Raw genomic sequence first — 72089 nt, forward strand, 5'->3', positions numbered from 1 at the left:
TCCTTGCACATTGTCAAAAGTTTCATTCTTGTACCTGCACATTTTCAAAGGATACAGGGAGGAACTCAGATAATAAATTGTTTTATGCTTCTTTCTTCTCATTGCACATTTTCAAAAGATACATGGAATCACTCTGATACAAATTTGTCAAAAGTTTAAAGGAATATCAATTTGTCAAAAGTTTAAAGGGGTGTCGAAAGGAGAGATACAAGGAAACAAAGAAGTCAAAAGTTATTACACAATAACTCACATAATAAATTGTTTTATGCTTCTTTCTTCTCCCTTGTTCTTTCTTCTCCCTGCACATTTTCATTACACAATAACTCACATAATAAATTGTTGTATGCTTCTTTCTTCTCCCTGCAGATTTTCATTCTTCTCCCTGCATATTTTCTGCACATTTTCATTCTTCTCCCTGCACATTTTCTTTCTTCTTCCTGTACATTTTCTTTCTTCTCCCTGCACATTTTCATTCTTCTCCTGCACATTTTCATTCTTCTCCTGCACATTTTCTTTTTTCTCTATCTTCTTTCTTCTTTCTCCCTGCACATTTTCATTCTTCTTTCTCCCTTGTTCTTTCTTATCCCTGCACATTTTCTTTTGCACATTTTCATTCTTCTTTCTTCCTTGTTCTTTCTTATCCCTGCACACATTTTCTTTTTTCTCTTTCTTCTCCCATCACATTTTCAAAAGTTTCATTCTTCTCCCTGCATATTTTCATTCTTCTTTCTCCCTGCACATTTTCATTCTTCTTTCTCCCTTGTTCTTTCTTATCCCTGCACATTTTCTTTTTTCTCTTTCTTCTCCCATCACATTTTCTTTCTCCCTGCACATTTTCATTATTCTCCCTGCACATTTTCATTAGATATATGGAGGCTTTAATTCTTTCTTCTCCTTGCACATTTTCAAAAGTTTCATTCTCTCCTTGCACATCTTCAAAAGTTTCGTTCTTCTCCCTGCACATTTTCAAAAGTTTCATTCTCTCCTTGCACATTGTCAAAAGTTTCATTCTTCTCCCTGCACATTTTCAAAAGTTTCATTCTTCTCCCTGCACATTTTCAAAAGTTTCATTCTTCTTCTTGCACATTTTCATTCTTTTCCCTTGTTCTTTCTTCTCCCTACACATTTTCATTCTTCTCCCTGCACATTTTCATTCTTCTCCCTGCACATTTTCATTCTTCTCCCTTGTTCTTTCTTCTCCCTGCACATTTTCATTCTTCTCCCTTGTTCTTTCTTCTCCCTGCACATTTTCATTCTTCTCCCTTGTTCTTTCTTCTCCCTGCACATTTTCATTCTTCTCCCTGCACATTTTCATTCTTCTACTTGCACATTTTCATTCTTCTCCCTGCATATTTTCTGCACATTTTCTTTCTTCTCCCTGCACATTTTCTGCACATTTTCATTTTTCTTCCTGCACATTTTCATTCTTCTTCCTGCACATTTTCATTCTTCTTCCTGCACATTTTCATTCTTCTCCCTGTACATTTTCATTCTTCTTCCTGCACATTTTCAAAAGATACATGGAGGCTTTAATTCTAGAACCGAGATGGAGGCTTTAATTCCAGAACTGAGATGCTGGCCTTAATTCCAGAACAGAGATGGAGTCTTTAATTCCAGAACCGAGATGGTAATTCTAGAACCGAGATGGTAATTCCAGAATCAACAAAGAGAAGGGAGAACCAACAAAGAAAATATTGAAATTGAAATCACTATGATACCAACTCTGATACCAACCACAAAATAAAATGATCGCTCTAAATCTAACTCGGATAAATTTTCAAAAGATACATGGAGGCTTTAATTCTAGAACCGAGATGGAGGCTTTAATTCCAGAACCGAGATGGAGGCCTTAATTCCAGAACCGAGATGGAGGCTTTAATTCCAGAACCGAGATGGAGGCTTTAATTCCAGAACCGAGATGGTAATTCTAGAACCGAGATGGTAATTCCAGAATCAACAAAGAGAAGGGAGAACCAACAAAGAAAATATTGAAATTGAAATCACTATGATACCAACTCTGATACCAACCACAAAATAAAATGATCGCTCTAAATCTAACTCGGATAACTCTCACAAAACTGGGTGTTGAAAGGGGAGAGGGACAAGGAAACAAAGTAGTTGTCAAAAGTTATTACAACTCAGATAATAAATTGTTTTATGCTTTTCTTCTCTCCCTTGTTCTTTTTTCTCAGGCTTTAATTCCAGAACCGAGATGGTAATTCTAGAACCGAGATGGTAATTCCAGAATCAACAAAGAGAAGGGAGAACCAACAAAGAAAATATTGAAATTGAAATCACTATGATACCAACTCTGATACCAACCACAAAATAAAATGATCGCTCTAAATCTAACTCGGATAAATTTTCAAAAGATACATGGAGGCTTTAATTCTAGAACCGAGATGGAGGCTTTAATTCCAGAACCGAGATGGAGGCCTTAATTCCAGAACCGAGATGGAGGCTTTAATTCCAGAACCGAGATGGAGGCTTTAATTCCAGAACCGAGATGGTAATTCTAGAACCGAGATGGTAATTCCAGAATCAACAAAGAGAAGGGAGAACCAACAAAGAAAATATTGAAATTGAAATCACTATGATACCAACTCTGATACCAACCACAAAATAAAATGATCGCTCTAAATCTAACTCGGATAACTCTCACAAAACTGGGTGTTGAAAGGGGAGAGGGACAAGGAAACAAAGTAGTTGTCAAAAGTTATTACAACTCAGATAATAAATTGTTTTATGCTTTTCTTCTCTCCCTTGTTCTTTTTTCTCCCTGCACATTTTCAAAACACATTTCCAAAAGATACATGTTTCTCCCTGTTCTTTTTTCTCCCACACATTTCCAAAAGATACATGGAGGCCCTTTTATAGTTTTCTTCTAAGGCTAAATTTAGCCCTAACTTCCATCACTTTTCTCTCTCCTATGAACCCTTTTCCTTCTCAAGTTTCATGCCCTCACTTTCTCCCTCCACAAGCCCTTTCCCGTCTCAAATTTTAGAGTGGTATTTTTGACCAAATAAATAAATAAAAAAATCATAATAAAATGATGTAATTCCAAAAAAAAAAAAAAATGTTATGGGGTTGGTAATTCCATTGCCGAACCAACACGGATGGTAATTCTAGAACCAATAAAGAAAAGGATGGTAATTCCATTCCTGAACCAACAAAGAAAAGGGGTTGGGGTAATTCTAGAACCATCAAAGAAAATGGGGAACCAACAAAAAAAGATGGTAATTCTGTTAAATAAAAGCTATGTTTCCTTAGATTTCGTGGGTTGTTTTTACTTTTTCAAAAATCTGGATTAAGAGCGTGGCATTTTGGCAACTTTGGGCCAAAGTTTTTGCCGATGTTTTCCATTCTAAGGATTAGGGTTTGTTATTTAAACTATTCAACCAAGGAAATCAAATCATAAGTCTTCAGCAAATCTCAAATCTCTCCCCTTTTACTTTCCGTTATTTTTCCTTCCAATAAATTTTCCTTCGGCCAATTTTTACGTCGACACTTTCCTCCCAATTGCGAGAGTCAACAAGTGGTATCAGAGCCCGGTTGAAGCCATTGGTGGTATATTATTATGGAGAAGCCAACTTAATCAACATTCAAATTGAATAGCTCAAGTGGTTAGAGCGTTGACTTAACAACACACAGGTCTCAGGTTCGAGTAGAAAAAAATGCAAAGCATGAAAATACACACATCATCGTGTGGGGTCCATTTTGGGCAGGCTCACTCACTCCATTTCGGGCAGGTTCGAGCAGAGAGAGATTTTTTAGTATATAACCTTGGACGAGCATGACCGTGACATCCTCCCCCACCTAATTGGTTGACGTCCCTGTCAACCGACTACTAAAGAACCTTGCGATGTGGGTGGCGGCGGAGTCCAAATCTTCGACGCGTTCCCAGCTGGTTTCCTCCGTAGGGAGATTCTTCCTTGACAAGGAATTCACGAATCGTCCGTACGGGTCTTCCTATCTTCCTAACCCTGTCTCCTAGGATCTCCTCTATCTCTTTGTTTTAGATCGATGCTCGGTCTTGTGATTACATTTCGCTGGTCGTCGTCTGGGTTAGGGTGATCGGTCTTGTGATTACATTTCGCTGGTCGTCGTCTGGGTTAGGGTGATAAGGCTTCAAGTTGCTCACATGAATTACTGGGTGGATTTTCATCCATGTGTGTAGTGCAACTCTGTAGGAGGTAGCCCCGATATTTTTGAGGACTTCAACCGGGCCTTCATATTTTCAAACTAGTCGCTGGTCCTTTCGGTTGAAAAATCTGATCTGTTCTAGTCTCAACTTGATGAGAACTTGATCTCCTACTCGGAATTGAAGGGCGCGACGCTTCTTGTCCGCCCACTTCTTCATATGCTTGGAAGCTTTCTCTAAATATGTCTGGGCTATATCTGTTGTCTGCTTCCATTCGCTTGTGAAGTTTTGAGCTTGAGGGTTTTTTCCTGCATAAGGATGATCAATAATATGTAGTAAGGTCGGTTGTCGTCTACTTACAATTTCGAAGGGGCTCTTCCCCGTAGACAAGCTCGTTTGACAATTGAAACAGAATTGGGCCACATCTAGCAGTTGTATCCAGTTCTTCTGGCGAGCGTCGATGAAGTGACGTAAGTATTCTTCGAGTAAGCAGTTGAACCGTTCCGTCTGTCCATCAGTTTGGGGATGGTAGCTCAAAGAGATGTTTAAAGTCATTCCCAAGAAGGCGAATAGTTCGGTCCAAAATGTGCCAATGAACCTACCATCCCTATCACTGATGATGCTCGACGGAATGCCCCATAACTTGACAACGTGTTTGAAAAATAATTGGGCTATTAGTTCAGCCAAGCATAATTTGGGAGTGGGAACGAACGTCGCATATTTCGAGAATCGATCTACGATAATGAAGATGGCGTCATATTCTCCAACTTTTGGGAGGTGTGTTATGAAGTCCGGAGACACACTTTCCCAAGGTATTGTTGGCACAGGTAGAGGTTCCAAGAGTCCCGATACTTTGGCTTTCTCAACTTTGTCATGTTGGTAGAGAGGCACGTCTTGGTGTATTGCATGATATCGTCCCGTATATTCGGCAAGAAGTACCCCTTTTTTATTAGGGCATATGTTCTTTGCCACCCAGGGTGTCCTGCCCATAAGGTATCATGACATTCCTGAATGAGCTTCTTCCTCAGTTCTCCAGTTCTTGGGACGTATAACATGTTTCCTTTAGTCATTAGAAGGTCTCCCTCAACCCAAAACTGTCGTGTCTTCCCAGCTTTAGCTAGTTCGACGATGGCTTTGGCCGATGGGTCTTTGTGTAAATGTTCTTTGATGATGTCGCGCATCGATCCATCGATCTTACTTGAATGGATATGGGCTAACATGCATAGGGACGCATGTTCGCCCTTCCGACTCAGTGCATCGGCTGCTTGATTACTCTTCCCTGCCTTGTGTTCGAATTTGAAGTTGAATTCTGCCAACGACTCTTGCCACCGGGCTTGTTTTGCCGTCAATTTTGGTTGATCAAAGAAGTGACAGATGGCGTTGTTATCAGTCTTCACTATGAACTGTGATCCCAAGCGATACTGTCTTTAGACTCGTAGGCAATGGACTACAGCCAACATTTCTTTTTCGGAGACAGTGTATCTCTGTTCGGCATCATTGAGCTTTCGACTTTCATAAGCGATGGGGTGACCTTCTTGAATAAGATCATCGCCTAGGGCACAGTCGGAAGCATCTGTTTCTATTTCAAATGGCTTTGTAAAACCTACTAACCCGAGGATAGGACCCCTCGTCATGGTTGCCTTCAGATCTTCAAAGGCCATTTGACATTTATTTGACCACGACCAAGGGTTGTCTTTCATCAAGAGCTCCGTTAAGGGGGCGGCTCGTCGTGAAAACCCTTCGACGAACCGCCTATAGGGACTTTCCACTCTTGGATAGCTGTTATCTTATCGCTATCCATCCCAATCTGTCCACAACTGATGACATGTCCGAGGAAGTTAATGCATGTCTGTGCGAAGGCACATTTTTCTTTCTTGACGTACAACTGATTCTGCCGCAGCTTGTCAAATACCAGCTTCAAGTGTACCTTGTTTTCCTCCAGGGTTGTGTTGTATACGACTATGTCATCGAGGTATACTATGATGAACTAATCCAAGTATTCGTAGAAAACCTGGTTCATTAACGTGCAAAACATAGCTGGGGCGTTTGTCAAGCCAAAGGGCATCACCAGGAACTCGAAGGCCCCATATCTTGTCACGCACATCATCTTGGACTCGTCCCCCTCGGTAATACGTACTTGGTAGTACCCCGATCGTAAGTCCAACTTCGTAAAGTATTTGGCCCCATGAAGTTGGTCGAACAAGTCGGATATTATCGGCAGTGGGTACTTGTTGCGTACCGTCACCTTGTTTAAGGCTCTATAATCTATGCACAGGCGCAACGTCCCATCCTTCTTTTTCTGAAATAGTACGGGGGCTTCGTAAGGTGCTTTTGTCGGGCGGATGAATCCTGCCGTCAACAACTCATCTAGTTGTTTCCTCAATTCGGCTAGCTCAGGGGGAGCCATCCGGTATGCGTTCTTCGCTGGGGGTTTAACCCCGGGAAGGAGTTCAATTTCGTGATCAATGCCTTGACGGGGTGGTAATGTTTGGGGTAGGCTCTCTGGCATTATGTCAGCGTAACTGTTTAGTACCTCCTTGATTTCGTTTGGGATAGTTTCCTCGGTAGTCACTTCTTCCATCAGTGGTATAGCCATAAATGTAGGTTCCTCTCGTGCGAGCTCTCTTTTCAATTGTATGGCCGAGATCATTCTGAGATTACCTGGCTGCTTGATGCTTGCAGGTATTACTGTGGGATTGCGGTCGGTGATCACCAAGCATTTCGCCAGTGGCATTGGGATAACTTTGTGTTCTAGGAGGAACTCCATCCCAAGTACCACGTCAAAGTCGTCCATTCAAACTACGACAAGGTCTAGCTCTCCTGTCCAAGTCCCTAATTTGAAGGGGACTCTTTTGGAAACTCCTACAATAGGCAAGGCCTCGAAGTTGATAGCTTTCATTTTTCCAGGGTTCTTTCCTATGGTGAGTCCCAACCTTCGGGCTTCTTGATCGGCGACGAAGTTGTGAGTCGCTCCTGAGTCTATCAAAGTGCTCTTGCTCAGTCGAGAGTTTATTGTCGCATCTACAAACATGAGCCCTTTCTCTATTATCTCTTTCGGTTCGACCTTCCGTTGAAGGGCTGACAGGAATTTGAGCGCGCCCATTCGGGGGTTGTCTTGATCTTCCTTCTTATCTAGCATAGTCTCGACTCTTGTGTCGTTGCTCTCTAGGATGGACACTTGGAGTGTAGTGAGAGAGGCCCGATGAGGACAGTAGGACACTTTGTGGGGGCCTTTACACAATATGCATTGTATAGGTATGATCGGGTGGTTCCTTTGAGGGTAAGGTCCTCAAGATGTCCCCGCTTGGTTGTTTTGAGGAGGTCTATCTGTCCACCCGCTTGGTCTATCATTACCTCCGTTTGGCCTGTTGGGGCTTCCATTTGGGTGACATAGCGGTTTATATGTTTTGCCCCCAGTGTTTAAGGCCTGTGTTCTTTTTCTTTGGTAACTCGCCTCGTTCCCATAGTCTAGGAGTCTCTCGGTGCTAGCAATTGCAGTAGCTAGGTCTTGGACCTTTTTCTTGTGTATTTTTGTTTTGGCCCACGGTTGTAACCCATTTATAAAGAAGAACACCTTGTCCTTCTCTGATGTGCCCCTAATATCTAGCATCAGGGTCGAAAATTGTGTGACATAGTTTCTTATGCTTCCAGTTTGCTTTAGGGGGCTATTAGTTTTTCCATTGCTAGATGGTTTACGTTTTCAGGGAGGAATTGGTCCCTCAACTCTCTCTTGAGGTCTTCCCACAAGTCTATGGTGTACAATCCATTCTCGATGTCTTGTACCTTCAAACGACACCAAAGTTTGGCGTCGTCTATGAGATACATCGAGGCTACTGTCACCTTCATGTCGTCGGTACAAGTCGGTGTGGCTTTGAAGTACTGTTCGACATCAAAGATGAAGTTCTCCAACTCTTTGGCATCCCGGTTCCCTTTGAAAGGTCTAGGTTCGAGAAACTTCAGTTTGTTGGATCCTGTATTAGTTTGCCCAGCCGAGACGTTCTCCACGGCTTTCATGGTCAGCTCGATTCGGGTGCTCATGGCGGACAATTGCTTGCATGTCATGGATCGTTGTTCTGAATTCGTCAGCTAATCCATTGAACAAACTAATTATTGTATTTTTTAGCAGGTCGAACTCTTTGCCACGTCCCTCCTTGTGTGCGACAGAGCTATCGGGGCTACCAGACGGTCTTAGGCTGCTCGTAGGAGCAACCTTTTCTTCGAGTGAGGTCACTCGAAACATCAGTTCTGCGATTGACAACCCATTTAGGTGGTTACCCATTGCGTCGATCTCTACGACTTTTCCACTCAATTCTTTCACCCGTGCTTCCAAGAAGCGGATGGTGTCAGGGACTTCTTTGAGGAACAACATTTCCTCCTCTATTAAGGTAAGCTGGTCGGCTTGTGCTTTGGGTGTCAACTTTTTCATCGACATGTTCTCGATCTTTGCTATTTCACGGAGCTTACAAAGCTCTGATACCACTTGTCACAATCGCACTTTTAATGGCAGCGGACTTGCGATTGTGCGACACTCACTTTCCAATGACAAGTAAGATAAGCCAATTCGTTCTTGCGTCGCTACGGCCAAGCGACGTATGCTCGAGCCTCTGGCCTCAGTTTTAAGAGAAGGTTTTAGAAAGCGAGGGCAGAGAGAGATTTTCAAAAGAGAGATTTTTGAAAGAGACGTTATATAAGCAAGCAAGAGAGAAATAACAACGGCTTACAGTATATAACCTTGGGTAGGGAGAAGTTGACAACTAGTCGTATCCCCCTATAGTACATTCTGAGGCATTTCATGTCTGATAGGCCTAGACATGATATTTCTAAAACGTCATACTTCCTAGAAATATAAAAGTAAAACACTAGAATATGAAAAGACATAAGGGGTTGGGCTTGTCATGGGCATGCGGGCATGGGCAACACGCCTTGGACACGCGGTATCATCCTGTTCATCAGCAAGGGAGGCGAAGCACCGCAAGCTGACCGACGACTACTTCATCCTGAGGCTCAAGGCTAACCTTGTGAGCCTGGGTCAACTCGATCAGGCCAGCTGCTCACGCAAGTTCGGCGCACGTCAAACCGTCTTTACATCCTGGAATTGGAGATAGAGCAACCTGTCAGCCTCTCGGCCAAGACCGAAGAGGTATCTTGGAGGTGAAGGTGGAGGTAATCGATGATGGCGTAACTGCTCCTCTAGTGAACGTCAAACCTGAGGAAGAGCTCCAGCGTAGCAAAGGCACCAGCTGGGGAGCCAATTCAACTGAAGGAGGAGAGAGTGTTCGCTCATGTAAGGATTCGAATTTTTGTTTTATTTATTTTTGATTTTATGCTAAGATTTTATTTTTGCTGCCAAAACGAAAAGATATTATGCTACATTTATTGTCGCTGGAAAAGGTATGATTTCTAGCAAGGAAATTACTGCCTTAATGGAAAAGTCATAAAGATCTTTTATATTCCCATATACAACTCTCCTCCTTCGTTGGAAACAACTTTTTCTCTCCAAACGTTTAGGGTTTTCGAGGGTGTCTGAGAGTACGGAAAAATTGAGAGGGTTAGCCAGGAAAAACGTGTGAGGTGGTTCGCTGGATTTTCTTCGGTGAGTGGCCGGAGGGAGAAGCGACCGAGGCTATCGGTGTTGAATATCGTTGCGCGTCGGTCGGAATAGGCGAGGGGTGTCGTCGCATCGTCGAAATCGGGGTTGTGACGTCGTCGTTGGCGGCGCAGCGACGATTAGGGTTTTCGCGAGATTCGGGTAAGGAAGACGAAGGAAAACGGGTCGGGTTCACGTTTGGCCTCTGGACCAGCCCACGGAACGAACGCGGACCCTGTGTGTTTCGGCCCAACGCGGACGCGCGCTGCAGCCTTGGTCTCGGCTCCGCACGCGTGCTCTTGGCTCGGCTCCGTCAAATCCCACAGCTCAGCTTGGCGGCTTAATTGGTCGGCTCGGCAGCTCAGCTTGGTGAATCGGTATCACTATAATATATCGATTCCAAGGTTTTTGTCCCTTCCGAAGTCGTTTCTGCCCTTAGTTTTACCATCCGAGGTCAGTATGGCTCCTAAACGTTAAAGACAGATTAGGTCGAGGGTTTATTTGATAAATAGCATGAGGTTTAGCTAGGGTACCTTATGAAAGGTTCTAAATTTTTATGTGGTTATCATAGGACATATTTAACCGCTGGGATTAGCTCGTTGTGAGTGACTTCAACCAAGACCATCGAAGTAAGTGACCTTACTGTTGGAGTTAGCTTTCTACGTGTTGGTGTGTGCCCTGTGGCCCCTGCATGCACCATATTTTATGTGATATGATTATGTGATGTATAAATTGTGTTGACCGTAGATTGTGTATGTTATGTGATGTATGAACTTGTGTTGACTGTTGACTATTTATGTTATGTCATGAATGAGATGTTAGTATTGTATGCCATGAATATGTTGTTTGATGCCATAGATACACGTAGAATTATCGAGTCATATCATGAGATGTTTATGCAACTGGAATGTTTATGTAATATGCCATGTAATGTAAGTCATGTGAGATGCCATGTGATGTAAGAAACGTAAATGCGATGTTAGCACTGCTTATGTAATGCCATGTTAAATATGTTAAGGGACCTCATGCATATATGTATGTCACGTGCATCGGGATTCTTCCCCTTTATGAAATACGATATTTATGTTCGCCATGATATCATGCGGGCCCTTTTCTGTTCTGTGGTGTCCGGCTACGTGTAACACGTTTTTCCCGACCAAGTCAGGGCCAGGGGGTATGTTTAAGAGCCCGCCTGGTGGGTTCATGTACACGTACATGGGCCATGTGTGAAGGAGTACCACACATCCAACCCTACCCGGAATAGAAAAGCGCCCAAGGCTATGAAAAGTTTATGAAAAGTTAGGTCCCGCTCATATGTTGCATGTGTTTGCATTCATAACCCCAACAGTGGGGTGACTTACTGAGTATTTCATAAAATACTCAAGCCACGTGCTACCTACATTTTTCAGGTAAAGGCAAGGCGCCAATGTATGGTTGACGGCGAAGCTGAGGCCACCATGAAAGTTGGAGACGGGATATTTTTAGGAGTTTACTTTTATTAGACTGTTTTAAGTTATAGGATTGAGTACCGTTTTATTTGGATTTATTTTGGATTCAGTATTGAAGGTTTATTTTTGGAGTTTAGGTAATGTTTTGGATTCATGAATTTTTATGAAAGACTATTTCAAGGTTATTTATGATGAGCTTCCGCTTAATGAGATAAGTATGCATGGGTGACGTCACTAATTAGGTTAAAGAAAATCAGGGGCGTTACAGTTGGTATCAGAGCCCTAGGTTATAGATCTTGTAGACTAGCTTACAATGTAGGCCTAACGTACTTCCATGGTCCTCTAGCAAACGCGCCGTCACCGTCAGGTACGCCTTTTTTTTTTTTTTTTTTTTTTTTTAATAAAGCTTCTTAATTAATGATGTATGTAGTAGTGAATGTGTGTTTTGTGGTGAATGATATGATATACATGTTTCATATGTTGGCATGAGTTATGATATGTCATGTACTATCGGATGGTTATGATAATGCTATAGTTGTATGTATGCGTGACTTGCATGACTACGATTGTTAGAATAGAATGTATTAGATAAGTGTGTGACGTAGTGGTTACATGCACTATTTAGATGCCACCTAGAACTCGAGGAGGAGGTCTTAGGGGCGACCCCCCACTTAGGGGTAGAGGAAGAGGAAGGGGACGTAATGGGAGATGAGAGGATTCTGTAGAGCAGCCTATTCCGCCACCAGCGGCACCTCAGGCCGCACCAGATCCTACGGCTGCCCTAGTAAATGCATTACAAACTGTGATTCAAAATCTGACTGCCAACCAACAAGCGAAATCTCCTACATCAACTATGGAGGCTAGGTACTTGCGGGATTTCAAGAGGGGTGACCCTCGAACTTTTAAGGGGACATCTGACGATCCAACTGTGGCACAGATGTGGTTGAGATCCATTGAGACCATATTTGGGTTGACCAACTGCCCTGAGGCCCATAGGGTGGAGTGTGCTACATTTATGTTGCGTGAGGATGCAGAATTGTGGTGGCAGGCCACCCGTGACATTATTAGTCTTGAGGGAGGTGCAGTCTCATGGGTGGAATTCAAGAGTGCCTTTACTGAAGAGTATTATCCAGAGGATGTTCAGCTACGAAAACAACAAGAGTTCACTCAATTGAGTCAGAGGGGGCGTAGTGTTACTACTTACGTCAGAGAATTTTCTAAACTAAAGAGAATTGTCCCAGAGTTGGTGAACACGGACTACAGGACAACAAGACGTTTTGTGCTGGGGTTAGACACAAAGATTCGTAAAATTGTTGAGGCAATTGCACCTGCCACTTACGCTGTTGCCTTGAGAGCAGCTAAGTCTATGGAAGGACTTGATAGTTCACATGAAACCCCTTCATCGTTAGTGGGACAAAAACGTCGTCACGAACATGAAAGCGAATTAGATGGCAAGCCTAAGTGTAATAAGTGTGGGAAAAATCACTGGGGTAAATGTTTAGGTCACATTAGAGCCTGTTTTCGGTGTGGAAAGGAGGACCACGTGGCCAAGGATTGCTCGGGAGGCTGCACAAAGTATTCTAAAAACTAGTAGGGGAAGTTACGTAATGGGAACAAGTGGATGAGATAAGAGAAGAGTATCCAGAGTTATTTCTGGCTAGGGAGACTTTCGAGGACGAAAGTCCTTTTTAGGAGGGGATAATGTAAGGATTCGAATTTTTGTTTTATTTATTTTAGATTTTATGCTAAGATTTTATTTGTGCTGCCAAAACGAAAAGATATTATGCTACATTTATTGTCGTTGGAAAAGGTATGATTTCTAGCAAGAAAATTACTGCCTTAATGGAAAAGTCATAAAGACCTTTTATATTCCCATATACAACTCTCCTCCTTCGTTGGAAACAACTTTTGCTCTCCAAACGTTTAGGGTTTTCGAGGGTGTCTGAGAGTATGGAAAAATTGAGAGGGTTAGCCAGGAAAAACGTGTGAGGTGGTTCGCTGGATTTTCTTCGGTGAGTGGCCGGAGGGAGAAGCGACCGAGGCTATCGGTGTTGAATATCGTTGCGCGTCGGTCGGAATAGGCGAGGGGTGTCGTCGCATCGTCGGAATCGGGGTTGTGACGTCGTCGTTGGCGGTGCAGCGACGATTAGGGTTTTCGCGAGATTCGGGTAAGGAAGACGAAGGAAAACGGGTCGGGTTCACGTTTGGCCTCTGGACCAGCCCACGGAACGAACGCGGGTCCTGTGCGTTTCGGCCCAACGCGGACGCGCGCTGCAGCCTTGGTCTCGGCTCCGCACGCGTGCTCTCGGCTCGGCTTGACGTGTACGGCGGCTCGGCTCCGTCAAAACCCGCGGCTCGGCTCCGTCAAATCCCGCAGCTCAGCTTGGCGGCTTAATTGGTCGGCTCGGCAGCTCAGCTTGGTGAATCGGTATCACTATAATATATCGATTCCAAGGTTTTTGTCCCTTCCGAAGTCGTTTCTGCCCTTAGTTTTACCATCCGAGGTCAGTATGGCTCCTAAACGTTAAAGACAGATTAGGTCGAGGGTTTATTTGATAAATAGCATGAGGTTTAGCTAGGGTACCTTATGAAAGGTTCTAAATTTTTATGTGGTTATCATAGAACATATTTAACCGCTGGGATTAGCTCGTTGTGAGTGACTTCAACCAAGACCATCGAAGTAAGTGATCTTACTGTTGGAGTTAGCTTTCTACGTGTTGGTGTGTGCCCTGTGGCCCCTGCATGCACCATATTTTATGTGATATGATTATGTGATGTATAAATTGTGTTGACCGTAGATTGTGTATGTTATGTGATGTATGAACTTGTGTTGACTGTTGACTGTTTATGTTATGTCATGAATGAGATGTTAGTATTGTATGCCATGAATATGTTGTTTGATGCCATAGATACACGTAGAATTATCGAGTCATGTCATGAGATGTTTATGCAACTGGAATGTTTATGTAATATGCCATGTAATGTAAGTCATGTGAGATGCCATGTGATGTAAGAAACGTAAATGCGATGTTAGCACTGCTTATGTAATGCCATGTTAAATATGTTAAGGGACCTCATGCATATATGTATGTCACGTGCATCGGGATTCTTCCCCTTTATGAAATACGATATTTATGTTCGCCATGATATCATGCGGGCCCTTTTCTGTTCTGTGGTGTCCGGCTACGTGTAACACGTTTTTCCCGACCAAGTCAGGGCCAGGGGGTATGTTTAAGAGCCCGCCTGGTGGGTTCATGTACACGTACATGGGCCATGTGTGAAGGAGTACCACACATCCAACCCTACCCGGAATAGAAAAGCGCCCAAGGCTATGAAAAGTTTATGAAAAGTTAGGTCCCGCTCATATGTTGCATGTGTTTGCATTCCTAACCCCAACAGTGGGGTGACTTACTGAGTATTTCATAAAATACTCAAGCCACGTGCTACCTACATTTTTCAGGTAAAGGCAAGGCGCCAATGTATGGTTGACGGCGGAGCTGAGGCCACCATGAAAGTTGGAGACGGGATATTTTTAGGAGTTTACTTTTATTAGACTGTTTTAAGTTATAGGATTGAGTACCGTTTTATTTGGATTTATTTTGGATTCAGTATTGAAGGTTTATTTTTGGAGTTTAGGTAATGTTTTGGATTCATGAATTTTTATGAAAGACTATTTCAAGGTTATTTATGATGAGCTTCCGCTTAATGAGATAAGTATGCATGGGTGACGTCACTAATTAGGTTAAAGAAAATCAGGGGCGTTACAGCTCAGATCGGCGAGAGGGACGAGCAACATAAGCACCGGCGATGGGTCCAAGACATAGGGGCAACAAACCATATGACTAGAGGGCTAGATCTGCATTCTCCGAGCTCGACTCGGGAATTTGCGGGACGGTGAAATTCAGCGCAGCTCTATCGTTGAGATCGAAGGGCGCGGCACCATCTTGTTCATCAGCAAGGGAGGCGAGCACCGCAAGCTGACCGACGTCTACTTCATCCCGAGGCTCAAGGCTAACCTTGTGAGCCTAGGTCAACTCGATGAGGCCGACTACTTCATTTCCATCAACGACGTCTGCTCACACAAGTTCGGCGCATATCAAACCGTCTTTACATCTTGGAATTGGAGATAGAGCAACCTGTCAGCCTCTCGGCCAAGACCGAAGAGGTATCTTGGAGGTGGCACGCAAGGTATGGGCACTTAAACTTTCTTGGTACGGGCACTTAAACTTTTCTGCTCTAGAAAAACTACAAAAGGAGGAGATGGTGCACGGTTTGCCGGCAATCAAAGGCGTGAACAAGCCGTGCGACGAGTGCCTCATCGGCAAACAGAGGTGCACCCCCTTTCCATCTCGGACATCCTACCGCGCCGATGAGCCGTTGGAGCTTGTACATAGCGATATCTGTGGGCCCATCAAGCCGGCGACCCTAGGCGGTAAGACCCTCATCCTCTTGTTGGTCGATGACAAAAGCCGCTTCATGTGGCTGATCCTGCTGCAAGCGAAAAGTGAGGCAGCAAAGGCGGTTAAGCGCACTCAAGCGCGAGTGGAGGCCGAATGCGGGAAGAAGATGCGAGTGTTGCGCATAGACTGAGGCGGAGAATTCACCTCAACAAGTTTCGATAAGTACTGTGATGAGTTCGGTATACAACGGCAACTAACGGCGTCCTACTCCCCCCAGCAGAACGGAGTGGTGGAACGCCAAAATCAGACCATCTTCGGGACAGCAAGGTCTTTGATGATGACGGCCGGGATGCCTGGGAAATTTTGGGGAGAGGCGGTAATGATGGCCGTCTATCTCCTCAATCGGTCACCAACCCGACACCTCGACGGGAAGACGTCATATGAGGCTTGGTACAACAAAAAGCTAGCGGTACATCATTTTCGAGTGTTCGACTGCGTCGCATACATGAAGGTAGCGCGTCCCCACCTAGCCAAGCTCGATCCTAGGGGCCTGAAGGTCGTCTTCATCGGCTATGAACCCAGGAGCAAGGCATACAGACTCTATGATCCTACAAGGGGGCAAGCTCACGTGTCTCGCGACGTCATCTTCGACGAAAGCAACTTCTGGCAATAGAATAATGTGATCGAGGTAGACTAGAACCCAAATCAATTCACGGTAGAGTACCTCATCACCGAGCCAAGAGAAGGAGGAGCGCAGCATCGAGAACTGTCACCAACATCAGCAGCTGTAACTCCTAAACCAGTGGAGTTTGCAACACCACGGACTGCGGATTCGACGCTGGATGTCGATCACGATGATGATCTGGTGGCCAGGTATCGGAGGATGGACGACCTAGTGGGAGGAGGTGAACCACCTGGACTAGCGACGCGCGAGCTCGAAGAAGTGACCGAACTGCATGCTATCGCGCAAATGAACCGAACACCTTCGCCAAAGCAGAAAGGAACCCATGCTGTTTGAAGGCAATGTAGGAGGAGATGACATCCATCACCGAGAAAGAGACGTGGAGTCTGGAAGATATGCCGCCGGGACACCGAGTCATAGGGCTCAAATGAGTCTTCAAACTGAAGCGCATCGAAAAGGGAGAAGTTGTGAAGCACAAGGCCCATCTGGTGGCGAAGGGCTACATCCCGAAGCAAGGAGTGGACTTCGAAGAGGTATTTGCGCTGGTGACAAGGTTAGAATTTGTCCGCCTTCTCCTGGTAATCGCGACACATTGCTCTTGGGAGGTCCACCACATGGACGTGAAGTCCGCTTTCCTTAACGGAGAGCTGAAGGAGACCATCGACGTCCAACAACCACCTGGCTTCCTGGACAATGACAACCCGAGTAAGGTATTGCGCCTACACAAGGCACTCTATGGGCTTCGGCAAGCACCACGAGCTTGGAACGCGAAGCTCGATAGTATCCTACTGTCAGTGAAGTTCAAGTGTTGTGCCTCTGAGCATGGCATGTACACGCACGACCACGATGAGCAGCGACTGATTTTGGGAGTGTACGTCGACGACCTCATAATAACTGGAGGCGACATGGAAGTCCTTGGAAGGTTCAAGAGGGAGATGTCAAAGAACTTCAAGATGAGCGATCTCGGCATACTCAACTACTACCTCGGCATCAAAGTGCAACAGAGTACTACCGGCATCACCATCTGCCAAAATGCGTACGCGAAGAAGCTGCTGGACACAACTGGACTTGCAGACAGTAACCCTACAAGGATGCCGATGGAGGCTCGGCTCCAACTAAGGAAGGCTAGCACTACGACGACAGTCGACGCCACCAATTACCACAACATTGTCGGGAGCCTGCACTATCTGGTAAACACACGCCCTGACCTTACTTACTCAGTTGGATATGTGAGTAGATTTATGGAAGCACCTCGGAAGGAGCATCTTGTGGCTGCCAAGTGCATCCTGCGTTATGTGGCTGGGGTGTGAGATACAGCGCAGCGCAGGAAAAGGAAAGACGAAGCTTGAGCTGGTCGGCTATAGTGATAGTGACATAGCCGATGACGTTGATGATCGTAAGAGCACCAGCGGGATGATCTACTTTCTCTCAGGTGGTGCGATCTGCTGGCAATCAACAAAACAAAAGGTAGTTGCTTTGTCTTCCTGCGAAGCAGAATACATCGCCGCTTCGATGGCGGCAACACAGGAGGTCTGGCTTGCGCGACTAATGGAAGAACTCATCGGAAGAGAAAGCGATCCACCAATGCTATACGTGGACAACAAAGCTACGATTTCCTTGATCAAAAATCCAGTTTTGCACGACCGGAGCAAACACATAGAAATCAGATTCCACCAATGCTATATGTGCAGATCGAGGGCTCATCAAGATTGATTTCATCCGAACAGAGGAACAGCTTGAAGACATTTTCACCAAGTCCCTAGTGCGGATAAAATTTGAGGCACTACGCTCAAAGATCGGAGTTCAAATAATAAGGTAGATATACCACAGCTTTTAGGAGAAGATTGTTAAATAAAAGCTATGGTTTCCTTAGATTTCGTTAGTTGTTTTTACTTTTTCAAAAATCTGAATTAACGCTCTCGTTGAATGGAACAGCGTAATTTTTGCTAGCCATTTTGGCCAACTTTGTGCGCAAGTTTTTGCCCACTACTCTCCATTTTTAGGATTAGAGTTTGTTATTTAAAGTATTCAACGGAAGGAAATCAAATCATCATCGATTTTTCAGCAAATCTCTCTCCTTTTACTTTTAGTTATTTTTCCTTTGAAGAAATTTTCAAAGGCCAGTTTTTTCATCTACGCTTTTCTCCCAATTGCTAGAGTCAACAAATTGCAGAACCAACAAAGAAAAGGGAGAACCAACAAAGAAAAGGGATGGTAATTCCATTCGAGAACCAACCAAGAAAAGGGATGGTAATTCCATTCGAAAACCAACAAAGATGGAACCAACAAAGAAAATGGATGGGCTAATTCGAGGACCAACAGAGAAAGGGGAGAACGAACAAAGAAAAGAGATGGTAATTCCATAACCAACAAAGATGGAACCAACAAAGAAAAGGGATGGTAATTCCATTCCAGAACCAACAAAGATAGAACCAACAAAGAAAAATGATGGTAATTTCAGAACCATCTTTACCTTATGGGGGCTGTTGCTGGCAACCAAAGAAAATGGATGGTAATTCCATAACCATCTTTACCCTGCTGTGATGGGGCTGTTGCGGGCAACGAAAGAAAAGGGACGTTAATTCCATAACCATCTTTACCTTGCTAATTCCAATGGGGGCTGTTGCTGGCAACCAAAGAGAAGGGATGTAATTCCATAACCATCTTTACCGTGCTAATTCCAAAACCATCTTTACTTGCTGTCATGGGGTTGCTGGCCACCAAAGAAAAGGGAGGGTAATTCCATAACCATCTCTACCCTGCTTATTCGAGTGGGGGTTGTTGTTGGCAACCAAAGAAAAGATGGTAATTCCATAACCATCTTTACCTTGTTAATTCTAGAACAATCTTTATCCGCTGTTTGTTTTGGGGCTGTTGTTAGCCACCAAAGAAAAGGATTTTAATTTTTTTTATATTTATATTATTTTAAAGCTAATATCGTAATACATTTTTCTTTTTATTATTTTGTTTCGTTATATTTTTTAAAAAAAATTAATATATTTTAAGTTTCTTTTCTAATATATATATTTATATACTAGAAAAGAAACTTAAAATATGTTAATTTTTATAAGCTATGGGTTAAAATGGTTAAAGGAAATGGGTAATTTAATGGCAAAACGATAAGGATAATTTAATTTAAAAAGTAAATTTAATAAATAACAAAGAAATAGGAGAAATGGAAGAGAAATTTAACTCAAATTATTGAGGGGAAAGGAAGAAACTAAAAGTAATAAATATTATAAAATAAACTAAATAAAATAATAAAAAAGTACTATGATATTAACTCTAAAATAATATAAAAAATTAAAAAAAATAAAATATATTAAAAGAAATTATTGTTAGCGTATTAAATTAACTCTACCTACGTATAAATTAACTTTACTTACTTACGACATTAATTTTTTTATATAAACTTAAAAGAAATTTAAAATATATTAAAAAACTAGAGTGTATTAAATTGACTCTACCTACCTATACATAAATTAACTCTTCACCTACTTGCATTATTATTATACTTAAAAAGAAATTTAAAATATATTTAAAAAAATTAAATAAAAAACTATAAAAAAAATTATATTATAAAAGAAACTAAAGAAAATAATGTATTGGGATATTAATTTTTTTTTAATATACTCAAAAAGAAATTTAAAATTTATTTAAAAAATATAATAAAAAAGAAACTAAAAATAATAAAATATTATAAAAAAAAACACAAAACAAAATAATAGTAATAATAATAAAAAAATATAAGAAATACCATATATATATATATAGAGGTATGATTGAAATAGAAAATTTAAATTAAAAAGTTATAAATAAATTTAATATAGTTTACTTATCCAACTTTTAATGTCACCTACCTATCTATCTATATTAATTATTATATTAAAAACATACAAAAATTTTTATTTAAAATCTTTCTTACTTGGATGATAATAAATATTAAAACTAATTCATCATAATTTTATATCAATTTATATTAATTCATCAAAATTAAAAAAAATTAAAAAAAAAAACAAAAGAACTTAAACCTTCATTAAGAATTAGAAACTTTCTCTTATATAATTTATTTCTTTTTAAATTTGTCTAACTTACAAAGTATTATATCATATAAATTTATGGACGAACATTTGTATTTACTTAAAGTGACTAACTCAATTAAAAAAAAAAAAACTATTTTAGTCTTTTATATGCAGCACACACTCGTATTTTAGTCTATTTTAGTCTTTTGAATGTTCATGCAAATTTGACATTACCAAATTTTGACACTTCAAAATTCCACTCAAAATTCCACTCAAATTTGTGGGATTATGTGGCAAGCATGAAGTTTGAGTTAACCAAATTTTGACACTAACATTCCACTCAAATGTGTGATTACAGGGCAAACATGAAAGTTTGGTTAAACCATATATCGACACTCAATATCCACTAACTCAAACATCCATTTTTCCATTAAGTGGAGTCAACATATTGATTATGAATCCCTATTCATAATTAAATTCTTATTTAAATATCTCCAATTCTCTCATTTTGTTTAATTCGTAATTAAATCAAAATGCGGTTAAATATATTGTATATATTGAGCGCATATTTCCTAACTTGAGTTCGAACACTTCAATCTCACTCGTCCAACTGTTCTAAGGTTTAGTCCGATATGAGCTAGCAAGGGGACCCAATGGACCTACAGATCATGGGCTCCAACGATCCGAGATTAAACGGCTAAACTCATTAATCTTTTAACCAACATTCATTAACTACTAGAACACTCCACTATAGCCTAATAGTTGCACTCCCCTCACTATAGATATATTTCTATCCATTTTATATAACCATGATTAGTAAGTCGATCCTTCACTGATTGTTCGTAACTAGAGCTGGGTCAATTTACCATTTTTACCCCTAAAGTTTTTTCTTATTCCTTAAGTCTCATTGATCCTCTAATGAACAATTGTTTTTGTGGTCCAACCACCAAAAGACCTGGAGTCAGTACTTAAGGGAACAACCTCTATACTATCCCTAAAAGCGGGTAGGAGTGAATTCTATCTTGCACCCCACGTCCCCAGCTATTAACCCAGTCTTACCCTTGAAATGGGAGGTTATTGAGTCGGCGAACTCGGGCCACTTTCACCCATGTAAATCTAAGGATAATTCTGAATAAACAAGAGTTCATAGTTAGCTCAGGATTAAGGTCGAGTTACCTAGATCATCGAGTAAAAAAATCAGTCTCAATAGTGAACGACATTATAAAGTGAGAGTGATTTTCTTCATGGTTCGATCTTATACAATACTCATTGCATAGGACACCCCCACTCACATGTCTCCACATGTACAATTTAGTGATCACATTGTTTATATCATATACAAAAGTGGGCCGCATCCATAGTGTCCCCAAGATAAGGTACTCAGCCTTATCCCTGTACTATAGATCATTTTGCCTATATACTTGAACTTGATTACTCTGATGTCTTTACATATAGTTCAAGTAATCATACTATAGCCAGAGTATTCTTAGTTTAATAGATTTAGATTAATGATCGTACTTTATTCAATAACGATCTTTACTAAATAAACATCAATAATAACTTTATTGAAAATAAAATATGTTTTTGTTTACAAACTATGAGTTTTAGAACATAAAACGTAACAGATTGGTAACTGTTATTGTAGGCAAAATCTCTCAAAGGCAAATGTTCGTCCCAGCTCCCAGAGAAATCTATGACACAGGCTCGCATAATATATTCTAACATCAGATTTAGCCTTTTGGTCTGTCCGTCTGTTTGAGGGTGGAATGTTGTACTGAATCTCAACTGGGTTCCTAGTGCTTTTGGAGACTTTTACAAAACTAGAGGTGAACCTGATGCCCCAGTCTGAGACTATGGACACTGGTACCCCGTGTAGGCGTACTATCTCCCTGATATATAACTGAGCCCACCGATCCACTCGATATGTGGACTTGCCTGAAATGAAGTGATCTGTCTTGCTTAGTCAATCTACAACCACCCAGATTACATTATATCCCTGCTTAGTCTTGGGCAACCCTGAGATGAAGTCCATACAAACTGCTTCCCATTTCCATTGAGGAACATTCAAGGGCTATAGCAATCCTGCTGGACGTTGTCTCGGGGCCTTTACCTGCTAGCAGGTTAAACTTCAACTTATGAAATCTGCTATTACGAAATCAACTTACATCCTTTCAAATCCTCATACATCTTAGTACTTCCAGGTGAAACGTATAAGAGATGTATCATGGGCTTCGGTCATAATATTCTTTAGGATTCTCTCGTCTCGAGGAACGCACAGGCGATCTTGCCACCGCAGGCCCCATATGAGGAGATAGAATACCCAGTTGGTCTCTTCACTTCTTTCTGACTCCACACTTTGTTGAGGTGTTCATCAAACCTCTGGGCATCAATGACTTGTTTTCTTAGGATGGGTTGCATGGTCATCTGTTCTACTTGAGCGGAGCCACCTTTAACCACAACATCTATCCCAGCGATCTTTATCTCATCTTGTAATTTCTCTTGCTTGGTGATCATCGCAGAAGTATGAATGACATTCTTGCTCAATGCATTAGCTACAACATTGGCTTTGCCTGGATGGTACAGGATCTCTATATCGTAATCCTTTACCAATTTCAATCATCGTCTCTGTCTCATATTGAGCTCTTTCTGCGTGAACAAGTACTTGAGACTCTTGTGATCGGTGAAGACTTGAACTTTGTCCCCATACAGGTAATGTCGCCACGTTTTCAAAGCAAATACTACTGCTGCTAACTCAAGGTCATGCATGAGATAGTTTCGTTCATATTTCTTCAATTGTCTAGAGGCATACGCTGTCACCTTACCCTTCTGCATGAGCACACACCCTAATCCTTTCCCTGATGTGTCACTGTACACCACGAGGTTGCCTGACCCATCTGGAACTTCAAACGAGATTATAACATCATTCCAATCATTCGCCACTAAGGAGCTACTAAATGTTGGAGAAGAAGTTGTTACTAACCACCTATGTTGATGATGGAAATTTGGTCATAAAAGAATTTTGGATTCTGTAGCCGATGAATATGTTACATGAAATTAAGGCTTCCCCTTGATATGAATCTCCATCCACTCTCAATTTAACATAGGTAGCCAAAGTTCTTTCTATATTGTGATCACGTAGAAAGCTAACCTTTATTGAATTTGTATAGTTTGGTGGCTAAATCATTATGGAAAGTCTTTGTCCACTAGAAGAATCACTCTAGGAAAGTTACCCAGTGTAATGTCCTATGACATAAGAATTAACATGCATGAAAATATTAACGAGAGAGAAAAATACAATATGAACAAAGAGAAATGAAATGAGAAGAGATGAACCTGCTTGCTTGATATTATATCCAAAACGTTGTCTAGACTTCTAACCAACGATTCACAACCACTGACATCCATTTTTTTCATACGCTGAGAAAGATTTAGAATTTGTCGAAGAAACTTGCAATTCCTCAAGGACATAAACTTATGAAGACATGAGGGTAGAGTACAAATTTGTTTCTGGACAAGACTATGCTATTTAATAAAGGGTTGGCATCACATACAATTTTCAAGAAATCTATGTTGCCATATCGAACCTCCAACAAAGTCAACACGGCTTTTGGGTAAGTTTCCATGACTTGAAGAAGAGAATAATATGGATGGGTGAGTCCCATCTATGGAGATTCCACAAGGACATGAACTTATGGATACATGAGAGTAAATATGCATCGATATGTTGCAACATTAAAGATTCAACAAAATCAACTGGGAAACATAAGGTTTTTCAGTAAGTTTCCATAATTTGAAGAAGAGCCTATTGGATGGATTGGTGAGTTCCATTTACTGGGGAGCATTTCAAATGTAGAACAGCCACTAAGATGAAGTTCTTTAAGATTATGTAACAAATAAATAGTGGTAGGAGTGGAGATGAGGTTCGTACAACCGTCAAGGTTTAAGACCTTGAGCCCATAAACGTTTCCAATTGATGAAGGTAGCTTCTTTATGTCGATAGAATCCAAATACAACGACGCTAAAAATTTCATGTTTTCAGCAATTTTTAGAAACATTTTGAGATTAGATCTGCTTGAGAGTTCAAGATATTTAAGAGATTTTAACTGGAAGTAGCTTGGAAGCTTCTCAAGCTTAGTGCACCTTGTTATTTTTAATCGTAATAAGTGAAAGATTCTCGAGGAGTAAAATTTCAAAACTTGGATTGAAATAGTATTATTAATGTAGTCAACTTTTTATCCCACTAGAAAACAAGAAATATCAAGGAAAATCTCCTTTACTTTTTCTTCAAGCCCATAAAAAACTCTGCTTGGTCTCTTAGGAAAGAAACCAAAACACCAAGAGCCAAAGGAAGACCTTTACAATAACTTGTAGCACGTTTTAAAAGGTCTAAGTAATTACTTGGTGGATGATTTTTCTTAAAAGTATGCTAACTAAAAAGTTCAAGTGTGTCGTCATCATACTGCTGATCAAATTCATGGATATAACGTAAATGGTTGCTTCTTGTTGTCATAATGATTACACTACCAAGGCCAAACCGATCATGTCCACCAACCAATGCTTCTAGTTGCTCAAGCTTATTCACATCGTCAAGAGTTATAAGAACTTTCTTTGAATGTAAGTCTATTCCTTATGATGTTGATTCCTCAGTCAAGATTACTAAAATCTTCGAATCTTCCTTTAAGATCTCATGGAGTAGGATTTCCTGGAGTTGAACAAGGACATTTTTGAAGCTTCCCTAACATTCGATTGAAAGCACCAAGCTTCAAATTGGTGAGCAATTTTGTTGTATAAAGCTTTGGCCAAAGTCGTCTTACCAATGCCTCCAATCCCATATATCCCCACCATGTAGACACCATTACATGGCTCATCTTATTTCGAATAATCGGAGTTTGACCTTAAATTTTCTAGTTGAGAATCAATTCCAACCATATAAAGGCGTGCAAGTAAGATTTAATATCGACAATACTTCTTTTACAAGATCAAAAATTTGCAATCCCATATAAGATTTGATATTTTGCAATTTTCAAGCTCAAAAATTGTGAACTCAACAAAGTGTCAATGATTTCGGGAAGAGCATACTGGATCGTTGGTTGGGTCCCATTTATTGGGTAACATTTCAATTCCGGAACACCCATTAAGACGAAGATGACGAAGATTCAGTAGCAAATAAATGGTACTAGGGAGGGAGATGAGGTTTGTGCAACCTTCAAGGTCTAACACAGCGAGATCACTAAGGCATCCAATTGTTGAAGGTATCTCCTTTGTGGCCGTAAAATCCAAATCCAAAATCCTTAAAGATTTCATGTTTTCGACAATTTTTAGAAACTTTTTGAGCTTAGAACACCTAGATAGTTTTAAATATACAAGGGACTTTAACTCGAGGTAGCTTGAAAGTTTTTCAAGGTTAGTGCATTTTGTAAGCTCTAAGATACGAAGACTATCTAAAGCTCTAATAGACTCAGAATCACTCTTTTTATGCAATTATTGAGATATAATTTTTTAAGGTTTGATGATGGGGAGAAGTTTGTAAGTTCCTAAAGTTTTTTTTTTCTTTCTTTCTCTCTTTCTTTCGGTATCTAAGCTTCAAAATTTTAAGAGATTTCGACCTGAGATAGCTTGGAAACTTTTTAAGATTCGAACAATGATTAAGGTATAAGGTAACAAGCTTACCAAGAGAAACAATTGACGTAGGAATGGTTCTCAATTTTGTGCAATTGTTAAGATACAATTCTTCAAAGTTTGACGATATTGGAGAGAAGTTACGAATTTTCTCTAATGAATTAGAGTAACTAAGATCAACAAACTTCAACCATTGTCAATCCTAGAAAAGAAAAATCTAATTTAGATAAAATATTATTATAAGAAAATCAATGAAAATTTTTGAATCATAAAAGTAGCAATATAATTATCTTCGATTCTTTCCCCAAATTTTTGATGAGGCTATGTTGCAAATCTAATCCAACAAGATCTTTTGTAATAAAGAAAGATGGCAAAGATTTTTAAGCAAATCCACGCCATTTAATCCACTTTAAATTATTCTGTAGATATTCAATATTAGTGAAAAATCTTGCATTTTGAACCATTAGCCATCTTAGGTTTTTCATGTTTCTAAAAGCTCGAGGATCAACACCCAACCTTGTGGGTTTAGGTAACTCCAACTTTATAGCTTTAATTGCATCGGTTCCCTACAAACTCATAGTTTAGTAATTCAACATTACTATCGACTTACTTTGACAAACATACCTGTCCATTCTCCTTGGTCGTATCTAGTACAAAGGAAAGAATCCAAAACAACAAGAGCCAACGAATGACCTTTTACAATAACTTGTAGCACGTTTTGAAACGTCTAGGTATGTACTTGGTGGATGACTTTTCTTAAAAGCGTGTGAACTAAAAAGTTTAAGGGCATCATTGTGATTCATTCTTTGAATACGATACTTTTCATCAAATTTGTGGATAAAAGTAAATGACGGTTTCTTGTTGTCACAATGATTATACTACCAGCGTCAAACCAATCATGTCTACCAACCAATGCTTCTAACTGCTCAAGCTTATCCACATCATCTAGAGCTATAAGAACTTTATTTGAACGCAGTCTATTTCTTACCATGTTGATTCCTTTATCAAGATTTTCAACCTTCAAAATTTCCTTTAAGATCTCATGGATCTAGTGTTCTTGAAGTTGAACAGGGCAATTGAATTGCTTTGAAGCTTCCTTAAGATTTGATAGAAAGCAACATTCAAATTAGAGAAAAAAATTTTGTATAAAGTTTTGGCCAAAGTGGTCTTACCAATGCCTCCAATCCCATATATGGATGAGTGATTGAGCCTATAATATTATTCATATTTCTTATTAGTTTTGGAGTTATCCAACGATGATACATTATAAGAATGAAGAATCACAACAAACAGGCAAATAGATTTGAGTATTAAAGATTTATATCACATTAGCCATGAAATCAATCAACCATATTAACCAAAAATGTGTATTTCTTTATAAAATAATTTGTACATTTAATCTTTTCAAGACCAAATATAAAAGTTTTTTTTTTTTTTTTTTTTTTTTTGTAGGAGAATCCAATTCAGAAAAGCTAATCCATGGAATGGGCGGGACAGCTTCTACACTTGAAATGTTCCGCCAAACCTGGAAATCTCAAGCTAATTGTGCTCTTCAATGGCAGACATGCATCCATATTTCCCATCTTGATCTTCCCTCTCAACTCCCGAGCTATTTCACGACACACCTGATTCACGGCGTTCACAAAATTCTTTACTATCACAAAAAGCCCTAACGGATTTTCTCTATCCCCTGTTTCATAGTACTCATTTGTCTTCTTCAATTCATCCAACACTCTTTTTTGTTCTCTTCTTGCTATCTCAACTTCTTCCGTTGCGGATTTCACAAATTCTAACATCTTTCTCTTGTATTCACCACAGCCTTCAATCGATAGAAGGTTTTGTATCTCTGAGATTTTGCTTAATAGATTAGGGCAAGTGATAGTGAAGGTTTCGTAGTCGATTGTGGACGCTTTCTTGACGTTAGAGAGCTCTAAGGTGAGTGATTCCATAGCTGATAATCCAAGTATTATGTATTCGATTTCTATTTCCTTTTTCGATTTGAGATTCTTTGAATTTGTGTTTGAGAATTGTTTTTTCCCTTCGAATTTTATGACTTCTTTGACAATGAAAGGAAGCAATGCGGTTTTTCTATCATCTGAAAGTCTTAAGAGTAAATTAAGATGGAAAGCTTTTGCATTACCTCTCGTTGTTCCTGAATTCAATCGGTTTCCAACTTTGAGAGTTGCTTCCAAGAGTTTAGTAAATAACCCTTTATTCATTAGTTCTTCGCAACCCCTACTACGTGTTTGGGAAAAGTCCTTGAGTCGATTAAGCTCTGATTTGAAGCTTGATCTGAAAAACATGGCGTTTAGACGATTGAAGGCTGTCGGAAAATCTTTGAGAAGATGGAAAATGAAGGATTCTGCATCGTCAAGCCTTAATGGATCGCCATCAAATTCGAGGATTTGAGATTGTTGTTCTTTGGTTGGAGTGATCTTGACAAGCTTTTCGAGTGTGTCTGAATCGAGGTCATGTCCCTCCGCCAGAGCATCGAGAAGTTCTTTCCGAGTTATGGTGAGGGATTTAAGAATTATTGCAATGTTTCTTGCCCTTCGAGAATGGAGATTAGCGCTTGTCCGCCATTGTTGAGGCCTCTTAGCTTTGTTGGCTGTTTCTTGTTTGTGGCAACATACTCGAACAAAGCTTCCATAAGGTTGACATTAAAGCCGAAGAAAAAAGATCAAACCGTAGTGAAAAACTCAAAGAAGAGAGCCAAATTGAATTATAATGATGGGTTATACCTGAAAGAACCTCTATCGATCTTGTCCCACACCCCGTAGGATGATCTACATTGGTATTGATCTTATCCCAATGTAATGGCTTTAGTCTAGCCGGATAAAGATGGCCCTGGATTGGCAACTGCCGTTGATGGTGGCCGCAGGGGCATTGATGGAGGAGGAGGAATAGCCGTTGATGGTGGCGGTAGGGGCATTGATGGAGGAGGAGGAACTTTGATTGAAGAAATTTGATGGAGCAAAGGAGTAAAAAAAATAATATTTATGGTGTAAAATTCGATGGAGCAAAGGAGTAAAAAAAATTTGATTGAAGAAATTGAAGAAATTTGGCGGTAGGGGCTTCTTCTTTCTTTACCCAACCCTATATTTACGGTAGATTAGGCCATATTTAGCGAATAAAAAATAATAAAAATTCAAATAAAGAATTCATCCGTTTCTTTATAGTCAATTCATGGTTTCTTTATAGTCAACATGGTTTCTTAAAAGCTAAATTAATAATTCAAAAAAAAGAAATCGAGAACATTCTCTTTATTCTTACTTAATAATACTATTAAACTACAAAAGAAAAATAAAATGTTAAATAATTTCTTGTTAATAATTTTCAAACTTTTTAACCACTACCAATTTTCTTTTTGTTGATGACTACTATTAGGGTACCACTTCTCTATAACAGATGAAGGAAAAAATAGACTCATTTGCTCCTTCGTTGACTCGGGCCGATTTCCATAGTCTCAAAGGTTGTTTCTACCGCTGCAATCTACATTTGGGCTTCTATGAGGTCTACTAAGGAACCACACTAGAGGATGGAAGACCTATTGGGAGGAGGTGAACCACCTGAACTTGCGGCGCGCGAGCTTGAAGAAGAGGTGGCTAAGCTGCATGCCATCAGCGCGAATGAACTGAACACCTTCGCCGGAGCAGAAAAGAACTCATGCTGGCTGAAGGTAACGTAGGAAGAGATGACGTCCATCACTGGGAACAAGACGTGGAGTCTGGAGGACATGTCGCCGGGACACCGAGCCATAGGGTTCAAATGGGTCTTCTAACTGAAGCGTAACGAAAAAGGAGAAGTTGTGAAGCACAAGGCCCGTCTGGTGGCGAAGGGCTATGTCTAGAAGCAAGGAGCGGACTTTGAAGAGGTATTCGCGCCGGTGGCAGGGTTGGAATCTGTCGCCTATTGCTGGCGATCGGGGCACATCATTCCTGGGAGGTCCACCACATGGACGTGAAGTCCGCTTTCCTCAACAGAGAGCTGAAGGAGACCGTCTACGTCCGACAACCACCTATCTTCTTGGACAACCACAACTCCGACAAGGTACTGCGCCTGCAGAAGGCACTCTACGGGCTTCGACAAGCACCACGAGTCTAGAATGCGAAGCTCAACAGTACCCTTCTGTCGCTGAAGTTCAAGCGATATGCCTCTGAGCATGGCATGTACATGCAAGGCCACGACAAACAGCGGTTGATCGTGGGAGTGTACGTTGACGCCCTCATAATCAGTGGAGGCGACATGAAGTTCTTGGGAGATTCAAGAGGGAGATATCAAAGAACTTCAAGATGAGTGATCTCAGCGTGCTCAGTTACTACATCGGCATCTAAGTGCAACAGAGTACTGCAGGCATCACCTTCTGTCAAGGTGCATATGCAAAGAAGCTGCTGGACACAGCTGGGCTAGCAGACAGTAACCCTACAAGGACACCAATGGAGGCCCGACTCCAACTAAGGAAGGTCGGCACTACAACGATAATTGACTCCACCCATTACCGCAGCATTGTCGGGAGCCTGCGCTATCTGGTAAACACATGCCCTCACCTTGCTTATTCCGTTGGATACATGAGTAGGTTTATGGAAGCACCTAGGGAGGAGCATCTTGTGGCTGTCAAGCGCATCTGTGCTATGTGGTTAGAACCAGAGGCTGGGGTGTGAGATACTGCGCAGAGAGAGGAAAAGAGAAGCTTGAGCTGGTCGGCTATAGTAATAGTGACATGGTCGGTGACGTTGATGATCGTAAGAGCACTAGCGGGATGATTTACTTCCTCTCAAGCACCGCGATCTGCTGGCAATCAACTAAGCAAAAGGTAGTTGCTTTATCTTCTTGCACTGCAGAGTACATTGTCGCTTTGACGGCAGCAACACAGGGGGTCTAGCTTGTGCAACTGATGGAAGAACTCATCGAAAGAGAAGGCGATCCACCAATGTTATACGTGGACAACAAAGCTACGATCTCCCTGATCAAAAATCCAGTTTTGCACGACCGGAGCAAGCACATAGAAATTAGATTCCACTACATCCGAGAATGTGCAAATCGGGGGCTCATGAAGATTGATATCATCCAAACAGAGAAACAAATTGGAGACATCTTCACCAAATCTCAGGCGCGGTGAAATTTAAAGAACTTTGTTTGAAGATCGGAATTCAAACAATAAGGTAGGTATACACATGATTTTAGTCCGTCGGATCCAAGTCGAACCTGATTCGAATCCAGCCCATTTGTAGAACCTGAAGCCAAAGTTTCCTCAACCCAGCGAATTCGCTCTGCAGCTGAACGCGTCTGCGGCCCATCTCGGGAACAGAAGTCCAGCAGCCAACACCTGTAGCCAACGACCCGGGAGCCAACCCAAACCCGCGACTCTGATCGACCTCGACCCGATGCCACCTGTATTACGTGGCGCGTCCTGCTGCAGCCACATGGCACCCAGCGGCACAGACGCACCCTCGGCTTCACTCGGCGTAAAGGGCTGCGGCGATGCTCCTCTGGCAGCTCCTTTGGCGGCTCCTAGGCTTATCTGGCTCAACTTTCAATTTTTGATCCAATTATCACCGTTCTAACCCTTTCGAACCTATTTTGGGCAGCGTTTAAGGTCATTGAGGCCATTTTAGAGCCGTATTCACATTATTAATTGGATTATTAAATAAAATGTGAAATACTAACAAAAGGTGACTAATGGTGAGATAGGAAGCGAACCCCGACAACCTTTGGAGAAGATCTCGAGGAACGGGAGCTTATGTTAATTAAATTAGAAAATGCTTCGGCTAAGACCAACTAAGTAAGTGGCCTTACTACAGGATAGACTAGAAATTGTATGAGTTATGATGATGTATGAGTTGTATCGTATGATGCGGTATCCTAGTATATGTTGATGTTTGAGTATATGATGATGGATGAGTCTATGATGATGTATGAGTTATGATGATGTATGATTGTTAGTTCTGGAATTACTTTTTTTTTTGTTCGAGAATTACCATCCATTTTCTTTGTTGGTTCTGGAATTACCATCCTCATCTCATCCATTTTTTTTGTTCTAGAATTACAATCTCTTTTCTTTATTCTCGAATTACCGTCCATTTTCTTCATGGGTTCTAGACTTACCCTCCATTTTCTCTCTATTCTAGAATTACCATCCCTTCTCTTTCTTGGTTCTGTAATTACCATCCATTTTCTTTATTCTATAATTACCATCAATTTTCTCTGTTCTAGAATTACCATTCATTTTCTTTGTTGGTTATGGAATTACCATCATATCCCTTATCTTTGTTGGTTTTGGAATTACCATCTCATCTCTTTTCTTTGTTGGTTCCCCCTTTTTTGTTAGTTCTGGAATTACCATCATATCCCTTATCTTTGTTGGTTCTGAAATTACCATCTCATTCTTTTTCTTTGTTGGTTCTGGAAAAAGAACCATCCATCCCTTTTCTTAGTTGGTTCCGGAAAAAGAACTATTACATCCCTTTTTTCTTTGTTGGTTTCGGAATTACCTTTTCTCCTTTTTCTTTGTTGGTTCTGGAATTACCTTTTCCCCATTTTCTTTGTTGGTTGTTTGCCAGCAACAGCCCCATCTCTTTTTCTTTGTTTGCCAGCAACAGCCCCATCTCTTCCCTTTTCTTTGTTGTGAAATTCCACCCTTGTTTGCCCCATCCCTTTTCTTGGTTCAGAAATTCCATTTGTTTGCCAACAACCGCCCAATCCCTTTTCTTGCCAACAGCAGCCCCAGTCCATTTTCTTGGTTCTAGAATTCCATGTGGTTTGCTAGCAACCGCCCCAATCCCTTTTCTTGCCAACAATAGTCCCATCCCTTCCCATCCATTTTCCTTTGTTTGCCAACAACAGCCCCCTTTTCTTTTGTTTCCCAACAACAACAGCCCCATCCCTTCTCCATCCCTTTTCCTTTGTTTGCCAGTAACAACAACCTCATCTCTTTTCCTTTGTTTGCCATCCATTTTCCTTTGTTTGCCATCCCTTCCTCCTTTGTTTGCGAGCAACAACATCCTCATCACTTCCCCATCTCTTTTCCTTTGTTTGCTAGCAACAACAGCCCGAAGTACACAAACCGTGTCGACACTCATAAACGACCCTCAAGTGACAATGCAGCTCTCGAACGCTCCCCCACCTCGAGCTACAGTTAGCGAAGACCTAAAAAAGAAATCTAAAATGCGGTGAGTAAAAAAGTACTCGGTAAGCAGCCTACTTGTAGGCTGCCATCGCATCCAGTTCTTGGTAGGTTTCCACGGGCTTTTCTTTAGGCTCTAGGAAGTTTGGGCTTAACTCTATAGTTTGGCTGACCTTCTGGTGAGGTTTCTAACAGTGTCGTGGTGTAGTTGGTTATCACGTCAGTCTAACACACTGAAGGTCTCCAGTTCAAGTCTGGGCGACGCCATCTTTGCATTTTTTATTTTTATAATAATAATCTGGATTCATTTTGGACATCTACGAGAAAGTTTAAGAGCCTTCGAGCTTGGTAAGCCCGGGAACCGTGCCCTCGAACACACATTGATTCATTTTAGACCTCTACGTGAAAGTTTAAGAGCCTTGGAGCTTATAGGCCCGAGAACCGTGCCCTTGAACACACATTGAGCATGTAATTAATTGTTTGGACTTTTATTGAAGAAATACGTGTACGAATCAACAAGGTCAAGTCTCGGCGACGCCATCTTTGCAATTTTTATTTTTATAATAATAATCTGGATTCATTTTGGACATCTACGAGAAAGTTTAAGAGCCTTCGAGCTTGGTAAGCCCGGGAACCGTGCCCTCGAACACACATTGATTCATTTTAGACCTCTACTTGAAAGTTTAAGAGCCTTGGAGCTTATAGGCCCGAGAACCGTGCCCTCGAACACACATTGAGCATGTAATTAATTGTTTGGACTTTTATTGAAGAAATACGTGTACGAATCAACAAGGACTAGGGTGGAATGATTGTGAGCACGTCATATACTGGATTTAGCCAAGAAATTTATGAACTCAACTTAGTATCAGAGGTCTAGGTTGATTGGTCCAACAAACGGTTTTTGCTAGACGAAGAGCCATTGAGTCTTTCGTTACGTGATTTTCGAGGCTTCAAATCTCGAACCGTGACGAAAATAAAACTAAAAGTAAAATTAAATTAAACATTTAGATAATGCAATTTAAAATCAAACAACACCTCGACTAGAACAAATTGAAAGGCAACACAAACAAGTGTTGTTAAAATTTGTTACTAATGGAGAAAGAGTTCGGGATACTGTTTCTAACGAAATATAAAAGACCCGAAGTACACAAACCGGGTCGACACTCATAAACGACCCTCAAGTGACAATGCAGCTCTCGAACGCTCCCCCACCTCGAGCGACAGTTAGCGAAGACCTGAAAAAGAAATCTAAAATGCGGTGAGTAAAAAAGTACTCGGTAAGCAGCCTACTTGTAGGCTGTCATCGCATCCAGTTCCTGGTAGGTTTCCACGGGCTTTTCTTTAGGCTCTAGGAAGTTTGGGCTTAACTCTATAGTTTGGCTGACCTTCTGGTGAGGCTTCCAACGGTGTCGTGGTGTAGTTGGTTATCACGTCAGTCTAACACACTGAAGGTCTCCAGTTCAAGTCTGGGCGACGCCATCTTTACAATTTTTATTTTTATAATAATAATCTGGATTCATTTTGGACCTCTACGAAAAAGTTTAAGAGCTTGGTAAGCCCGGGAACCGTGCCCTCGAACACACATTGATTCATTTTAGACCTCTACGTGAAAGTTTAAGAGCCTTGGAGCTTATAGGCACGAGAACCGTGCCCTCGAACACACATTAAGCATAAGCTCGAGAACCATGCCCTCGAACACACATTGAGCATGTAATTAATTGTTTGGACTTTTATTGAAGAAATACGTGTACGAATCAACAAGGACTAGGGTGGAATGATTGTGAGCACGTCATATGCTGGATTTAGCCAAGAAATTTATGAACTCAACTTAGTATCAGAGGTCTAGGTTGATTGGTCCAACAAACGGTTTTTGCTAGACGAAGAGCCATTGAGTCTTTCGTTACGTGATTTTCGAGGCTTCAAATCTCGAACCGTGACGAAAATAAAACTAAAAGTAAAATTAAATTAAACATTAAGATAATGCAATTTAAAATCAAACAACACCTCGACTAGAACAAATTGAAAGGCAACACAAACAAGTGTTGTTAAAATTTGTTACAAACGGAGAAAGAGTTCGGGATACTGTTTCTAACGAAATTCAAAAGACCCGAAGTACACAAACTGGGTCGACACTCATAAACGACCCTCAAGTGACAATGCAGCTCTCGAACGCTCCCCCACCTCGAGCGACAGTTAGCGAAGACCTGAAAAAGAAATCTAAAATGCGGTGAGTAAAAAAGTACTCGGTAAGCAGCCTACTTGTAGGCTTTCATCGCATCCAGTTCCTGGTAGGTTTCCACGGGCTTTTCTTTAGTCTCTAGGAAGTTTGGGCTTAACTCTATAGTTTGGCTGACCTTCTGGTGAGGCTTCCAACGGTGTCGTGGTGTAGTTGGTTATCACGTCAATCTAACACACTGAAGGTCTCCAGTTCAAGTCTGGGCGACGCCATCTTTGCAATTTTTATTTTTATAATAATAATCTGGATTCATTTTGGACCTCCACGAGAAAGTTTAAGAGCCTTCGAGCTTGGTAAGCCCGGGAACCGTGCCCTCGAACACACATTGATTCATTTTAGACCTCTACGTGAAAGTTTAAGAGCCTTGGAGCTTATAGGCCCGATAACCGTGCCCTCGAACACACATTGAGCATGTAATTAATTGTTTGGACTTTTATTGAAGAAATACGTGTACGAATCAACAAGGACTAGGGTGGAATGATTGTGAGCACGTCATATGCTGGATTTAGCCAAGAAATTTATGAACTCAACTTTGTATCAGAGGTCTAGGTTGATTGGTCCAACAGACGGTTTTTGCTAGACGAAGAGTCATTGAGTCTTTCGTTACGTGATTTTCGAAGATTCAAATCTCGAACCGTGACGAAAATAAAACTAAAAGTAAAATTAAATTAAACATTTAGATAATGCAATTTAAAATCAAACAACACCTCGACTAGAACAAATTGAAAGGCAATACAAACAAGTGTTGTTAAAATTTGTTACAAACGGAGAAAGAGTTCGGGATACAGTTTCTAACGAAATACAAAAGACCCGAAGTACACAAACCGGGTCGACACTCATAAACGACCCTCAAGTGACAATGCAGCTCTCGAACGCTCCCCCACCTCGAGCGACAGTTAGCGAAGACCTGAAAAAGAAATCTAAAATGCGGTGAGTAAAAAAGTACTCGGTAAGCAGCCTACTTGTAGGCTGTCATCGCATCTAGTAGTTCCTGGTAGGTTTCCACGGGCTTTTCTTTAGGCTCTAGGAAGTTTGGGCTTAACTCTATAGTTTGGCTGACCTTCTGGTGAGGCTTCCATCCGGTGTCGTGGTGTAGTTGGTTATCACGTCTGTCTAACACACTGAAGGTCTCCAGTTCAAGTCTGGGCGACGCCATCTTTGCAATTTTTATTTTTATAATAATAATCTGGATTCATTTTGGACCTCTACGAGAAAGTTTAAGAGCTTTCGAGCTTGGTAAGCCCGAGAACCGTGCCCTCGAACACACATTGATTCATTTTAGACCTCTACGTGAAAGTTTAAGAGCCTTGGAGCTTATAGGCACGAGAACCGTGCCCTCGAACACACATTGAGCATGCAATTAATTGTTTGGACTTTTATTGAAGAAATACGTGTACGAATCAACAAGGACTAGGGTGGAATGATTGTGAGCACGTCATATGCTGGATTTAGTAAAGAAATTTATGAACTCAACTTAGTATCAGTGGTCTAGGTTGATTGGTCCAACAGACGGTTTTTGCTAGACGAAGAGCCATTGAGTCTTTCGTTACGTAATTTTCGAGGCTTCAAATCTCGAACCGTGACGAAAATACAACTAAAAGTAAAATTAAATTAAACATTTAGATAATGCAATTTAAAATCAAACAACACCTCGACTAGAACTAATTGAAAGGCAACACAAACAAGTGTTGTTAAAATTTGTTACAAACGGAGAAAGAGTTCGGGATACTGTTTCTAACGAAATACAAAAGACCCGAAGTACACAAACCGGGTCGACACTCATAAACGACCCTCAAGTGACAATGCAGCTCTCGAACGCTCCCCCACCTCGAGCGACAGTTAGCGAAGACCTGAAAAAGAAATCTAAAATGCGGTGAGTAAAAAAGTACTCGGTAAGCAGCCTACTTGTAGGCTGTCATCGCATCCAGTTCCTGGTAGGTTTCCACGGGCTTTTCTTTAGGCTCTAGGAAGTTTGGGCTTAACTCTATAGTTTGGCTGACCTTCTGGTGAGGCTTCCAACGGTGTCGTGGTGTAGTTGGTTATCACGTCAGTCTAACACACTGAAGGTCTCCAGTTCAAGTCTGGGCAACGCCATACTTGCAATATTTATTTTTATAATAATAATCTGGATTCATTTTGGACCTCTACGAGAAAGTTTAAGAGCCTTGGAGCTTATAGGCCCGAGAACCGTGCCCTCGAACACACATTGAGCATGTAATTAATTGTTATGACTTTTATTGAAGAAATACGTGTACGAATCAACAAGGACTAGGGTGGAATGATTTTGAGCACGTCATATGCTGGATTTAGCCAAGAGTCATTGAGTCTTTCGTTACATGATTTTCGAGGCTTCAAATCTCGAACCGTGACGAAAATAAAACTAAAAGTAAAATTAAATTAAACATTTAGATAATGCAATTTAAAATCAACACCTCGACTAGAACAAATTGAAAGGCAACACAAACAAGTGTTGTTAAAATTTATTACAAACGGAGAAAGAGTTCGGGATACTGTTTCTAACGAAATATAAAAGACCCGAAGTACACAAACCGGGTCGACACTCATAAACGACCCTCAAGTGACAATGCAGCTCTCGAACGCTCCCCCACCTCGAGCGACAGTTAGCGAAGACCTGAAAAAGAAATCTAAAATGCGGTGAGTAAAAAAGTACTCGGTAAGCAGCCTACTTGTAGGCTGTCATCGCATCCAGTAGTTCCTGGTAGGTTTCCACGGGCTTTTCTTTAGGCTCTAGGAAGTTTGGGCTTAACTCTATAGTTTGGGTGACCTTCTTGTGAGGCTTCCAATGGTGTCGTGGTGTAGTTGGTTATCACGTCAGTCTAACACACTGAAGGTCTCCAGTTCAAGTCTGGGCGACGCCATCTTTGCAATTTTTATTTTTATAATAATAATCTGGATTCATTTTGGACCTCTACGAGAAAGTTTAAGAGCCTTCGAGCTTGGTAAGCCCGGGAACCGTGCCCTCGAACACACATTGATTCATTTTAGACCTCTACATGAAAGTTTAAGAGCCTTGGAGCTTATAGGTCCGAGAATCGTGCCCTCGAACACACATTGAGCATGTAATTAATTGTTTGAACTTTTATTGAAGAAATACGTGTACGAATCAACAAGGACTAGGGTGGAATGATTGTGAGCACGTCATATGCTGGATTTAGCCAAGAAATTTATGAACTCAACTTAGTATCAGAGGTCTAGGTTGATTGGTCCAACAGACGGTTTTTGCTAGATGTAGAGTCATTGAGTCTTTCGTTACGTGATTTTCGAGACTTCAAATCTCGGACCGTGACGAAAATAAAACTAAAAGTAAAATTAAATTAAGCATGTAGAAAATGCAATTTAAAATATAGAAATATGTATGATACGTAAATTGAAAATGAGAATGACATGTAAGCATGGAACATGACAAGGGGGGTTATGTTCATTAATGTTAGATGTAGAAGTAATGGGGACCTCAGGCATTATGTGTGTTCATGCATATATGGGGATACCCCTATCCCATCACGAGGGTACGGACACGTACATCCAAGGGTAGGACAACGACCGTTATTCATTGCATAGCGCTGCCGCAACGGTTACTAGTTCTAACAGGTTCTAGCATAAGGAGCTCCCAAAGTATGCCCACCAGATAAGGAAAGTGGCCCAGCGGTGTGCGTACTAGCTGGTGAGCCCATACTCGCACGTACTGGCTGTGTGTAGAGTATATGGTACACGTACAAAGTTTACCCGTTAGGACAGCAATGTAGGGAAAACGAAATAAAAAGATAAGTTCCATCATATCATTGCATGTGTTTGTTGCATAACCCCGATAGGGGACCACTTACTGAGTATTCTATAAATACTCAAGCCTCATGCTACTTTACTTTTTTAGATAAGGGCAAGGCACCCATGTGACATCGATGGCGACATCGAACACACCGGGACCATAGCACATGCATAGGGTAGTTGTTTTTCCATTGTGTAGTCTAGGTTGCATTCAGTTTGCATCATTAGTATAGGTTAGCATAGGTTGAATTGTATTTGCATAATAAACCTTAGGGTAGGGTAAGACATTGATTTCAGTTTTGTTTCTTTTTCTTTATTTCAATATTGTTGTTTTTCCTTTATTTCTCTTGTATTCGTTTTCTCTTTCACGAGGTAATAAAAGGTGAGTGTAAGTCGCATTTATGATCAGGACCAATTTAATGCAAATTTCGCATTTAAGGTATAGTAATGACCTTAGATTAAATAGGAAAAATTTAGGGTCGTTACATTTATAATCAAGACAATGTGTAGGAGGAGGGATAAATTTATTCACTGGTTTGTGGCCTCAGAATGGAACAAACTTGGTAACTAACTGCTGGGGCACCTCCTTTGTCTATAAATAGATAAAACTACATTCATTTATTTTAGTTCAGTGTATTAGATGTGCAAATTATAATTAGTTCATTATGTTTGGATTATAATAGTTAAGGGGAAAAAATAATAATTTTCTTATTTCATGTTGTCTTTGTAGCTTGTACAAACAAGTGAACAAGTAGACCAATGAAGAGTGATGTTAATTCGAGAACTGAATATTGTTTCGACTACAAGCATTTCCATTTTTAGCAGGTCTGTTTAATGTTATTTTCATCTTCAAATTGTAGCTTGTTCAAGTGAAATACTTATATCAAAGATTTCACAATAAATAGAGGTGCATAGTAACGCCATAATTAAAAATAGCTCCCACACTAGTCTTCCCCTATGTCATTTTGCTTCCAATAGCTACATAACAGCTTTTTAACAACTTTTAGTTTGTCGAGCAGAGTGGCCTTATAATTTTTGTGCTTTACAATTAGGACAATGTGTAGGAGGAGGGATAAATTCCTTCACAATCCATGGCTTGTGGCCTCAGAAGGGAAGAAACTCGATAACTAACTGTCGGAGCACCTCCTTTGTTTATAAACAGGTAAAACTCAAACATTCATTTATTTTAGTTCAGTTTATTAGAGGTACAAATTATAATTAGTTCATTATGTTTGAATTATAATAGTTAAGGGTGAAAAAAATAATAATTTTTTTGTTTCATGTTGTCTTTAAATTGTAGCTTCTACAAGTTTACAAGTAGACAAAAGAAGGGGATGTTAATTCCATAACTGAATATTATTCAGACTGCAAGCATTTCCATCTTTAGCAGGTCTGTTTCATGTTAGTTTCATCTCCAAATTGTAGCTTGTATAAGTGAAACACTTATATCAAAGATTTCACAATAAATAGAGGTGCATAGTAACGCCATAATCAAAAACAGCTTCCACAACACTTTTCACCATATCAATCCCAAACACATGAGTCTTCCCCTGTGTCATTTTGCTTCCAATAGCTAAATCACAGCTTTTTGACCACTCTTAGTGTAACGACCCGAAATTTTCTACTGAATTTAAGGTCGCTAGTACGTATGTACCATAAACATTGAATGCGGAAGACTTCATTTCAATTCCTTAAAACATAACCTTTATCTTAAAACACAATCATGGACTTACGTGTTTCGAAAACATCTTTAAAACGACACAACAAACGACTAAATCAAATAAATAAGAGTTTAAGTTAAAAACATCTTATTCTAGCGTAAGTCTAAGAAAATAAATACCACTATCATATGCATGTGTCATGGTCTTGAGTTGCGATGTCGTCGTCAGCTGTACAGGAATGCCTTGCCTTAACCTTAAAAATGTAGTAGCACATGACATGAGTATTTAAAGAATACTCAGTAAGTGACCCCATTATTGGAGTTAAATGCAACAATCACATGCAAATGAGATGATGGGACCTATCTTTCAATCTGTCTTCCTACGGTGCTGTTCTAACGGGTAATTTGGACGTGTACCATCTACTCTACACACAGCTCATACATGCGAGTATGGGCTCACAAGTCAATTCGCACACCGCTGGGCCACTTTCCTTGTTCGGCGAGCATACTTTGGGAGCTCCTTAGGCTGGACACTCGTTAGAACTAGTCACCGTCATGACAGCGCTATGCAAACATAACGATCGTTGTCCTGCCATTGGATGTACGTGTCCATACCCTCGTGATGGAATATGGGTATCCCCCAAATGCATGAGAACACATAATGCATGGGGTCCCCAATATTTCTACTTTTATCATTAATGAATATAACCCCACTATCATCTTTCATGCTTAACATGTCATTTCTCATTTTCAGTCTACGTATCATACATAATCCTAACGGGGTTACATTTCATTTCATTTCATTTGTGGTGATATCATGTCATTCATAACATGCTGTATACATACAATTTAGAAAACATAACATAACACTCCATGCTTTTAACATGTCATTTCATAATGTGCAATTCATACAACAATTACCTCAATGGTCACACAAAACAATCTAAACATGACACATCACATCACAATATATCGTATCATAAACATTGAGTATCGTAAACACTTCGTGGTCATATCGTTCCCTAACTTATCATAGCCTTAACGTTCTTATACCTATCACAGTCATATCGTTACGTGAACGTACCTTAGTCATATCATCACAGGAACGTATCCTAACGCTATCGTTCTATCAATCTATCACAAACCTATCCCTTTCTACCCATATCCTAACCATATTCTTTCATCAATCTCTCCTATCCATGGCACTCCGGTATGTAACCTAACCTTAACGTTTCATGAACGTATCTTACTCCTATCGTTACATTTCGTTTTGTGCATCCTTCTCGTATCCTATCTCAAACATATCCTTGAACACATCGTACCACACTTATTATCATACAATTCACATATTATAACATAACACAAACATAATATAAGTCTACCGATTCACAGATAATTCACACATATCAGTATATATGACACGTGCAAAACCATAGGCACGTGTCAACATCAAATATAACCATTCCGATAGTAAGGCCACTTACCTGGTTACTTAAGTCGTTGTCACGAATATATCCTTAATGAAAGTTCGATTCCGTCCTTTGAAATCAAAGTCAACCTATGTGAGCCCATGACATCAGTTTCAAGTTGAAAGTCTATAAAATTATTTCTCTAATTTACATTCGCCATCCTAAAATTCTTATATTTACTGTTAGACAAAATTTGATGGAGTTCCATGCCCATATTTACTGTTTTATTTTTAAATTCTGTTCGGCAAATCTTTCCTCAATCTTCCCTCCTACGTCTTTGTAATTATTTTCATTCTGTAAATAGATTTTCAATTCGGTAAACCTTTTCAATTCTGGAAACAAGATATTACTCTAACCCTATATTTATTTTCATTATGTAAACCGATATTATTGGCCAATTTTAATCGATTGTTTGGCTACCATCTTATAGATTTATAAATCTGCCAACTAAAATTTTATTGATTCTAACATTATGTCCTATCACTCGAAATGCTAACAAAAAATCTAATTAATTGAATATGGGATACGATTATCTAGTAAAATATGAAAAAAGATTTGATCCTAAATTAATTTCTTTTAACCATAACTATATACAAAGGAAAAAAAAATGAGATAGGATTTTACCGTAATAACATACCAAAATCTCTCTAGGTAAATCTGCATCATATCTACTTTGGGTGAAACACATTTTACTTTTTCTTAAATATGACATTTTGTGATATTGTGGGGTCGAGGAAAGAGGATGTGGTTGGGATGAGAGGTTAGTGGAGAGAGGTTGGTAAATTTTATGTTTATTTTTATTTTTAAGTAATCATTTTTAGTTATTTATTTATGGGTTTGTGGGGAAGGGTGGGTAAATTTTATTTTTAATTTTATTTTTAAGTAATCATTTTTAGTTATTTATTTATGAATTATTATTATTATTATTATTTTGACATATATATATTTTTTTATATAATTTTTTTTATTTTTTTATTTTTTTATTTATTATTATTATTATTATTATTATTTGGCTATTATAACCGTGGCTTATAATTTTTGTGCTTTAGAATCAGGATAATGTGGAGGAAGAGAGATTTTCTCAAGGTTTTCATGCAAACTTTGCATGCAACTTATTACTCTATTTTGACACTCAAAATTCTACTCAAATTGGTGGGATTAAGTTAACCAAATTTTGACACTCAAAATTCTACTCAAATTGGTGGGATTAAGTTAACCAAATTTTGACACTCAAAATTTCATTCAAATTTGATGCATGTTTGGTTAAACCAAATTTGGACGCTCAATATTCCACTAACTCAAGCATGTACTTTTCATTAGGTAAAGTCAACCTTTTGACTTTCTTTATTTTAATTCAACAATTAATTTAAATAATTAATTTCAAATCAAAATAATATTAAATGATTAAATAAATAATTTAATTAATATTTTACATTAAATAAAATGTCAATCCCAATGAATTCGGCACATATTAATTATGAATCCCTATTCATAATTAAAATATTTAAATCTTATTTAAATATCTCCAATTCTCTCTTTTTGTTTAATTCATATTTAAAACAAAATGCGGTTAAATATATTGTATATATTTAGCTGTATACCCTAATTTGAATTCGAACACTTCAAACTCACTCGTCACACTGTTCTAAGGTTTAGTCCGATATGAGCTAGCAGGGGGACCTAATAGACCTATAGATCATGGGCTCCAACAATCCTAGATTAACCGGCTAAACTCATTAACCTTGTTAACCAACATTCGTTAACTACGAGGACACTCAACTATAGTCTAGTAGTTGCACTCCCCTCACTATAGATATATTTCTGTCATTTGTTATAACCATGATTAGTAAGTCGATCCTTCACAGGTTGTTTGTAACTAGAGCTAGGTTAATTTACCATTTTACCCCTAAAGTTACTTCTTGGTCCTTAAGTCCCACTGATCCTCTAATGAACAATTGGTTTGTGGTCCAATCACTAAACCGAATCCCTCTCGGGCCAGTGAGAGGGTGGGGTCCCTTATTCAAGACTTGGAGTTAGTACTTAAGGGAACAACCTCTCTACTATCCCTAAAAGCGGGTAGGAGTGAGTCCCCAACTATTCACCCAATCTTACCCCTGAAATGGGAGGCTTATTGAGTCGGCGAACTCGGGCCACTCTAACCCATGCAAATCTAAGGATAATTCCAAATAAACAGGAGTTCATAGTTAGCTCAGGATTAAGATTGAGTTACCTAGGTCATCAAATGAAAAAAATTAGTCTCAACAGTAAATGACATTATAAAGTGAGAGTGGTTTTCTTCATGGTCCGATCTTATGCAATACTCATTGCATAGGATGCCCCCACTCACATGTCTCCACATGTACAATTTAGTGATCACATTGTTTATTATATACAAAACTGGGCCGCATCCATAGTGTCCCCAGAATAAGGTACTCAGTCTTATCCCTGTACTGTAGATAATTTTGACTTTATACTTGAACTTGATCCGCTCTTATGTCTCTACATATATTTCAAGTAATCATACTATAGCCATAGTGTTCTTAGTTTATTGAATTTATATTAATGATTGTAACATTCACTTTATTCAATAACAATCTTTACTGAATAAACATCAATAATAATTTTATTGAAAATAGAATATGTATTTGTTTACAAACTAGGAGTTTTAGAACATAAAACCCAACAAACTCCCACTTGGACTAAAACTCTAGTGGGGTTTTATAATGTTGAGTAGACAGAAAGACATAAGTACAATGAACTAGGGCATCACATACCCATGCATTTTCTCCCACTTGCTCTAGATTACATAACTCATAGTCCTAGACTCACTAGGTGCCCTTCAAACACTTTAGCTGTGGGGGGCTTTGTAAATGGATCAACAATATTGTGCTCAGAAGCTATCTGTGTGACGATCACATTTCTCGTTGCACAATCTCCCTTGTGAGATGATATTTGCGCTCAATATGTTTTCCTCGCTTATGGCTTCTTGGTTCTTTAGAATTTGCAATTGCTCCACTATTATCACAATAAAGAGTTATAGGCAAATGCATATTTGGAACGACTTCCAAATCAGTTAAGAACTTCCTAAGCCATACTGATTCTTTCGCTGCTTCACAAGCAGCAACATACTCAGCTTCCATGGTGGAATCAGCAATGCAACCTTACTTTATGCTTCTCCATATTATTGCTCCTCTATTCATAGTGAAAATAGATCCCGATGTCGATTTGTCGAATCGATATCGGTCTGAAAATTTGAGTCAGTGTATCCTGTAAGGATCAGATTCTTAGCGCCGTACATTAGCATATAGTCCCTCGTTCTGCTGAGATACTTGAGGATATTTTTAACGACAGTCCAATGAACATGTTCCGGATTGGACTGATATCTGCTGACAATTCCCACAACATAGCATATGTCGGGTCAAGTACACAACATGGCATATCAGACTACCGACTGCTGATACATAGAGAATATGTCTCATATCCTCAATTTCTTGAGGTGTCTTAGTGTTGCTTCTTGGCCCTTAATCTCAAATTAATTAATTTTAATTAATTAATTAATGTTTTGATGATAACAAACCTACCTTCAATTATTAACCATTCTCAGTATTTTGTCCACAGTGTAAGGTTTGGAATAACGATTTCAACGTCTTTTTTGGTTCACTCAAATTAGAGATAAAACGAAGAAGTTTCAGTCAAAACAAGATACTCGACGTGATGATATGGCGGCAAAATTGACATCATGGACCAATCAAATTCAAAACAGGATACCTGATGTGATGATGTGGTGACAAAATTGATATTATGGACGAGCGGCAAAATTGACATCATAGACCAATCGAATTATGACATTTATAAATTTGGTAGAGTAACAAATGATGGAGTTTTCAATTACATTTATAAAAGTTTTCGATTACTTTTAAATGGAAAAAAATTATAATGATTTCATTTACATTTATGAAAACTAGTTGTTACTTTTAAATGAAAAAAAAATTATAATGATTTCATTTACATTTATAAAAACTAGTTATTACTTTTAAATGGAAAGAAATTATAATTATAATGATTTGATTTACTTTATGAAAAAAAAACTAATTTTGAGAAAGAAAATTATTTAAATTACAAAAAAATCATGTGAAATCTATGAAAACTAGTTTTGAGAAAGAAAATTATTTAAATTACAAAATGATTTCAATTACATTTATAATTGAATTTATAATACTTTTCAATTACCTACCTGATTTTCATTAACATTTTTTTATTATATTATTACATGGTATATATATATATATATATATATATATATATATATGAAACATGTGGTTTATAATTTTTTACGATAAATTTAAAAATAAATAAATATTATTTTTTGTGGTCCACGTTTGTTCATGTTTTAGTGGTCGGTATCAATTCCCTTCCTATTTTTCAGAACACAACCCACACAGAACATTTCACAATACACAAATTCGATCATTTCCTCTATCTAAACTTTTTTTTAAAAGCCTCTATGATTGCTCTCTCCAAGTTTTCAATTTTATTTCTGGTTTATCTTATTCGGAGAGAGATGTCTATTGTAGGGTGAGAAAATTGTAAATCTATAGTTTGTAGGGTGAGAAAATTGTAAATCTATAGTTTATCTTATTTTGAGACAGAGGTCTATTGTAGTGTGAGAAAATTGTAAATCTACTCTTTCAGAGTGGCCGGTAAATGAAATTGTTATTATTTTTTTTTTCATTTAAAAGTAACAACTAGTTTTCATAAATGTAAATGAAATCATTATAATTTCTTTCCATTTAAAAGTAACCGAAAACTTTTATAAATGTAATTGAAAACTCCACCATTTGTTACTCTACAAAATTTATAAATGTCATACTTCGATTGGTCTATGATGTCAATTTTGCCGTTGGTCCATGATATCAATTTTGTCACCACATTATCACGTCAGGTATCTTGTTTTGAATTTGATTGGTCCATAATGTCAATTTTGCCACCACATCATCACGTCGAGTATCTTGCTTTGATTGAAACTTGTTCGTTTTATCTCTAATTTGAGTGAACCAAAAAAGACGTTGAAATCGTTATTCCAAACCTTACCCTGTGGACAAAATACTGAGAATAGTTAATAATTAAAGGTAGGTTTGTTATCATCGAAACATTAATTAATTAATTAATTAAAATTAATTAATTTAAATTAATTAATTTGAGATTAAGGGCCAAAAAGCCAACCATCTCACACTTTTGATGATGACAAACTATTTCAAGAAAAATAGTATGAAATCTGTAAAACCATAAAACTTAAAAGATGCACATGTCCAAATAATAATATTCATCAATTATGATAGACATTCTAATATAATATCATAAATTTGAAATTCACTCAAATCCATATTCTCCGCCTATATTAGTGTGTCAATGAATTATGAAATAACACAATAACAAAGTGATTCATTAATTATAAAATAACAACGAAATGATTCATTAATTATAAAATAAGAAATTTAGAACATATTTTTCCTAATTTTCTCCCCTTTGTAATCATAAAAAAGAACAATAATACAATAATGAAAGAATGACATGCTCCCCTAAGAACATGCCTATAATTAAGATTATAAAATTCAAGATATATCACACGGATTAATACCAAACTCAAATTCAAGATATATCACACCGAATAATATCAAGCTCAAGCCTATTTTTGCAAAAAAATTCTTCATTTAACTACTTGGTAAAAATATCTGCTAATTGATTATCAGAGTTTACAAAATCAAGAATAATATGTCCATTTTGCACATGCTCTCTAATAAAATGATGTCTAATGTCAATATGTTTAGTTCTAGAATGATGAATAGGATTTTTGGTTAAATTAATAGCACTGTGTTATCACAAAAGATAGGCACGCTATCAAATTTTAATCCAAAATCACAAAGAGTTTGTTTCATCCAAAGAATTTGAGCACAACAACTAGCAACCGCAATATATTCCGCTTCCGTAAAGGCAACAGAATTTTGCTTTTTACTAAACCAAGAAACTAATGAACTACCAAGAAATTGACAAGTTCCGCTAGTACTTTTACGATCAAGTAAACTTCGTGCAAAATCCACATCAGAATATCCTACCAATTTAAACTCAACATTTCTAGGATACCACACTCCTAAATTAATAGTCCCAAGCAAATATTTAAATATTCTTTTAACGGCATGTAGATGAGATTCCTTAGGACAAGATTGAAACCTAGCACAAAAACATACACTAAACATAATATAAGGTTACTAGCAGTCAAGTAAAGTAAAGATCCAATCATACCTCGATAAGATTTTATATCTACACATTTACCTTTTTCATCCTTATCAAGCTTGGTAGATATGCTCATTGGAGTTTTTGCAATCTTACATTCATTGAACTTGAACCTTTTGAGTAAATCCTTGACGTACTTCTCTTGATTTAGGAAGATACCATCTTTCTGTTGTTTGATTTGACGTCCAAGAAAGAAACTGAGCTCTCCCATCATACTCATCTCAAACTCATTATGCATACATTTAGAAAAATCTTCCCAAAAAGAAGGATCAGTAGAAAAAAATATAATATCATCAACGTATATTTGCACTAATAGCATATCTTTTTCTTTAATTTTAATAAAGAGAGTAGTGTTGAGCTTACCCATTTTGAAATCATTCTCAATAATAAAATTACTAAGTCTATTGTACCAAGCTCTAAGAGCTTGTTTTAAGTCATAAAGAGCCGTTTTCAACTTATAGACATGATGTGGAAAATCAAAATTTTCAAATCGAGGAGGTTGTTTTACATAAACGTCTTCCATAATATAACCATTTAAGAATGCACTTTTCACATCCATTTGATATAATATAAAATTTTTGTGAGAAGCAAATGCAAGTAAGATTCTAATAGCTTCTAATCTAGCAACGAGTGCAAAAGTTTCTTCATAGTCTATACCTTCCTCTTGACAATAACCTTGAGCTACAAGTCTAGCTTTATTTCTAATGATACTCCAATTTTCATCAATTTTATTTCTAAAACCCCATTTGGTTCGAATAATGGAAATATTAGAGGGTATAGGGACTAATTTCCAAACTTTATTCCTTTCAAATTGATTCAGTTATGCTAAAATCCAAAACTCATCATTTTCGGTATCCTTAAGACTTTTTGGTTCAATTTGAGAAACAAAAGCAAGATTATTAAATAAATTAATAGAGAAACGAGTTTTCACACCTTGTTCGGGATCATCAATAATCAAGTCTTTGGGATGAGATGAGGCATACCTCCATACTTTTGGCACTGATGAAGAACTTTCTTCCTTCTTTTCATTTAAAGCTCACTTCTTCTTTACTTGAAAGAGTTTCCTTTCCTTTGTCACTTACAGGTAAATCTCCAAAATTTCTTTCTAAATCATCCCTTTCTTGTTGTCGCCAAAAGTTACTAAGCCGCCATCCTTTTTGGAAAGATTCACAAACTTGGATTGGTTTCCCGTCATGTGTCTTGAGAAACCACTCATTTTCTTCATCATCTTTGTCACTATGAGCCATGATGCAAAAATTTGCGACTTCTACGTCACTTGCACTTTCATCACTAACATCCCAAGTAGCCTTCATTGCTTTCTTCCTGGATTTCTTAGATAATTTGAGGAGAATCCGATCTTATATGACCCGACTTTTTACATTCATAACATATTATCTCATCATGTTTGCTCTTCTCACCTTTTTGGTTGGTGAAATATTTTCTAAATTGTTTCTTTCTTTTGATGAAATTTTTACACTTACGTGTGAAGTAGGCAACATCATCTTCATCAAGGGCTTCATCATCGTCGGAGTCAACTTCTGATGTGATGGACTTTAGGGCTATAGTTTTCTTCTTTTTGGATTCCTCTTCTATGCGCTCCTCCTCTTCCATGCGCTCCTTCATGGTAATCTCATGCGTCATGAGAGAACCAACAAGTTCATCCAAAGGAAGCTTTGTGAGATCCTTTGCTTCTTGAATTGCCGTCACTTTTGCTTCCCAACTTTTAGGTAAAGACCCAAGAATTTTCATGACATTTTCGGAAGTAGAATATACTTTTCCAAGATTTTTCAAACATTTAGAATATTCGTAAATCTAGTGAACATATCACTTATAGATTCATTTGCATCCATTTTAAATAGTTCATAATTATGAACTAACATGCTGATCTTTGTTTAACTTGATTTGTTCCCTCATGAGTTACTTCAAAAGTTTTCAAATTTTCATAGGCTGAAGAATCACATAGATATTCTATTAAATTCATCATTACTTAGGACACAATAGAGACAGTTTATAGCACTAGCATTAAAAGAACATTTTTTCATATCATGCTCATCAAATTCATCTTCCATTTTAAGCTACTCAATATTATTAACAATTTTTTTATGGGAATACAAGGGTCTTTACTAACATTTAACCATAATTGATAATCCTCCATTTTAAGCTACTCAATATTATTAACAATTTTTTTTATGGGAATATAAGGATCTTTACTAACATTTAACCATAATTGATAATTATTGCAAATAAATTTTCATTCTAGCTTTCCAATATGTATAATTAGATCCATCAAAATAAGGAGGTCCAGAAGTTGATTGTCTTTCACAAAAATCGTTTTTAACACGTAGATTCGCCATAATCTCTAAAAATAAAGTTTAGAAAAACACGCAGGGCATAACGATCGTTGTCCTGCCATTTGGATGTACGCATCCGTACCCTCGTGATGGGATAGGGGTATCCCCCCAAATGCATGATCACACAATATGCATGAGGTCCCACTAGTCCTACCGTCATCATTTAATGAACATAACCCCGTGTCACGTTTTCATGCTTACATGTCATTCTCATTCTCATTTCGTTACATATCATACATATTCCTAGCGGGGTTATGTATCATGCAATTTACCGTATTTCATGTCATACAATTCATTCAGTTACATTCAGATACTCATACAACAAGCCATAATCGTTCAAGGACCACACATCGTTACATGCATTACACATCACATCAGACTAAAATCATACATTCACGTTCACATAACTACGTACTTAAGCACAATAAGCTAGCATACAATGCATCATTTCATAAACAAGTCATAACGTAAACACTTCATAGTCATATCGTTCTCTAACTTACCATAGCCTTAACGTTCTTATACCTATCACGGACATATCATTACGTAACGTACCTTAGTCATATCATCACCAGAATGTATCCTAACGCCATCGTTCTATCAATGTATCACAAACCTATCCCTTTCTACCCATAACCTAACCGTATTCTTTCATCAATCTGTCCTATCCATAGCACTCCAGTGTGTAACCTAACCTTAACGTTTCATGAACGTATCTTACTCCTATCGTTACATTTCGTTTTGTGCATCCTTCTCGTATCCTATCTCAAACATCTCCTAGAGCACATCGTACCATAATTATTATCATACAATCCACATATTATAACATAACATAACATATAGAAAGCATATCAATCCACAAACAATTCACACATATCAATATATATGACACGTGCAGAACCACAGGGCACGTGTCAACATCAAATATAACCATGCCGATAGTAAGGTCACTTACCTGGCTCGCTTAAGTCATTGTCACAAATATATCTTTAATGAAAGTTTGATTCCGCCCTTTGAAATCCGAGTCAACCTATATGAACTCATGACATTAGTTTCAAGTTTGAACTCTATAAAATTATTTCCCTAATTTACATTGGCCATCTTAAAATTATGATTTTTTCTGTTAGAAAAAATTTAAAATTATGATTTTTTCTGTTAGAAAAAATTTAAAGAAGCTCACTCCCCTCTTATAGAAATTTTGTTCTTTCTGTTAGACAAAATTTAAAGGAGCTAAAGGAGCTCACTGCCCTCTGATATTTCCTTTTATTGTTAAATACTGTTTAACAGATCTTTCCTCAATCTCCCTCTCTCCCTCATTTTTTTTCATTTTGTAAATAGGTTTTTCAATTGTGTAAACAAATATTACTCGCGAATTTTAAGTACAGGCTTAAGATATTTTAGTTTATAGATCTGCCACCTAAAATTTTATTGAATCTAACAAATTTTATTGAATCTAACCTTATAACCTTATTTGGTATAACTAAAATGCTAGAAAAAATCTAATAATTCTATATGGGATCTAATTATTACAGACGGTAACATAGGAAGAAGATTTGATCCTAAATTAATTTCTTATAACCATAACTAAATTAATTTCTTATAACCATAACCGTAATGGAAAAGGAAATCTGAGATAGGATTTTACCGTAATAATTGACAAACTCTAAATCTCCAATCCATTGAAAGCCATTTAACTTCTCAAAACTATCCATGCTTGTTTTTCTGTTTCTTTCTTTTTTTTATAGTTGGGGTAAGATGGGTCGATGAGAGATAATTGTGAGAAGTGATGAGAGGTTAGTGGAGAGAGGTGGGGAAAGATTTTTTTTTTTAAATTTTAATTAATTAATTAATTAATTTATTATTATTATTATTATTTTAACTATTTTTTTTATTTGTTTATTTCTTTATTTATTTTTGGGCTATTACATTATATCCCTCTAAAACCTCTAAAAGAAACTTTGGTCCCCAAAGTGCTTTAATCTTGGAATAACTCGAGTCCCTATTCTAAGAGTTCTTTGTCAAGTCTTCAAGTACCACTAAGTAAAAATTCTTAACAAGTATACCCTAATCCGTATGAGTCATAAACATTTATTTGCATGCATAAAACTTTCATAAGCCTATCACTTTGTATTCATAAAATCTTTGATTCCTTGTAAAGTTTTTGTCACATAGTTAGGTATTTTAAATCTTAATTCATACTCCAAAAGGGTCTTTTGGTCATTTACCCCCAAATCTTGGTTTAATTCTTCAACATATTCCAATGGCCTTGTAACTTTGTGTAATCCCTTTACACCATGTCATAAGGCTCCTCATCAAATTTCATGTCATTTAGAGGTCACTTTGGTCGTAAACTAGTGGTACATAATTATAGGGTATTTTAGTCATTTTACACCTACAGTTGGTTTAGCCCATTATCATAACCTAATGGTTACCAAATTTCGTACATAACTTTATCATGCCATATTGAGTCTTATTCTAAAATTTCATGGACAACATAATTCATCTAAGGTTTGTGGCTCAGACACTTCATTGAAATAAATGTTCGCGTATACAATAAGGTTGGCAAACTTACTCAATCTGAATAGTTTCTCACTTTTTTTTTTCAATCTAATAGTTTTACTAGTTTTAGTTTCTGCTTTACATTGTTCTCCAAATCAAATTCTCTAAACCTAGCTAAAGGTTCACTCATTGACCTTTCTGTCCATACATTCTCAAAACCTCATTTTTAAATATCCAAAATGGCATTTTCTTTTGAACCAAGTTTTTTTTTCTCTCTCTCCCTATCATTAAAGAAATACAAAGAAAAATTTCGGGTTAGAAACATTCTCCAGAATTTCTCTTGAGATTTGAACCCATAGCTGATGGTAGAACTAGGATAGATATTTTCTGTTTCCTACTCACACGCGCTCATATCTTTGCTTCTCGATCCATCTCTAATTTTAATCTTCCTCCCCAATAAGATATTACGGTGCTGATGTAGACCAAAATTTCGTTACAGTCCAATTCTGATCGGTAATAGATACCGGGGCTTTGCAATATTTGATTGATCATAATTCTGTATAGTCCATCTACTATAGGAGTTCCTCGGGAATTCATTAGAGGAATGTTTTCAATTAAAATTGTTCGTTCTCTATATTTTTAATAATTAAAAAGAAAGAAAGAATTGTTTTCCTTTCCTCATTATTGTTTGTGTCCACTTGATTTGGTTCATCATTAATGTCTATCTTTGTAGATGAATTCCATATACAAATTTGTCTATTTTCCCATACAAAATCAAGAAATTTGTAATACTTCTTCTCTTTTGGCTACCTACCCCAATTCTAGTAAATTTTTGGAGTCAAAATCATGACATGAAACTGGTTAAGACTCCACCCTATCCCAATGCAACTAGAATGCACTAGTAAATCACATGGATCTAGGAACGACTCCTGTATTTGATTTGTGGTCAAGCTAGAGTTTGAGGATTTGGTAACTTTCATAGGAAACATCGTCAAATAGGCTGTTCTCTTGGTATACCTTATCTAGTACAGCCCAAAACTAATGCTCCTATAACCATAATGGAAAAACAATACAACGCTTTCAAAGCCGGTGTAATATCAAGAATGGACTTAACAAAATTCTCTTATAAAAATTGGTATTGTATAAGCATGGTGGATATCCTCAGATGCCAGAAAACTTGGGATACTTGAAAATCAAACTTAAAATGATAGTCTTGAAACTTTAGCTATGGTAATACCTTTTAACCAGGTTGGAAAAATTGTTCGGTAATTTTCTACAACAATTTGTTTATGTTGAGCTTCCTTAGTGCATTCGTGTACCCTAAGAAGGATTACAACAAAACTTCTAGTTGATTTAGAGACAATGTCCCACTCTAATCCTAGTGTATCCCCCACCCAAGTTCATTTTAAATCATGGTTTCTTAAATTTAAGGTACCTTTGACAATCTCATACCGTAGTCCCTCTCCATACACCTCTAAAATTTTGACCATGATCGTGATGCCTCGTCCAAACTGTGGCTCGATACTTTTAAATCACCTCACAACTTCTCTAATTGGTTGTATTATTAAGGCAGGAAAGTTTTCTATATGTCAGTACTTCCAAAGCTCTGCTCCCATTAAAGGCACTTATGTCATTCACCAATCAATTTAAGTATACATGTTTTAAATTTTTATGGTCTTAACTCAAATTTTTTTTTACTGATACTTTTAATTTCATCTTTACATACTTCAAAGTTATAAAATTTTCTTACAAACACTACCACTTTTAGTATCTATAGTGTACTATAAGATATTGACATCTATCAAGCTTCTTAGGTCATTTTATTTCATCTAAAACTACTTACTTTTCCGTATACATTGGTATAGTCCTCCCCATCTCTATGGTCATAAGACTATGTAGTTTATCTATGTTCAAGACGTCTAACTAAAACATATGATCTTGCTTAGCAAAATCATTTTCACGCATGCACAAACATTTAGTAGCTTACTAAAATTAAAGCTAGCAACAATCTTAGTAAATCTAAACATCATCAATACAACAATTTACCTTCACATTCCATGCAAGGTAAAACATAACGTATTCTAAATTGAAATAAATATAAAATTAAGCTAACATGAATGCGGTAAATTATAATACAATCAATAAAGTAAAAGTCCAATTATGAGTTATATTTTATAATGACCAAGCAATAACAACATACACAATCAACGACATTTCATTTTCTTATCTTACGCAAGACATACCTGACAGAGACGGGGCACCGACGGTGGGACCATGGAACATGCCAAGCCTACATCGTAAAATATAAGGTCGCTACTGTATACATACCATAAACATTGAATGCGGAAGACTTCATTTAAACTCCATAAAACATAACCTTTAACTTAAAACACAGCCATGGACTTACGTGATTCGAAACATCTTTAAAACGACACAACAAAAGACTCGAAATAGAATAAATAAGCGTTTAAGTTTAAAACATCATATTCTATCATAAGTCTAAGAAAATAAATGCCACTATCCTATGCATGTGCCATGATCTTGAGTTGCGATGCCGTCGTCAGCCGTACAGGAATGCCTTGCCTTAACCTGAAAAATGTAGTAGCACATGGCTTGAGTATTTAAAGAAATACTCAGTAAGTGACCCCACTATTGGGGTTAAATGCAACAATCACATGCAATGCAATGATGGAACCTATCTTTCATTTCGTTTCGTTTCGTTTCATTTCATTTCGTTTCGTTTCGTTTCATTTCATTTCGTTTCGTTTCGTTTCGTTTCGTTTCGTTTTCCCTACGGTGTAATCCTAACAGGTAATCGTGGACGTGTACCATATACTCTACACGCAGCCCATACGTGCGAGTATGGGCTCACCAGCTAGTTCGCACACCGCTGGGCCACTGTCCCTAGCCGGTGGGCATGCTCTGGGGGCCTACCGGGACCCGTTAAAACTAAAATCGTCACGACAGCGCTATGCAGGGCATAACGATCGTTGTCCTGCCATTTGGATGTACACGTCCGTACCCTCGTGATGGGATAGGGGTATCCCCCAAAATGCATGATCACACAATATGCATGAGGTCCCACTAGTTCTACAGTCATCATTTAATGAACATAACCCCGTGTCACGTTTTCATGCTTACATGTCATTCTCATTCTCATTTCGTTACATATCATACATATTCCTAGCGGGGTTATGTATCATGCAATTTACCGTATTTCATGTCATACAATTCATTCAGTTACATTCCAATACTCATACAACAAGCCATAATCGTTCAAGGACCACACATCGTTACATGCATTACACATCACATCAGACTAAAATCATACATTCACGTTCACATAACTACGTACTTAAGCACAATAAGCTAGCATACAATGCATCATATCATAAACAAGTCATAACGTAAACACTTCATAGTCATATCGTTCTCTAACTTACCATAGCCTTAACGTTCTTATACCTATCACAGACATATCACTACGTAACGTACCTTAGTCATATCATCACCAGAACGTATCCCAACGCCATCGTTCTATCAATCTATCGCAAACCTTTCTCTTTCTACCCATAACCTAACCGTATTCTTTCATCAATCTCTCCTATCCATAGCACTCCGGTGTGTAACCTAACCTTAACGTTTCATGAACGTATCTTACTCCTATCGTTACATTTCGTTTTGTGCATCCTTCTCGTATCCTATCTCAAACATCTCCTAGAGCACATCGTACCATAATTATTATCATACAATCCACATATTATAACATAACATAACATATAAGAAGCATATCGATCCACAGACAATAATTATGTCACAAATATATCTTTAATGAAAGTTCGATTCCATCCTTTGAAATCCGAGTCAATCTATATGAGCTCATGACATCAGTTTCAAGTTTGAACTCTAAAATTATTTCTCTAATTTAGATTGGCCATCTTAAAATTCTGACCTTTCCCGTTAGACAAAATTGAAAGAAGCTCACTGCCCTCTCATAAAAGGATAAAAATTCTGATCTTTTCTGTTAGACAAAATTGAAAGGAAATTGTGATGGTTTCTGTGAGACAAAATTGAAAGGAGCTAAAGAGGTGAAAGGAAATTCTGATGGTTTCTGTTAGACAAAATTGAAAGGAGCTAAAGAGCTCACTGCCCTCTGATATGGTTAAATACTGCTTAACAAATCTTTCCTCAATCTCTCTCTCTATCTCTCATTTTTTTTATTTTGTAAATAGGTTTTTCAAGTGTGTAAACAAATATTACTGGCCAATTTTAAGTACGGGCTACGATCTTTTAGTTTATAGATCTGCCACCTAAAATTTTATTAAATCTAACCTTATAACCTTATTTCTTATAACTAAAATGCTAACAAAAATCTAATAATTCTATATGGGATCTAATTATTACAGACGGTAAGAAAGGAAATAAGATTTGATCCTAAATTAATTTCTTATAACCATAACTCAATTAATTTCTTATAATCATACCTGTAAAGGAAGAGGAAATCTATTTTACCATAATAACTGACAAACTCTAAATCTGCAATCTGTTGAAAGCCATTTTACTTCTCAAATCTGCCCATAGTTGTTTTGCTGTTTCTTTCTTTTTTTGCAGTTGGCATAAGATGGTGAGAGATAATTGTGGGAATGGATGAGAGGTTAGTGGAGAGAGGTGGGGAAAGATTTTTTTTTTTTAATTAATTAATTAATTTATTATTATTATTATTATTATTATTTTAACTATTTTTTTTTATTTGTTTATTTCTTTATTTATTTTTGGGCTATTAGAGAAAGACAATCAACTTCTAGACCTCCTTATTTTGATGGAACAAATTATTCTTATTGGAAAGTTAGAATGAAAATTTATTTGCAATCGATTGATTATGAATTATGGTTGAATGTTAGTAAAGGTCCTTTCATTCCAATAAAAATTGTTAATAACATTGAGGAGCTTAAATTAGAGAATGAATTTGATGAACATGATATAAAAAAAATGTTCTTTTAATGCTAGTGCTATAAATTATCTTTATTGTGCCCCAAGTAATGATGAATTTAATAGAGTATCCATGTGTTGTTGAGCATATGAAATTTGGAAAACTCTTGAAGTAACTCACGAGGGAACAAATCAAGTTAAAGAAACAAAAATTAGCATGTTGGCTCATAACAAAATGTATGCAAATGAATCTCTAAGTGATGAAAAAGTAGCAAATTTTTACTTCATGGCTCATGGTGACAAAGAGGATGAAGTCATGGCTCCGGGTAACAAAGAGGATGAAGAAGACAAGGTAATTCTTGAATCTCCTTCTTATGATGAATTATTTAAAGTTTTTGAGGAGATGCAACTTGATTTAGAAAAACTTGGTTCAAAGTATGTTATGCTTCAAAAGAAATATAAGGCTTCAATTATTAAAGATGAGTCTTTATTAAAGGAAATTTCTTGCTTGAAAGAGAATAATCATAATGTTGTAAAATTTGATATACCCTGTGAAAAGCATGTAAATGATTGTGATGAGAAAACTGCATTACTTGATAAAATTAAATTTCTTGAGCATGATTGTTGTGAAAAAGATAAGTTAATTAAATTACTCAAAGAAAAGGAATCAAATATTGTGCAAGAACTTGGTAAGGCTAAAGAGTCTATTCAAAAATTAACTATAGGTGCTCAAAAATTAGATAAAATAATTGGAGCAGGTAAGCCTTATGGCAATAAAAGAGGATTAGGCTATGTTGATGAATGTTCTACTCCTTCAAGTTCTGAAACAATATTTGTTAAACCATCCCCCATTATGCTCAAGCCTAACACATGCAAATTTGTATCTCATGATAAATCTAGATTTGTGCCTATATTTCATTATTGTGGTGTTGAAGGTCATACTAGATCCAATTGCTTTAAATTGAAAAATTCTCAAAACATTCATTCGAGAAGAAAATTTTCTCAAAATGTAAAATTTAGCAATGTTTTAAGAAATAATTTTTCAATTGAAAATAGAATACATAAACTTAGTCCAAGAAATAAATTCATGCATGATGCTGTTTGTTTTTCGTGTGGTAAGTTTTTTAATATGAATGCAAGCATGATTCCTAAATTTATGAACTAATTTGTTAGGATCCAAACAAGTATGGGTAACAAAAGGTCAATTTTGAATATCCTTGTTTATAGGTTTATTTGAAAGCATCCAAGAAAAATAAGTGGTATTTGGAAAGTGGTTGCTCAAGACACATGACCCGAAACGAATCCAAGTTTGTGAGTCTTTCCAATAAGGATGGTGGCTTAGTAACGGTTGGCGACAACAAGAAGGTAAAATAATTGGTAAGGGTATCATAGGTAATGACTCTGGTACTCTCTCTCAAAATTTACTTTTCGCGGATGATTGTACTTTACAAGAATTTGCTAGATCAATGTTAAATGAATATGATTTACCTAAATATTTTTTGGCGGAAGCTGTTAATATCGCCGGTTATGTTTCAAATAGAGTTTTAATTAGACCCTGTTTAGATAAAACTATTTATGAACTTTGGCATAATAAAATTCCAAATAGTGGGTATTTCAAAGTTTTTAGTTGCAAATGTTTTATTTTGAACACCAAGGAAAAGTTGGAAAATTTTGATTCTAAAACGGATATTGGTATTTTTCTTGGTTATTCATCTAGTAGTATAGCTTATAGAGTTTTCAATAAGAGAACTTTAGAAGAATCTATAAATGAGGTATTTGATGAATCTTATAATAATATTTCTAATGAGTTTATTTGTAGTTCCATTATTCGAACCAAATGGGTTTTTAGAAATAAAATGGATGAAAATGGGAATATCATTAGAAATAAAGCTAGACTTGAGTTTTTAGAAATAAAATTGATGAAAATGGAAATATCATTAGAAATAAAGCTAGACTTGTAGCTCAAGGTTATTGTCAGGAGGAAGGTATGAAGAAACTTTTGCACCCGTTACTAGATTAGAAGCGATTAGAATGTTACTTGCATTTGCTTCTTACAAAAATTTTATATTATATCAAATGAATGTGAAAAGTGCATTCTTAAATGGTTATACTATGGAGGAAGTTTATGTAAAACAACCTCTTGGATTCGAAAATTTTGATTTTCCAGTCATGTCTATAAGTTGAAAAAGGCTTTTTATGACTTAAAACAAGCTCCAAGAGCTTGGTATGATAGACTTAGTAATTTTCTGATTGAGCATGATTTCAAAATAGGTAAGCTCGACACTACTCTCTTTATTAAAATTAAAGAAAAAGATATGCTATTAATGCAAATATATGTTGATGATATTATATTTGGTTCTACTAATCCTTATTTATGGGAAGAATTAATGTATGATGAGTATGATGAGTATGATGGGAGAGCTCAGTTTCTTTCTTAGACTTCAAATCAAACCACTGAAAGATGGTATCTTCCTAAATCAAAAGAAGTACATCAAGGATTTACTCAAAAGGTATACTTCGATTGCTCTCATATGTTACCCTACCAAATTTATAAATGGCATACTTCGATTGCTCTCTGATGTCAATTTTGCCGCTGGTCCATGATGTCAATTTTGTCACCACATCATCACGTAAGGTATCTTGAATTTGATTGGAAAATGATGTCAATTTTGCCGCCACATCATCACGTCGGGTATCTTGTTTTGACTAAAACTTCTTCGTTTTATCTCTAATTTGAGTGAACTAAAAAAGACGTTGAAATCGTTATTCCCAACCTTACACTGTGGACAAAATACTGAGAATGGTTAATAATTGAAGGTAGGTTTGTTATCATCAAAACATCAATTAATTCATTAATTAATTAAAATGAATTAATTTGAGATTAAGGGCCAAAAAGCCAACAATATACCCATTGTACCATCGATATGACAACCCTAGATACGGGTGAATAGAGTTTCAACAATGTAATTATTAATTTTTTTTAATAACAATAAAACTTATAACATGCAATAAAACTTAAAAATAATTTAGAATTTAAATAGGAAAAGAAATATAACACGGTAGTTTTATAGTGGTTAGGTCAAACTCGACCTACTTCACTCCCCAAGCGCCTCTTGAGAATTTGAATAAAACTTTCTGACTCTTTCCTCGGACCAGAGCCCAACCGCTACACCGCTCAGAGCAAACTCAATCCTTTCCACGGCTCAGGATCAAACCGGTACAATTGTCTGAAATCTTATAGAAACACACAACACTTGAAGTAATAGACATCTCTCTCAGGAATAAAATAAAATAAAAACGAAATAGAATTGGAAGCTTTGGAGAGAGCAACCATGGAAGCTTTTAAAAAAAATTTAGATTGAGGAAACAAATGTTCTCGGTTTTTTGTTCTGAAAAAGAGGTAATGAGTTTAAATAGCGATCAAGTTGTAAAATTAGGAATTGATACGGACCACTAAAACGTGAATCGAAACGTGGACTACAAAACATAATATTATTTATTTTTAAATTTATCGTAAAAAATTATAAACCACATGTTTCATTTAAATTTATATATATATATATATATATATATATATATATATATATATATATTATTTTAAATAAATATTATAAACATTTTAAATTCATTTATTTATTTATATATATATCACATATTGAAATATAATAATATAATAAAAAAATGTTAATGAAAACCACGTGGGTAATTGAAAAGTTTTATAAATCTAATTGAAACCATTATAAATGTAATTGAAATGATTTTGTAGTTAAAACCATTATAAATTATAAACATAATTGAAATGATTTTATAATTTTAATAATTTTCTTTTTCAAAACTAATTTTAATTTCTTTCTATTTAAAAGTAACAATTTTATAAATGTAAATGAATTCATTATAATTTCTTTCCATTTAAAAGTAATCGAAAACTTTTATAAATGTAATTGAAAATTCCACCATTTGTTACTCTACCAAATTTATAAATGTCATACTGCGATTGGTCTAACTTATATTTTCTAAGGATTGAAAATTCCACTATAAAACTACGATTTTATATTTTCTAACCCTTTTCCTATTTAAATTCTAAATTATTGTGCGTTGTTGTGCGATCCTAACAACTGGTATCAGAGCTAGGAAAAATTCACCACGATTTGTGAAGATGGAAAGTTCAAAGATTGAAATTGAGAAGTTCGATGGATCCGATCTCGATTTCTGGAAGATGCAGATTAAAGATTATCTGTACCAGAAAGATCTTCACGAACCTCTGTTGGGGGTGAAGTCGGATACCATGACCACAGAACAGTGGAAACTCAAGGATCGACAAGCCTTGGGGCTAATCCGGTTGACGCTATCCAGAAACGTGGCGTTCAACATTATCAAGGAGAAGACAACGTCAGATCTATTGAAGGCGCTGTCAAATATGTATGAAAAACCATCGGCTATGAACAAGGTGTATTTGATGGGGAGATTGTTCAATCTATAGATGTCTGAAGGTGGACCTGTTGCTGATCATATAAATGAATTCAATATGATCATAAGTCAACTGAGTTCGGTGGAATTTAATTTCGAAGATGAAATTAAAGCGTTGATTTTGATGTCATCCTTACCCGAGTCATGAGATACTGTTGTTGCTGCAATCCGCAGTTCTCGAGGGTCTGATAAACTGAAGTTTGGTGAAATTCGAGATGTAGTTCTCAGCGAAAGTATTCGCAAACGGGAAACTGAAGATTCATCAGGCAATGCTCTCAGTGTTGATCGAAAGGGAAGAAGTAAATCAAAGAGCTCAAACAAACATGGGCGATCAAAATCAAAGACCTAGAGAAAAATCTCCAAATAGACCAAATGTAACGTGTTGAAATTGTGGAGAAAAAGGTCACTTTCAGACAGATTGTACAAGACTAAAGAGGAAGCAGAATCACAAATCTAGAGATGATGATGATTCTATAAATTCAGGAGAAGACATTGAGGATGCTCTAATCCTCAGCGTGGACAGTTCGATTGAATCCTGAATTTTGGATTCAGGTGCATCTTTTCATTTGTCTCCAAATAAAGAGTTGTTTCGGAATTTCAAGTCTGGAAATTTCGAGAAGGTGTATCTTGCCGACAACAAAGATTTGGAGATTAAAGGAAAAGAAGATGTCTGCATAAAAACTTCGGCAGGAAATCAGTGGACATTAAAGGATGTCAGAAGATTTGGAGATTAAAGGAAAGGAAGATGTCTGCATAAAAACTTCGGCAGGAAATCAGTGGACATTAAAGGATGTTAGATATATTCCTGGTCTAAAAAAGAACCTGATCTCTATTGGTCAGTTGGACAGCACAGGTTATGCAACAAAGTTAGGGAAGAGTTCGTGGAAGATTATGAAGGGTGCCATGGTGGTAGCACGTGGCTCAAAATCTGGAACCTTATACACCACTGCAGGGTGTATGAACATAGCTGCTGTTGCTGAGAGTGCTTCAAATTCAAGTCTACGGTACAATAGACTTGAACATATGAGCGCAAAAGGAATGAAGAGGCTGGCTCCGAAAGGAGTTTTAGAAGGTTTGAAATTTGTTGATGTGGGTCGTTGTGAGAACTACGTTATGAGCAAGCAGAAACGAGTTAGCTTCACAAGAACCACCAAAGAATTGAAGAAAGTGCGGTTGGAAATGGAACTATATGTGGAGCAAGGTTCGACGAAGCAAGTGGGAGCTGAGCTTGAGTTGCAGGAAAACTCACTTAGTGATGTGGTAGCAGACACTCATGAAACTCGAACCTCGTTACGTGATTTTCGAGGCTTCAAATCTCGAACCGTGGCGAAAATAAAACTAAAAGTAGAATTAAATTAAACATTCAGATAATGCAATTTAAAACCAAACAATATCTCGACTAGAACAAATTGAAAGGCAATGCAAACATGTGTTGTTAAAGGTTTGTTACAAACGGAGAAAGGGTTCGGGGTACTGTTTCGAACGAAATATAAACGATCCAAAGTACATCGACTGGGTCGACACTCATAAACGACCCTCAAGTGACAATGCAGCTCTCAAACGCTCCCCCACCTCGAGCGACAGTTAGCAAAGACATGAAAAAGAAATCTAAAATGCAATGAGTAAAAAAGTACTCGGTAAGTAGCCTACTTGTAGGCTCTCATCGCATCCAGTTCCTGGTAGGTTTCCACGGGCTTTTCTCTAGGCTCTAGGAAGTTTGGGCTTAACTCTATAGTTTGGCTGACCTTCTGAGGAGGCTTTCAATGGTGTCGTGGTGTAGTTGGTTATCACGTCAGTCTAACACAAAGTTTAAGAGCCTTAGAGCTTGATAAGCCCAAGAACGGTGCCCTCGAACACACATTGAGCATGTAATTAATTGTTTGGACTTTTATTGAAGAAATATGTGTACGAATCAACAAGGACTAGGGTGGAATGATTGTGAGCACGTCATATGCTTGATTTAGCCAAGAAATTTATGAACTCAACTTAGTACCAGAGGTCTAGGTTGTGGAACAACAGACGGTTTTCGCTAGACGAAGAGTCATTGAGTGTTACGTTACGTGATTTTCGAGGCTTCAAATCTCGAACCGTGAGGAAAATAAAACTAAAAGTAAAAATAATTAAACATTCAGATAATGCAATTTAGAATCAAACAACACCTCAACTAGAACAAATTGAAAGGCAATGAAAACATGTGTTATTAAAGGTTTGTTACAAACGGAGAAAGGGTTCGGGGTACTGTTTCGAACGAAATATCATATGAAATCCTTCTCTCGGCCGGTAACCAAGAGGATCATTTCTATCCTGGGAATACTGATGATATTGGCTATATATCTCTACAATGCCAGAAACACTACTGCATTGAGATGTTTTTCCGTTGGATGCTGACTGGTACAAGGATTGGCTAAATTTCAAGCAAGAAGAAAATGCATATAAATGCACCTATAATGGTGTTCGTTCAATTATCAAAAAGAGAATTTCCCCAAAACATCTTTCTTTCATTTTCAATTCCTTTACAGTTAAAGAATAACGAACTCGAACGGAACAAGGAGTTAAGTCGAATGAATCTTGTCTTGCTTGAGTCTTGACTGACTGTGAAGGAGTGATGGATCATTCTTCCAAAGTACATAGACTGGGTCGACACTCTTAAACGACCCTCAAGTGACAATGCAGCTCTCAAACGCTCTCCCACCTTGAGCGACATTTAACGAAGACATGAAAAAGAAATCTAAAATGCAATGAGTAAAAAAGTACTCGGTAAGCAGCCTACTTGTAGGCTCACATCGCATCCAGTTCCTGGTAGGTTTCCACGGGCTTTATTCTAGGCTCTAGGAAGTTTGGGCATCACTCTATAGTTTGGCTAACCTTCTGAGAAGGCTTTCAACGGTGTCGTGGTGTAGTTGGTTATCACGTCAGTCTAACAGATTAAAGGTCTCAAGTTCAAATATGGGCGACGCCATCTTTGTAATTTTTATTTTCCTCGAACACACATTGAGCATGTAATTAATTGTTTGGACTTTTATTGAAGAAATACGTGTACGAATCAACAAGGACTAGAGTGGAATGATTGTGAGCACGTCATATGCTTGACTTAGCCAAGAAATTTATGAACTCAACTTAGTACCAGAGGTCTAGGTTGTGGTCCAATACACGATTTTCGCTAGACGAAGAGTCATTGAGTGTTTCGTTACGTGATTTTCGAGGCTTCAAATCTCGAACCGTGACGAAAATAAAACTAAAAGTAGAATTAAATTAAACATTCAGATAATGCAATTTAAAATCAAACAACACCTCGACTAGAACAAACTGAGAGACAATGCAAACATGTGTTGTTAAAGATTTGTTACAAACGGAGAAAGGGTTCGGGGTATTGTTTCGAACGAAATATAAACGATCCAAAGTACATAGACTGGGTCGACACTCATAAACGACCCTCAAGTGACAATGCAGCTCTCAAACGCTCCCCCACCTCGAGCGACAGTTAGCAAAGACATGAAAAAGAAATCTAAAATGCAGTGAGTAAAAAAGTACTCGGTAAGTAGCCTACTTGTAGGCTCTCATCGCATCTAGTTCCTGGTAGGTTTTCACGAGCTTTTCTCTAGGCTCTAGGAAGTTTGGGCTTAACTCTATAGTTTGGCTGACCTTCTGAGGAGGCTTTCAATGGTGTCGTGGTGTAGTTGGTTATCACGTTAGTCTAACACACTGAAGGTCTCCAATTCAAGTATGGGCGACACCATCTTTTTAGTTTGTCTAGTAGTGGCCTTATTGTTTTATCATATGGACAATGTGTACGAGGAGGGATAAATTCCTTCACAGTCCATGGCCATTTTTATTTTTATTTTTTTTACCACTTTTAGTTTGTCTAGTAGTGGCCTTATAATTTTTGTGTTTTATCATATGGACAATGTGTACGAGGAGGGATAAATTCCTTCACAATCCATGGCTTGTGGCCTCAGAAGGGAAGAAACTCGGGAACTAACTGCCTGGGCACCTCCTTCGTTTATAAACAGGTAAAACCCAAACATTCATTTATTTTAGTTTAGTTTAATAGACGTGCAAATTATAATTAGTTCATTATGTTTGGATTATAGTAGTTAAGGGTGTAAAAAATAATAATTTTCTTGTTTCATGTTCTTTTCATCTTCAAATTGTAACTTGTACAAGTGAACCAATAGACTAAAGAAGAGGGATGTTAATTCCGGAACTGAATATTGTCCATATTACAAGCATTTTCATCTTTAACAAGTCTGTTTCATGTTATTTTTATCTTCAAATTGTAGCTTGTACAAATGAAACACTTAGATCAAATATTTCACAATAAATAGAGGTGCATAGTAATGCTATAATTGACAACAGCTCCCACACACTTTTCACTATGTCAATCTCAAACACACGAGTCTTCCCCTGTGTCATTTTGCTTTCAATAGCTAAATCAAAACTTTTTGACAACTTTTAGTTTGTCTAGTAGTAACCTTATAATTTTTGTATTTTAATCCAGACATTATAATTATATAAAAGGAGAGTTTCTAATTATTTTTCTAATTTTTTTTATGAATTTTAATGATTTAATATGAATTTATATAAATTTATAATGAATTATTTTTAACATTTATTATGATTCAATACAAAGATTTTAAATAAAATTTAAAACAGAAGTTTTGTGTTTTATTGTAATAATTAAACCAAAATTTTTTATTTTATTTAATAATTAATGTGGAAAGATAACTGAAATTTATTGGGAGTGGTGGTAAATTCTATTGAATTTATTTATAATTTATAATTTAAATTTGTTATTTCAATTATACCTTCTTATATATATATAGATCAAATTCAAATCATGTCCTAGGTATATTTTGTTGTTTAGTCTTTTTTAATAATATTTTGTTATTTTTAGTTTCTTTTACATTATTATTTTTAATCAAATTTAAATATATATAGATTACATTATTTTTTTTAGTTTCTTTTATAATATTTTATTATTTTTAGTTTTTTTATATTATTTTATTTAACCTTTTTTTTTTTTAATATATCTTAAATTTCTTTTTTAGTATATAAAAAAAATTAATATCGTAGTAGGTAAGGAGTTAATTTATATAGATGAAGTCAATCTAATACACTTACAATAATTTCATTTAACATATTTTATTAATTTTAGTTTTTTTATATTATTTTATAGTCCATAGTACATTCTTTTACTTTTGTTATTTTGTTTAGGTTGTTTTATAATATTTTATTATTTTTAATTTATTTTATAGCTAATATCGTAATACATTTTTCTTTTTATTATTTTGTTTTGTTATATTTTTTAAAAAAAATTAATATATTTTAGTTTCATTTCTAGTGTATAATATATATATATATAGTAGGTAGGTGAAGCGAATTTAATACGGTTAAAATGGTTAAAGGCAAAATGTAATTTAATGATAAACTTGAAGAAGGCAAAACCGTCTGGATAATTTAATACACTTAAAATTGAGAGAAATAGGGAAAATGAATCCAAATTTAACCGGAATTATTCTAAAAGTTGAGGGGAAGAAGAAACTAAAAGTAATAAATATTATAAAATAAACTAAATAAAATAATAAAAAAGTACTATGATATTAATTATAAAATAATATAAAAAATTTAAAAAAATATACATTAAAAGAAATTATGGTGAGTGTATTAAATTAACTCTACCTACGACAATAATTAACTTTACTTACGATATTAATTTTTTTTTATAACATTTAAAAAGAAATTTGGAATATATTAAAAAATTAGAGTGTATTAAATTGATTCTACCTACCCACCACATAAATTAACTTCTTATAATATTGATTTTTTATGTACTTAAAAAGAAATTTAAAAAATACTTTAAAAAATTTTAAAATATATATATATATATATTATAAAATAAACTAAAGAAAACAATGTATTAAGGTATTAATTTTTTTTATTTTTAATATACTCACAATGAAATTTAAAATTTATTTAAAAAATATAATAGAAAAGAAACTAAAAATAATAAAATATTATAAAAGATTAAATGACTAGTTCATAAATATCATACCATTGTGGAGTAATGAAAGATTAAATGACTAGTTCATAAATTTCATGAGAGCTTAAAAGTGGACAATACCATTGTGGAGTAATGAAAGATTCAATGACTAGTTCATAAATTTCTCTAATTCAAGCATATAACATGCGTCCAAACAATTAATTACATTTCTTCAATAAAATTCCAAACAATTAATTACAAGCTCAATGTGTGTTCGAGGGCACAGTTCTAGGGCTTATCAAGCAAAAAGGCTCTTAAATTTTGTCGTAGAGGTCTAAAATAAGTCAATGTGTATTCGAGGGTACGGTTCCCGGGCTTATCAATCTCGAAGGCTCTTAAACTTTCTCGTAGAGGTCTAAAATGAATCTGGATTATAAAAATAAAAATAAAGATACAAATTGCAAAGATGGGGTCGCCCCGACTTGGGCTGGAGACCTTCAGTGTGTTAGATTGACGTGATAACCAACTACACCACGACATTGGAAGCCTCCCAAGAAGGTCAACCAAACTATAGAGTTAAGCCCAAACTTCCTAGAACCTAGAGAAAAGCCCGTGGAAACCTACCAGGAACTGGATGCGATGAGAGCCTACTAGTAGTCTGCTTACCGAGTACTTTTTTACTCACTGCATTTTAGATTTTTTTTTGAGGTCTTCGCCAACTGTCGCTCGAGGTGGGAGAGTGTTTGAGAGCTGCATTGTCACTTGAGGGTCGTTTATGAGTGTCAACCCGGTCTGTGTACTTTGGGTCTTTTATATTTTGTTCGAAACAGTACCCCGAACCCTTTCTTTATTTGTAACAAACCTTTAACAGCACATGTTTGCATTGCCTTTCAATTTGTTCTAGTCGAGGTGTTGTTTGATTTTAAATTGCATTATCTGAATGTTTAATTTAATTTTACTTTTAGTTTTTATTTTCCTTTCTTTTTTTATTTCGTCACGGTTTGAGATTTCAAGCTTCGAAAATCACGTAACGAAACACTCAATGACTCTTGGTCTAGCGAAAACAGTCTGTAACAGTCTGTTGGACCAATCAACCTAGACCTCTGATACTAAGTTTAGTTCATAATTTTTTTTGGCTAAATCAAGCATAGAACGTGCTCACAATCATTCCACCCTAGTCCTTGTTGATTCGTACACGTATTTCTTCCATAAAAGTCCAAACAGTTAATTACATGTACAATGTGTGTTCGAGGGCACGATTCTTGGCCTTATCAAGCACTAAGGCTCTTAAACTTTGTCGTAGTGGTCTAAAATGAATCATTGTGTATTTGAGGGCACGGTTCCCGGGCTTATCAAGCTCTAAGGCTCTTAAACTTTCTCGTAAAGGTCTAAAATGAATCCAGATATAAATATAAAAATAAAAATTACAAAGATGGCGTTGCCCAAAATTGAACCAGAGACCTATAGTGTATTAGACTGACGTGATAACTAACTACACCACAACACCATTAGAAGCCTCCCTGAAAGATCAACCAAACTATAGAGTTAAGCCTAAACTTCCTAGAGCCTAGAGGAAAGCCCGTGGAAACCTACCAGGAACTAGATGCGATGAGAGCCTATAAGTAGTCTGCTTATCGAGTACTTTTTTACTCGCTGCATTTTAGATTTCCTTTTCAGGTCTTCCCCAACTGTCGCTTGAGGTGGAGGAGCGTTTGAGAGCTGCATTGTCACTTGAGGGTCGTTTATGAGTGTCGACCCGGTCTGTGTACTTTGGGTCTTTTATATTTTGTTCAAAATAGTACCCCGAACCCTTTCTCCATATGTAACAAATATTTAACAACACATGTTTGCATTGTCTTTCAATTTGTTCTAGTCGAGGTGTTGTTTGACTTTAAATTGCATTATCTGAATGTTTAATTTAATTTAATTTTGCTTCTAGTTTTGTTTTGTTCTCTTTTTGTCATTTTCGTTCGTTTAAAATGTTAGGGTCGCACAACAACGCACAAACTCGATCTAGATGAACACAAAAAACAGGAGAGAGAATTTGTATTGATGACTTCAAGTATGTACAGCAAGAGAGAATACAGAGAATAGAAAGTTACTTTTCAAAGCTCTGCGGATATATATATAGTTAAGTTTACTATATATAGCTTTATTAGATTTAGCCATCTACTATATATATAGCTATTTACTATATATAGCTTTACCAAATTTACTATATATGACTATTTGCCATATATAGCTTTACCGGATATAGCTTTACTAGAAATAACCGTTCACAAGCTATAAATAAGCAGCAGGCTCCATAACCTAACAATTCTCCCACTTCGAGACTGATCTAGTCAACCAAGGATTTCATTCTCAAACGACCATGAGCATCTTCATGGCACCATATCAATTGAGGCTTTGCACAACCTCAATATTCAAACGTCAACACATTTTGTCAACATGTTTGTTGGATTCTTTGCACCCTCTATCTTCTCCAAACACATCACCATCTTTCACTAACCTGCAAGTGAAACGGTATCATCTTATGTGTTTTCTCTTTAAATGATAGACCGGGTTCCTTCGCCAACTGTATGACACTCTGACTATCTCTATAAAGAATATCTTCGTGCTACTTCTTGTCCCTTCTTCTAGATAGTCAGTCATCCATATCGTCTTCTTTCCAGCTTCAGCTATTGCCACGTACTCAGCCTCAGTACAATGCATTTTTTAAGCCTAGACGTCCCATCATCCATGGCTTGCTCCTACTTGGTTGTATCCTCCAACTTTAGGGCCTCATCAAAGGGCTCTGGTTCCTTTTCATCAGCAACAGATAGTGTAATGAAGGTACATACATATCTGGTACTCTGATAGTACAGGATGATCTTCTCAACATCGATTCAGGTGTCACTTGCTTTACTGCTTGTTCTTCTACAACAATCTCAGGAATTTGTTGAGTATTTGCTACAAGATCACTAGGTGATTTTCTCCGCAACTCAACCTCAACTCCCACTTACTTTGTTGTCTTGGAACCTTGCTCCACATCTGGTTCCTCAGCAGTAGTCTTAGAAGTTTCTTGAGTTTCTGCTACGAGATCACTAGATGAGTTTCCCCGCAACTCAAGCTCAACTCCCACTTGCTTCGTGGTCTTGGAACCTTGCTCCACATCTGGTTCCTCAGCAGTAGTCTTAGAAGTTTCATGAGTATCTGCTACAACATCACTAAGTGAGTTTTCCTGCAACTCAAGCTCAACTCCCACTTGCTTCGTCGAACCTTGCTCCACATATGGTTCCATTTCCAACCGCACTTTCTTCAATTCTTTGGTGGTCCTTGTGAAGCTAACTCGTTTCTGCTTGTTCATAACGTAGTTCTCACGACGACCCACATCAACAGATTTCAGACCTTCTAAAACTCCTT

At 37.3% G+C, this 72089-nt stretch overlaps 6 non-coding genes and 1 pseudogene across 6 annotated transcripts; 6 read left to right on the forward strand and 1 right to left on the reverse strand.

The window, feature by feature from the left end:
* Positions 1 to 25335: 25335 nt before the first annotated feature.
* Positions 25336 to 29604, reverse strand: LOC147790352 (uncharacterized; annotated as a pseudogene).
* A 3611-nt stretch (positions 29605 to 33215) lies between these two features.
* TRNAV-AAC (transfer RNA valine (anticodon AAC)) lies at positions 33216 to 33289 on the forward strand. The gene has a single exon. It is a non-coding gene; the product is annotated as a tRNA-Val (tRNA).
* Positions 33290 to 34427: 1138 nt separating this feature from the next.
* Positions 34428 to 34501, forward strand: TRNAV-AAC (transfer RNA valine (anticodon AAC)). Its single transcript has one exon. It is a non-coding gene; the product is annotated as a tRNA-Val (tRNA).
* Positions 34502 to 35396: 895 nt separating this feature from the next.
* On the forward strand, positions 35397 to 35470 carry TRNAV-AAC (transfer RNA valine (anticodon AAC)). The gene has a single exon. It is a non-coding gene; the product is annotated as a tRNA-Val (tRNA).
* An 869-nt stretch (positions 35471 to 36339) lies between these two features.
* Positions 36340 to 36413, forward strand: TRNAV-AAC (transfer RNA valine (anticodon AAC)). The gene has a single exon. It is a non-coding gene; the product is annotated as a tRNA-Val (tRNA).
* An 865-nt stretch (positions 36414 to 37278) lies between these two features.
* TRNAV-AAC (transfer RNA valine (anticodon AAC)) lies at positions 37279 to 37352 on the forward strand. The gene has a single exon. It is a non-coding gene; the product is annotated as a tRNA-Val (tRNA).
* Positions 37353 to 38063: 711 nt separating this feature from the next.
* TRNAV-AAC (transfer RNA valine (anticodon AAC)) lies at positions 38064 to 38137 on the forward strand. Its single transcript has one exon. It is a non-coding gene; the product is annotated as a tRNA-Val (tRNA).
* The last annotated feature ends 33952 nt before the right edge of the window (positions 38138 to 72089 follow it).

This window comes from Cucurbita pepo, chromosome 11 (genome assembly GCF_057944985.1).
Source record: "Cucurbita pepo subsp. pepo isolate OVF chromosome 11, ASM5794498v1, whole genome shotgun sequence".
Classification (NCBI taxonomy): domain Eukaryota; kingdom Viridiplantae; phylum Streptophyta; class Magnoliopsida; order Cucurbitales; family Cucurbitaceae; genus Cucurbita; species Cucurbita pepo.